General features: G+C 39.7%; 2 protein-coding genes across 2 annotated transcripts; one reads left to right on the forward strand and one right to left on the reverse strand.

The window, feature by feature from the left end:
• Window positions 1-26,640: 26,640 nt before the first annotated feature.
• LOC131231013 (protein SHORT ROOT IN SALT MEDIUM 1-like) lies at window positions 26,641-37,731 on the reverse strand. The gene is given in 15 exon segments (XM_058227086.1): window positions 26,641-26,915; window positions 27,013-27,218; window positions 29,157-29,220; window positions 29,366-29,580; window positions 30,354-30,471; window positions 30,704-30,759; window positions 30,844-30,963; window positions 31,578-31,623; window positions 31,732-32,379; window positions 32,649-32,752; window positions 32,841-32,867; window positions 32,969-33,256; window positions 34,335-34,538; window positions 34,703-34,800; window positions 37,382-37,731. Coding segments are annotated over 14 exon segments (2,109 nt in total). The 5' UTR covers window positions 37,398-37,731; the 3' UTR covers window positions 26,641-26,915; window positions 27,013-27,113.
• A 157-nt stretch (window positions 37,732-37,888) lies between these two features.
• LOC131231019 (NAC transcription factor 29-like) lies at window positions 37,889-56,427 on the forward strand. The gene is made up of 4 exons (XM_058227098.1): window positions 37,889-37,903; window positions 54,848-55,028; window positions 55,131-55,411; window positions 55,914-56,427. The coding sequence occupies exons 2-4, from the start codon at window positions 54,863-54,865 to the stop codon at window positions 56,292-56,294; spliced, it is 828 nt and encodes a 275-aa protein (XP_058083081.1). The 5' UTR covers window positions 37,889-37,903; window positions 54,848-54,862; the 3' UTR covers window positions 56,295-56,427.
• The last annotated feature ends 15,662 nt before the right edge of the window (window positions 56,428-72,089 follow it).

Consider the following 72,089-nt stretch of genomic DNA (forward strand, 5'->3'; position numbering starts at 1 on the left):
ATAACGGTGTCGACACTCAGGATTTTATTAGTGGTGCACATTGTGTGTGAATGACTCATAAGATGCCGGAAGAGAATTCAGCAACATACATGCTTGTTCTTCATCTTTCATTACTTCCTCCATATTCAGCAATTTGCAAACTAATTTATTAAAGTTGCTGATGTGAGCCTACAGATCTCCACCATCTGTCATCTTAAAGTTATACCACTGCCGCTTCAAATGTAGGCTATTTTCAGAGGATTTTTTCTCATAGACATCCTCAAACTCCGTCCATAACTTAGCCGCAGTTTTCTCCTTCATGACATTGTAGAGAACCTCATCCGTGAGACATAAACGGATTAATGATAAATCCTTCTTATCAAGAGTATTCCATTCATCATCAGTCATAATAGACTTTCGCTCCTCAAGAACACAATTTTCGCCTTGCTTGATTAAGGAACTCATCATCTTGATCTTCCATAACTCAAAATTATTTTTCCCCGAGTACTTCTCAATATCATACCTAATGCTTTCCATTGATGCTAATCCCTCAGATTCAGATCTGTGCCCCAACAATTTCTCTGATGCCACTTGTTAGGGATTTGTGTTGCGGAATCACATAGATCTAGATCTAGGATAGCAATCCAAGAGCACTAAGCGATTACAAGAGAACACACAAATTTAATGTAGAAAACCCTTGCGGAAAGAAACCACAACACAAAGCGACAAAATTCCACTATGACAGCATAAATTACAAAGAGAAAAGGACTTACCCGATTTGAACAACCTCGAATCTCACCCTTGCTATACCCTTTAGAAACCCCTTTAGAAAGCCTTAGTATTGCTTAGAAAAGTCCTACGGATCCATATTTATAGTTTAGGAAACACTCCTTTCGCACTTTTGTAAAACCACCTCAAATTTATGCAGTCCGCGTAAAATCTGTGCACTATCTGCATAACCCTCGACTAGTAGAAGGAAGGCCTCGACTGGTCGAGCGGACCCTTGACCGGTCGAGCAAACCCCTCGACTGATCGAACAACACGGAATAGCAAAAGCCATAAATGCTGAACTTCGAGTCGAGCGGGCCTCGACTAGTCTAGCATCCCCCTCGACCGGTCGAGCTATCCACTCAACCGGTCGAGTAGCGCAGGCAAAGACAGATTTAAGACATTCGATTACAACAATGGTCCAATCAATCTATTTGTTTGGGCCATCACGGAGTGCTTATGATTTTGAAGAATCATTTTTATTAGTCAATTATAGTACATTCATGGCTTGGAAAAGGGAGGGCCAAATCAAGGATGGACATAATAAACACTTGAGATTGTTAATAAACTGTCCAAATGGATGATGCAAATAGGAGAACTATGATTGATAGAGGTCTAAGAGCACTGAGTATTCTCTTCATATTTTGGTATGAACTAGTCTACTTCATTTTGGTTGGAACAAGGGTCCTCCTCCTAAAGATTCACAACTGGACCATTTCGCTATTGCGTCTTGATGTGTCATACGTGCCTTAGATTGGGTTTTTCATTGGGCAGGTATCATGTCAAATGTTTTATAGCTCAAAACTCTACTTGGTCCGCTCATCAGGTTGTCCATATGTATACAAAAAGATGAAAAAAGAAAGAGAGATACCCCCAGGTACACATTCAATAAATATTGAGCACACTAGCCTGGATTTCAGGCCAGAATGCAATTACCAAGGGGCCCCACTTGAAGAACATCTTGCATCTCCAACAAATGAACTAGCCTTGCAATTTTGGAATACTTGTGCAAGGCATGTGAAGATGCATGGTTGGTAATAGCAATCCTCTTGACAGTGTTAGTAGTGTGTGGATGTAAACTACCCTAGTTTTCTTCCCTGGATGGTATTAATTAGAGCCCTGAGCTCTCCTCCCTCCCCCACCCTCATTTCTCCCTTCATTGTTTCCCTACACCGGCTGCTACCCACTAGTGGCAATGGCTGCCTTTCACACCAACGGCTGTGAACATCGCCTATTTCAGTGGCAATATTGTTATTGGAGTTAATATTATTAAGCTTTGATTAATTGGCATAATGTATTTACCTTTTGAGTTAATTTTTATGGAACATATTGTTGTGAATATGAGAGGTACATCCTCTTCTGATCCTTTGAACACTCAAAATTGGAGACAACAGCTTGGTAGCCAAGGAAAAGTTGTACTCCATGTATCCCATTGCCCTAGCCATGACCATATGAGTTTTTGATTGTACTTATGATGTAATTAAATGATCATCTCATATAATGGGACTAGCTTGGTGTTAGGATAGACAGTCTCTGACCATGAAGGTCAATTTGATATCAGTTTGCTCATTCTCCAACTCACGTGAGTGTGTAAATATGTCATAGATGGTTTATTGAATTGAACAATTTGGTCACTTGCATTTACATGAATTGCCTATTATAAATACTCAAATAGGTTTGTGGTTATAATAATTTTGTCAAATCCTCCCGACCTGAGAATGTATAGATAGAGGGGCTCTAATTAATTCTAGTTTGGTTCTCCTTACTATATATCCTTCTGGATAGCCACCGAAAGTAGGTATAGTTGTGTTTCTTTATTAGGGTTCTCAAGATACGCATGATCCAACATGGTATTCAATACTTGATCTTCCCATGACATGAATAACACATGAATAGGTGTTTGATCCTAAGGTTTGAATTGTTTTTCAAGAGTTTAAAAGGTTGTCTGGCACTTTCGAGGTTTTCAATTGGTTAGTTGAAGTTTTTCAACCATTAATTAACTTTTGTTTTTAACCACTGAATTGTTTTAAATTATACATAATAGGCATCTGATAGAGATTTAACATGATCAATGCTCTTATCGCATGGGAATTGGCTAAAGATAGTGAAAGGATTGGACGGTTATGATGCACAAATTATGTGAGTATACAGACATCATTCGTAATAGGGTACACAAATATTCATAGAATAACAAAACACTATACAAGATGTATCCTGTTGAAACCCTAGTATGTATTTAGCTATGTTAATAGAAGTAAGGAAATTCCTTCTTCTGTTATTGCCGCTTATGATGATTGGAGATGTAATCATTATATGTCATGAGTTGGCTCCTTCACTCAATGGAAGACAAAAAAAAAAACCTTAACCTTAGTTTTCTTTCCTACAAGTTGTATGAAGGGAAGCTTGATAAAAGCCTTCACCATTTTAAAGCATTAATAAAATGTGTGCAATGTTAAGCTAATTTCATTGAAGAAATGGACATGAAAAACTCTTTGCGTGAATTAGGCATGTATTATCCAAGGATAGCTCATGTTACATGCCTATGTCCCACATGAGATCATCAGCATGAGTCGCTCCACATGCACAGATGGCAGGTCACAGTAAAATGATTATAATGATTGATATGCATAGCTAAATGTGGACTTTGCTCACATTCAACTCTATCGAATTGACATTTGAAATCATCATTTCATAAGATAGCCGGTCCAAATTATTGGAACATCTTTGCATTTGGGCTGTAATGGGGGCGAGGCATGTCAGTAATCCTAAGTGGGGACATAGGCAAAATGAGTGATATAGAGGTTGCGTGGTGGAAAGGGAAGGAATAGATCACCATCTTCTTCTTCTAGATAAATCTTAAACGTATGAGGAACCTTGAACTCGCAAAGAAAAAAAATCTTTAAAAAAATTATTATTTAGAATACTAAACAAAGTCTATTCATGGAGTAATTGACGGCTCATATGAGCTCCAAGCTCTAAATTCATAACTTTGGCAAAATGGTAAACTTTCTAAAAGTAATAAAATCTCAAATACTTTTACATAATTCAAACATCGACTTTTCAAGTGTAATTGAATTTCTTCAAACCCTCAAACAACTTACAAATAACATAGACAATCATTTACTACAAATAGTAAATTTTAATTTTAAAAATTCAAAATTAATTCTTAAAATAATCTTATTTAGAAAAACTGTATGAGAGGAACTAATTACCTTTGGCATTGACCAGGATGTAGACATTATTGATAGCCTTTTGCACGATTCTAATTAATAGTCACATAATTATGACCGTTGGGAGCTATAATGTACTTTATTTATTTATTTATTATTATTATTTTTTTTGCCCCATCTCTTGTCTCATAGGTTGAGGTAGTAAGACAAAAAAGGTAATTTACACACTAAAGCCAAAGCCATATGCTACTTCCCGCAGACCCCTTCCTTTCTTTCCACGTGCATCGCAAACATGTCCATTAGTTTTATACAAGGACAGGGGAACTGGCATCACTTGCACTTGATGTTTCACCTTGGCTCTACATGATCCTGGGAGTGTTTGGGTTAGTCAATCCAACCACAAGGTTACGTCTATAATCTAAGAACATGGTTAACGGTCTATTCATGTAAATCTTTAAATCCTTAACACCCGAGAAATTCTTTCTTTGACTATGAGCACAGAGGTCACCTTCAATCAGACGGGTTTTTCATTAGAATAATGGCTACTTTGCAACCAGCTCTGTCCTTTGATATGTGTAGCTTCCCATATTTATTGAGCCTTCCTCAACGTTGACACAAGCATCAACTCGAGTCATTAATAAGCACCCAACTATACTTTAATTTCTTTTTTTTTTTTTTCAACAGAATGAGTTAACAAAAGAGACCTATCTACACTCTTTCTATGTTCATTGCTTTGCTGTAATCTTCCTCAATTTGAAGGGTGGTCCTCAAAATGTCCTTATTGACTATGGGAAAAAAAAGAAGAAGATCGCGAGTTTAAATCAGAGACCAGAAGCTATAAAAATGGACTAAAATGGTAAACCCAGTAATTTTATATGAAATCAGAATTTGGAATCAACCGATTCAGTAAGTGAATGGATGAGTTTTCAAACCCTTTTTTTTTTTTTTTTTTTTTTTAGTTTTTTTTATCGTCTTTTAAACTTTCTTTCCAAATCAACCACTTCAAAAGGGGTGATTTAAAGCAATATTGCATGAAATCGATGGGGATCTCGAGATGAACAATGAAATTAAAGGAAGTGTTTGATCAAGAAATCTGCAATTGGTCCATGCGACCCATGAGGCAGACAATCCCAGCTTCTCGAATAAAAGTAAGAGCTAGGGAAATCCAGCTTTTACCGCTAGGGAGGACCAAAATCCACACATGGAAGATGCCCATTACAGCTCTTCAATTCAATGTTGTGTTCCTAGCTTTTAAGTTTCCTTTATTTCTTCTTCGTTTGGGGTGACCAAAGCTTGGTGTAGGAAACCTATCAATTCCTCCTACCATTTTATATATCCATGCAATCATTGCCAGAATCTTTACAGAGATTCGTGTTTCCAACCCCAAGTGTTAATGGGCGCACGCCCTATAAACTAAATAGGATATGGGTTTATCCTAATTAAAGTAATAATTTTAGGTGGTGACTGATATGGTCCTAATCTCCAATTAATTAAACCTTTTTTATTCTTCTAAAATTCTACTCCTAACTGCTGGATTCGATGAAGAGAAAGGTTGGCTACTGAATGTTTACTGTTTGCCGACACTCTGCATTCACTACACTCAGTGGTTTGGATCTTTGGACAGCCTTTTATTTTTGGACCAAGCTATAATGTGAGAGAAGAAAATATAATTAGTGTTTTTATTTTTTTAATACTAATTTATTAATTTTTAATTTTATTTTTTTAATTTTTAATTTTATTTTTTTTAAAAGCTAAGCAAGATGCTGAATAAGGTTTTGACATGATTTTTTACGTTTTGAGGGAATTTGTACCAATGTTAAAAAATAATTAAAAAAAATAAAAAAAAAAATCGAAAACTCTGCTGGACACGGTGATCTGTCCATTCCAATAGAGTGATTTAGTAATGCTTTTTCGTGTCTTAAACACCACAGCTCAGATGAAATTTAATATTTGAAACATAATAAATATACAGAGAGACTATGCATGCATGCACTTCCTTGAAAAAATCACACCAACCAGTGGGCCCATCCTCACCATCTTATCAATAGCCTCCAGGACGACTGTCAAGGTAAATTTACATAAAAATGGGTACAATCAACCATGTGAACAATCATCGTAGATTCTTTATGGTAATAAGGAATTATTATTATTATTATTTCATGAAATCCGAACCATCTCACTCACAACTCAGAAAAAGAAAGGCTAGAAAATAAATAAAATAAAATTCAACTCATGGATGGATCGAATCATCTAATCGTTGTGACGGTTACATGGTGGGCGGTCAAGTGCACTTGATGGGCATTCTAGATAGGTCAATTGGACTGTCCAAATTTCAATAAGCAAGTAGGATACTATAACTTAAGGTGGCCATGAGATCATTTCTCATATATAGTGTTGCCCAACTTGGATTTTTGACGGTCCAGTTGAACTTTGTTCCGAGTGGTGACTGAGTCAGGACCAAATTGACTTCTTTGCAAGTCCTGATGATATTTGATTACATTGAATCGACTCAGTTAAATACTCGATCGAATCTAAGATAGGGTTTGTACATCCAAGTATGGCCCATGGTTTAGTTAATTCAGACACTGACCAATCACAAATTAATGGACTATGCCTCACATGTCTCTCTTATAATAATAGTTGATCATGGTCTATTGTTCCATTTATCTTCTTGACCATCTATTTTCAAGGCCACAAAATTGAAACTTTAGGATTGTGCTATTGAAGAGAATTTTGGGGCCATGTTGAGCCGGTGGACCAATCATTTGAATCATGAACGATGGGCCCACTTCTACATACTGATGGAATATATATACTATGCATATCCTTCTTCTCGAGCATCGTTAAAGCTCCATGTTTTCAAAAGTCAGCTGGAACTGAATCGAGGGCTTTAAATTGTATTTGTACCTTCCAATTGAGATAGGCCCCCCGCTGACAGTGTGTCTGACTCGTCGTTTCCTTGTACGTGTTATCATACCAGCGAGAGTAGCCATCCGAGCCTTACTCTTCCCACGTGCTGATGATGCCACGTATGTGTGAGATCTGTGTCATTCATCAGTCATGGTCATTAGACAAGCCATCTGCATATGTTGAATGGTGACTAGTGGTCAATTGATTATCTTTAGCCATCCATTATTTTTAGATGTTGCGTACTTGATGACTGGGCCGGCCTGATTTTTAGGCCGCAGAACATACAAACCCAGAACTTGAGCACATGTCTCATTGCGTTTATGTAAACCTGAGGACAGATCAAGGACTATGGTCAGATGCATCTGTCTCACTTAGGACGGCGAGTGGGCTTGGATGGTTGGAGCCGCACCCAACACCAGCCGAGTTTACTTTGGATTAGTCGTTAAGATCCGTGATTGGGCTTGGACAGGATTTGGAGCCCAATTGGAGATCTGGCCAGGTGTGAGCCTATCATGGGAAAGCCCGATGACTTGTCTAGCTTAGATAATAGATACAGCTAATCACTGCTATTAACGAGAAATGCTCACTGTAAGTTACAGTGCTCTTAGTTGCTTTTAAGTGCATTGGTCAATCCATTAATCTAGGCTGTTCACTGTGTCCGACGCACATCTCAACGTTCTTTAATATCTACTGTCAGGAATATTTATACAAAAATATGTCTGACCAATAAGGTGATCCATGTATTTGTTACATACCATCATAGATTGCTTATGATTATAGAGACCATGTATTTTCGGGTCTTTGCTCTTTCTCGGGTGGTAGACTCTCAGGAGTTTCAACTCCCGGTTAAGGGTTCGAGTACTCATAGTTGGTGATATTCCACTAGCGTGAGTGTGTGGGGTGTGTGCGCGTGTAAAAAAAAAAAAAAAAACATGTTTTAGGCTACCGTAGACATCCCATCAATGGCCTAGAAAAAGATGGCCATATAAAATACGGTCAAACCAATGACATATTGGATGGTAGCCTTAGAGATGTGTTCTAAACTTAATGGACAGTTCAGATCAATCAATTGGACTAGCTAAATGAACTGATTCAACTAGGATCACTATAACTTAATGGTGGTATAGTACATGCTCATATCTCTCTCTCTCTCTCTCTCTCTCTCTCTCTCTCTCTCTCTCTCTCTCTCTCTCTCTTTTAATTAGTTAATTTATCATTTTTTTATTATGACATAACCGGATTTGGAATTTTGAATCTGGGTTGAGGGCCGACCGATGAGCTTGGCTGGAAATGTTAGGTTGGGCTTGTGCCTTCAATTCTCACCGGCTATAGGAAAGAAGCAAAAGTCAGCTCTGTTGGATTATGACTTGTCTAAAGCTCTGGTGTGAGTAGATTAGTCATTTAAGACATACAAAAGGATACTCTTAGTCGTAGTCGTATCAGGGGCTTATACTTGGGAAGTATATGAAGAGATGCTGTGCCCATGTTCGTTTTGGGACAAGTGATGTGATGGGAGGAACAAAATCGTTTTAAGGGGCCCCACATCATCACTACCCCTTCAATGCCCTTACTTGTCTCCCTTGGATATTGCTTCTTTTGTTTCTTTCTTATATATCATTTCAAAAAACCCACTATTCTATTTTACTATTTCGTGATTTGTATTACTTTTCGCAAACTGATGGGTTCAACTTCACACGAGGTTTTCTAACCCCCCCACGTGCAATTTTACAAGCAGCACACGTGTCAGATGATGTATGCTTCAAGACAGGCTACCGCGTCGACATGACCTGCAACCAAAAAAAAAAGAGACATGGGCCTCGTTTGTATACCTCATTCACGGCTGCGATGTCCCACACTGATGCCAGTTTGGCACATGTGAAGTTATCATTCAATATATATAACTGCTAGACATTGAATAGTGAGAGAGTAAATTGGTACTTTTCTATGCAGGAGTTGAGATCTCTATCACATCCACATCTATCCAGGTAACCAGAATCTTACAAAGAAGGCGTGGCCCAGAAATAAACACGTTGGGCCCACCTGATGAATAGTCCAAATCTTACCCCACCACATCCGGTGATATGATTCAAATGCCCACTAAAGAGAGTCTCACTCGCTATTTGTTACCGTACGAGTTATTAATTTTCCCTTGTGAAGGGCAGACATGTGAAGCAGAGTCCGGATCCGTCCGGATCCTCTGTTATCAAGTTAGCAGAGAATTCCTGATACTCAAATTCTCATTGGTCCACGTCACCAATCACTAAAAAAATAAAAATAAAATAAAAAACAGCTTCGGACGCCAAACCATTAGGGTAACCGGAATTCTCTGTTGACCTGATAACAGATGATCCCGACTCGTGCAAGTATCAACACCAATATCATGTTAATCATTAGTCATCACACTTGTGGTCCACTTAAGCTTTGGATATGAATCATTTTTTATATAATTCTCTAAAATGATCTCAAAAAATGGATGAAAGGTATGGATATAATAAATACATCATTTTGGTGCCCATGTAACTTTGATCTCCTTTGAACCGTTCGTACAACTCGGATATCGAGGAGCTACCACGCTTGTCTTCGCACGACACTTACCCACACCAGCCATGTCGCTGGTGTGCGGCACAGCATCCAATCCGCTTCCGCCCGTCCCTGTCGGACAGCGAAGGTGATTTCCTGCGAAAGCCTTTCGCAGGAAGTTCCTGCGCAAGGATTCTGGGTGGGGCCCATCGCCATGTTTGTGAGAAATCTACACCGTTCATCCGTTTGGTGAGATCATTTTAGAATATTTGACCGAAAATGAGGTGTATCCAAAACTCAAGTGGGCCACACGAGAGGAATCAGTGGATATTCATTTAGAACCGTTGTAACATTCTTGTGGCCATAAAGCTTTTCTTCAGGCTAAATTTTTAGTATTATCACTTCATCCCAGTGGTAAAGACCTTATAAACGGTTTGGATGGCATATAAACATCAAGGTGGATCCTAGGAAAGTTTCAATGGTAGGTATTTCTTTCCCCAAATTTCCCTCTCGTGTGGCCCACTTGAGTTTGGATCTACCTAAAATTTTATCACTTGTCCTAAAATGAGCTCGCCAAACGGATGAACGGGGTAGATGTCCAACAAACATGGCGGTGGGCCCCATGCGCAGGAACTTCCTGCGAAAGGCTTTTGCAGGAAATCCGCGTCCGTCGGACAGTGTTCATTTTGGTGGCATCGGATCTTTTGATATCCCTCTCAACACGCAGACAGAAACTTGGCAAATGTGTGGGACATCTGCGCAAGGTGGTCCCCACCATATGACGATTGCAAAATCAGGCCCATCTATACATAGGCAGATAGAATTTGGACAGTTGATTGTAACAATAGTCCATATCTTCCACAGCGACATGCTCAATTATCGTTGATTTATAAAAAACTTCTTGATTTGGTGACTGATTGGGCGACGGATTATGTTGATTATATTATCTGGCAAGCAACTCAGCAGCATAAAAATAATATCAATAAATAAATAATCCGAGGGACAAAATTCTACCACTCTTTTCACACACAAAGATGATTATATATAATAATCACAATTTTATAAGTTTTAATCAACTAGCACATTACAATATATTAAGGATAGTAACGTTAACTCATAACTTCTAATTAATTTAAATTATTCATTTCACATTATAATTTCTAATTTTGATAATTTATTTTAATAAAATATTGAAAATCATAAAAATATATTTTAATACATAATAATATACATAGAGAAATGCTCAACAGCATGCGCACTAGTTCTCACATGAACTCGTAAAAAAAATTTTAAGAACTCATCTCCTATCATATGAGCTCAAAATCTGAACTGCTCATAAAACACTCTCATGAAAACCCTAGACCTAATCTTTTACCTTGATCCAAAACTTTAGTGGACCGTGATGATTTTAGGCTCTTATAATGGGAGATGAGTTTTTAAAAAGTTCTCACAAGTTCTCGTGAGAATTGGTATACAAGTGAGCATTATTTGTCATATATATATCTTCAAAAAATAGGTTATAAATTACTATTCAACGTCAAAATTGCATGATCAGTATAAGCTATGTTAGTAATTTTTTAAATAGAACAAATTTTATATCATTTCAACATTGTTTAATATTTCAAATGATGGTAGAAAAATAAGTAAGACTTTAACTAGACAACTAAAAGTAGTTTTATTTTATTTCATTTACAAAACTAGATTGATTTAGATCACTTAGGGCCCATTTAGAAACCACCAAATAAGTTACCTTTTCTATTTACATCACCAGATAAATTACTTCTTTCTTATAAGTAGAGGTGTACATAAGTTGAGTTGAGCCGAGCTTTGCCCAGCTCGTGCTCGACTCGGATTGCTTGAGTATTAGCTCGTGCTTGGCTCGGCTTGGCTTTCGAGCTCGAAACAGCACTTTGTGCTCAAGTTGGAGCCGAGTTCAGGCAGCAATGACAAACTTATGGTTTAGGGAAATGGTTGGATGGCGGCCGTGTGGGTAAGGGAGCAGGGAGAGAGTAGAGAGATCGGACGGCGGCCATACGACGGTGTGAGTAAGGGAGGGGGAGGGAGAGAGACAAGTAGAGAGGGTCGTTCGGGTAAGGGAGGAGGGAGAGAGTAGGGAGATCGGATGGCTGTACGTCGGTGCGACTGTGCGGGTAAGGAAGGATGAGAGAGAGAGAGAGAGAGAGAGAGAGAGAGAGGTTAGCTTAGCCGATTAAGAGAGAGGGAGGAAGAGAGGGTTAGGGAGGAGAGTCTAGGGTTCAGGCAGGCTGGAATGGTTTTTAAAAATGGGTAGTTTTTTGTTTTTGAAGGGTATATATACCCTGTACTGAGTCGAACCGAGTTCGAGCAGTATTCGAGTGAGTCGAGTCGAGCTGGGGCAAAATCGAACTCGGCTCGAACTCGTTTCGAGCTCCAAAAATCAGCTCGACTCGGTTCGAACTCAGCTTCGATTCGAGTCGAGTCGAGTCGAGTCGAGCGAGCTGCCAAGCTAACTCTGCTTGTGTACAATCCTACGTATAAGTAAGTTTGGCTTATGGTTGGTTATAAGTAAATTTTTTTATTTAAAAATATTTAATAACTTTAATTATTATTTTTTAAAAACTTTTCTACTTTTCATTAATTTTTAAAGAGAGGGATGAGAGAAATCCAAGGGAGGAGAAGCTGATAAGTAGGAACATACTTATATTCTTAGTAAGTAGAAATTAAAATAAGTTACCAATGATATAAGTAACTTATTTTAAGCAATATATGATCCAAATAAGCTCTTGAAAATGAAGCGGATTGGCTAGTGCACCACAACACAGCTATATAGCTGGTGTATTGACATTAACAAGTTCTGTGGGGTCCAATCATGAGGTATGTGTTATATCCAAACTGTCCATCCATTTGGTGAGCTCGTTGGAAGGCTTAAGCCGCAAAAATAAAATAGATCTAAAGATAAAGTGGACCACGTTGCAAAAAGCAGTAGGGATTGAATGTATGCCATTGAAACCGTCGTGGTGTCACAGGTATTTGTGACCTTACGAATAGATGGATGGAAAATAATATAAATTTTTTCACAGTAAAAAATCATTATACCCCTACAATAAGCTCTAAAATGATGTCCAAAAATTGATGGGCGGTGTGGATATAATAAATACATCATTTCGGGGCTCATATAACTTTGATCTCCTGAACCGTTCGTACAACTCGGAGCTCAAGGAGCGTCGGCGCTCGCTCTTAGCACGACACGTATCTACACCAGCTATCTAGCTGGTGTGTGGTACGCCAGCCAATCCGCTTTCCAGGTTATAGCAATGTGCCTGTCTGCTCATTAGATGGGCCCGAACGTTGGACTGATTTTCAAGAAAAGTAATCTTCAAGGTGAGTCCCACAGTATTCTCCGTACCGATGTTCCATATAAGTTTCGTGTTGGTAGAAAAAACGGTACGTACCAAAACTTCTGGTACGGTTGCATGTAGATGTCAATTTTTTTACTCCACCGACGCTTCTTGCGACGTGTCGGTGGTAGACTAGACGAGTTACCCGCCGACCTGGTCCGTAAAACTGGAAACCAGCGCAAATCTTCCCCACACGTGGCGCTCAACGGCAGGTTTTCCTCAGCAACAGTAAGTGTGTCGGGTGCGTGTGTAAAAAATAAATAAATAAATAAATGAGGGAGCAGATTAGCTTTATTGGGAACGGATTGGCTACTCTCCCTGACACCAGCCAATGGCTGGTGGTCGGTGGGCCCCACCATGATGTATTTGTTTCATCCATGCCATCCATCTTTTTTAACAGATCATTTTCAAGTGGACCACATTACAGGAAACAGTGTTGAATGAGGGCCAATCATTAAAAACATTTTGGGGGCCATAAAAGTTTTGGATCAAGCTGATATTTGTTTTTTCTCTTCATCTTGGTCTGTATGACCTAATCAACAGATTGGATGTCAAATAAAAAGTATAGTGGGCCATAGGATGATTTTAATGGTTGATATCCAATCACTATTGTTTTCATGTGGTGTGGTCCACCTGAGATTTATATCCCTCTAATTTTTGGGATAACCGAATAAAATTATCTTTAAAAATGGATGAACGGAATGGATGAAACAAATAAATCATTGTGGGCCCACGGAGCACCGACCACAGCCATGGAGCTAGAGTCAGGGGGAGTAGCCAATCCGTACCCAGCTTTATTGGGTGTTACCGTAACCGTGCGGGGCCGCTTGATGTATTTATTGTATATCCAAGCTGTCCACTGTCTATCCATCTCATTTTAGTACACTATTCCAAACCTTAAAGTAGTTCCAAAGCTCAGGTGGAACGCACGGTTAGAAACAGTGATTAATAACTATTAAAAGTTTTTTTTTTAAGGCAATAAAAGTTTTACATCAACACATCATTAATTTTGAGATCACATGATAAAATGGACCGGAGAAACAGATGGGCGACTTGGATATACAACACATCATTAAGGTGGGCCTCCACGGTAACAGTAACACCCACTAAGGTGTTACACACAACACACCTAATCAGGTCACCGTTACGCGGATCCACTGAAGCCCCTGTTTTCACATCTTAGCTGTGCCCAGATCGTGTTGTCAGTGTGAAATTTACTTGGCAAATCATGTGAGTCTTTTCATTTTCACTGTACAACTCAAAATTTTAGCTGATCCAAAACTTACGTGGCCCACACCACGGGTAACAATGTAAAATCACCCAAGTTCACGCCACACGCCTGGGTTTTTTATTAAGCCGATTTTTCTAGTGTGATGACTCGCAGCTGATTAAAAGATTCGACTGAAAACACTTGGGCGGACCCAAACTCAAACTTATGGTCGTCTTAGTCTACTCTACATTATTTCCTGTAGTGTGGCCAGCCTATGTTGTTGATCCAGCTAATTTTAGACGCCATGTCATATCATGGAGGTGAGAACCTGATGGACGGAGTGGATGCCATATACGCAAATCTGGCAGTCGCGTGTCGTAGCTAGGAAAAACGTTGCGTTGGACAGACGCTATTGGTGCTACGCCCAAGTTCCGAGCTTGGTACAGGCTGGGCCTCTGAGGGGACCACCATAATGTACGGGTTTATACAGAATGGAAGTTCGAAAACGATGTAAATGCCTGGCTCAAGTGGACTATACCACACTATGATTTCCACCGTTGAAACCTTATTAGGGGCCACCGTGGTTTTTATTCTCCATCCAATCTATTCATAAGTTCACATGGATCCGGATGAAGGCAAAAGGTAAATATTAGCTTGATCCAAAACTTTTACGGCTCCCACGAAGTTTTGAATGGTTAGAGTTTAATTCCCAATTTGTGGCCCACTTGAGCCTTTGATATATCTAATATATGGTCTTATAATCTAAAAAATTATGAAATAATGGATGGGCGGTGTGGATAAACCCATAAAACACGGTGGGACCCCGGAGCTTTAGCCTTTTCCGAGCTCAGGACACGCAGGGATGGTACCCAGTCCGTGTCAGTGAGACGGACGGGGATTCCCTGCGAAAGCCTTTCGCAGGAAGTTCCTGCGCTGAGAACTTAGGTGGGGGCCCGAGGTGATGTTTATGAGAAATCCAGTCCATTCATCTGTTTTGTGAGTTCATTTTAGGGTATAAGGAAAAAAAATGAACCATATCCAATACTCTGGTGGGCTAAAAATGTGAGTATTGAATGTCAGCAGTTGAAATATTCGTGTGGCCATAAAAACTTTGAATCAGGATAATATTTGTGTTTTCACTTCATCCCAATATGAATGACGTTATAAACGGTATAGATGGCATATAAACATCACTGTCGACACCAGGAACATTTCAACGGCAAAAATTCCCCTGCACACATTTTCCTTTAGTGCGGCCCACTTGAGTCTTAGATCCTGCTCAGTTTTAGTCCTAAGTCCTCAAATGATCTCAAAAAACGGATGGACGGGGTGGATTTCTCACAAACATCACGGTAGGCCCCACCCAAGTTTCCATCGCAGGAACTTCCTGCGAAAGGCTTTCGCAGGAAATCCGCGTCCCAGTTTTACGCTGTGGTGGTAACTCTTGAAACGAACGCATGGCGTAGTTGGACGGCGATGTAGACCGTCGAAATTTCCAACCCAACTCTGAATGGAGTATTACGTAAGAAACCTATAAGATATATTAACCATCTGATATTTTTTCCTTTAGATATGTACCACTCGGTATTTTACTTTACCATCCATTTGGTAGCCATTAATTGAATGGTTGAGATTAATTGATCAAGTGTGATTTTAGATATTTACGCCATCACTAGTGGGACCCACCATTTGGATGGATCTAGATAACTCTCCATCCGTGGCACATGAAATAATATAACTCACCACTATTCCTTTAATGGTGAAGAACTAAAACATTAGTTAATACATGAATTACAATCTCTGATGACAAATGTATGTAAAGGTGTAATGATTGTAAATATCAAATTTTATTTTCAATATATTAAAATATTTTAGCTCAATCTTTATATGTTTGGATACGAAATGATATACTCATATTCATATATATATATATATATATATATATATATATATATATATATATATATATATATATATATATATATTATTTATTTTTTTGTGCACATGTGTAGTTGATCTGTAGGTCTGGGTGTAAATGATATACTCATATTAATTACAATTGATCATTACTAAAATATCACATAAATATAAAAAGAATACAATGAGATTTCATATAAAATATAAGGTAAAACTTATAATGGTCACTTATTGTTTTACCTCTCTTTTTTAGATGTGTAATTAACCATTAAATTATATATTGATTTATATATTTAAATAAGTATTGTGAATTTGAAATAACTAGTTTACAATATTCTTCACGGTCAAAAATTAAAATCCAAACGTACCCTAAATTAAATTGTTCTTCCAGTACCACAAGTACTGCTCTGCCAGCCTGGGCTGATAAATATGCACACACAGTCACACGTGTGCAAATTACAGTAGCCAATAATTATTTTGATGATCTTTACACGAACGTACCATATTTGTTGCTTTTAATGTCTCAGAAAAACTTTGATACTGGGGTAGGGTGTCGTGGATGATGTATGCACCTAGAAAATGGGTATGTCAAATTAAATTGTTGAAATTTGCATTCATTTTAGATGTATTATGAATGAAAACTTTAGTATAGTTGGATTATCTAATTATCAAATTGGTAGATATTTATTGGATTGTTAAAAATGTAAGGTATCAAAAAGTCTTATTATAACAAACGAGTATCCATGATTAATGTTCAAACCATCAAAATTTGAGACCGTCAATTAGCAACATTGGATCCCATTAAAAGCATGTCTCAATGGAACCGTGGATACAAGCATCACATGCATGAAACCATTATGAGAGATTAGCTGATAACTGTTTATGGGACACCTGTACCATACCTACAGATGAACGGACGGTCTTTGGGTGTTGGACGGGACCAAAAAATAAACGAAGTGGGAGCCGAGCTGTCTGACAGTCCTATTAGCCATTGAGGGGTCATGGCACCACCTTAGCAATGTGTAATAGGGCAATGTGAAAGGGATTTTTGGGCCATTTGCCAAGAACGGGAATTCCAATTTGAGAGTCGAAAAAGCCAAAAAACCGTTTCAAAATCAAAATCATGTGGTCATCTTGGTATTGAAATCTCTGTCCGTGCACCTCGCCATTGCTTTTTAGCCCTTAAAAAGTCTTTCTCCATTTATGCCTTCAAAAGTGGTCCATCATCACACAACCACAAGCGAATAACTAGTTTGTCCTCTCTCTCTCTCTCTCCTAGCAGATTCTAGTGCTACTAGTCGCTCAGGGAGACTTGGACAGTCCACCTGATCGATCTAGACCATGCACTTCATGGGTGCCAACATACAGAAATCACCATGATCAGATGACCCCATCCATCCAAAAAGGTGGCCTTCATTATTGTATCCATCCATTTTCCATGAAATGGATGGGAAGTTTGAATTTACCAGATAGATGGTATAAATCGTTAATTAGATCTCTTTGTTTTGTCGCTTAACAGTCCTGATCGATTGATTGTTTGTGCGTATCTCTAGTTGCCAGACTAAAATACAAAAGTTGGTCCCGTTGCAACGGTCCAATACATTACTAGAGTAATTGGAACTTTGGAGATGATTACAACTTTAAAATGGCTCCTTACCCCAAATGAATGGGAATTATAAAATAGATTTAGTAGAACCGGTATATAGTAGACCCAACTCTCCATATTACAATTGTCAGGGTAGTGGAGCAATCGGGTCCGTCCATCTAGTTGCCTGTTCTTCTGATGGATAGTGTTTCCAAACTACACGGATATCAAGTCATCCTATCCATATTAAAGATCATCAAACAAGATCACCGGTTGAGCATACAGCATCATCCCAATAGTTCACAGTAGCTAATAGATGGATGGTTCTGATCATGCAACTTGGGCCGCTTCTCCCCCTTGTGATATAGGCAAGCAATGTTTGGAATGGAATGGGAGAATTAAAAATTTTGAGTTATAAAATTATAAGTGGTGTGCTCCCAACGTTTGGAAAGAATTAAAATAAAAATAAAAATCACCACCTAATCTTGGACGCGTGTAATCATTATTTAAAGATTTGAAATTTGATTAAGCGATATGTCATTGTCAGAGATGACTTTTCAATCAAGTACGATTGAACAACTTTCAAACATGTTTTGATAACCCCATCTCTAACAGAGTGCCATGTGGCCCGCTAAAATCTACCCAATTCAAGGAACCACGGTTCACTGAATCCGTGTCCACGGAAAGGGCGTTGCATGGACGTGTGTAATTAAATCAAGGACCCATTGTCCTCAAGGGCTTTAAAAGAGCATAATTGCAATTGACTCTTTTTTCTTTATGGTCTATTCTATCTTTTCATCATGAAATTTAATAAGTTGGCCTTTTGGCAGTTGAGGATTTGATGTTTAAAAGGCCCACCAGGTTGTGTGTATGAAATCTTCTCCGTCCATCAGGTGAGTACATCAAATTTAATCCACCCCTCATGAGATCCATAGGGAACAATGGGGAGGGATGCCGACCGTAGGTTTGTTTCCATGGCCCACCACGGTGTGCATATTACTTCCAGCCAGTCTATCAAGTGCGCGCCTCACCAACCAGATACAAATTACTCAAACGGGATGCACCACTTAAAACTTATCTCGTGCATGATTTTACATCGTTCCCAATGGTGTGGCCCGCCTGATTTTTGGATCTGGTTAATATTTGTCAAGTACATTGAAAACTAAAATGATCACCAAATGGACGGAGTGGATTTCAGACACACAAAGAGCACGGGTGTTTTCCCGCCCTCCTACGTGAAGTGTTGCAGAGGATTCCGGTCCCATTTTCAAGTTCTTCATTCACTTAATTCTGTAAAAAGTGAATTTAACGAGTCAGTTTACCAATAGCTCCAGTTCTCCACGCGCGCCACACCGTTGACCTAATAGCCCATGGAAAATCTTTTCGAGAATACCCATCCACAGATCAACGGTCCAAAGTCATGGAACCATGGAACTGATATATATATTAGAAATTAGGCGAAAATAAAATTTAATTCATCTGGGTTGGGCTGTCCTGGGCCTGAACCCAGAGTCTTGTGTGAAAAATAGTGCTGCCTAAAGGCCTGACTTATGGATTGAATCACCAGCTAGCATGCATCTCCGATTGGACATAATCCATGGGCTTGATTTTCAAGGTATGTGACCTTCATTTTTTCGTTGGTTTACATAGCATGGATGTCCTATGAAATTGACACTTTGGTGGGAAAGATGGGGCCATTGCTAAATTGGCTTCTACTCTACTATAGGTGATTATCTTCCCTTTTTTTTTTCTGAGGCAAAGAAAAGGCTGCGGAGGAGAGAAGGATTTAGTAATTTACCACTCACACGTGTTTGGGTTGAGTCTGGGCTCGAGTTTGGTCTGAGTTAAGTCCATTTTGGATGGTTCACACTTGGACCCATTTACAAATAGGGTCCAAGTCCGATCAGTTTGGGTTGATTAGGAGAGGTCTTGAACCCAACCCATTTAATAGCTGGATTGAAATCTTGGACCCAGACTGCTCTTGGGTTCAAAATTTTAGGCCTAGACTGGTTTTGATGCAATGATAAACTAATATCCAGCCAGCAGATGCATGGTATATCCAGATGGTTCAGTGCTACATATACATAATATATACCTAGCTAGCATATTCAGTCAATCCACAATATTTGCATGAACAGTTATTGTATTGTTGCATAGAAAAATGATCATGCACGAGGAATGAAAGATAGTTATATGGAAAACTATTGTAGCACATAGGAAATGAAAGAGGAGTTAATATAATGTAAGGAACTTAAGGCAAGAGTTAATAGAATGTACACCCTGATCCATAGCTCAAGTGGTAGACTGAGTGAAAGATACCTCATCTCAACACTGAGGTCTTGATATTGATTCCCTAGATAGGGTGGCTAACAGTGAAGTGTGAACTGTGTATTAACAAGCTAACCGAAAAAAAAAAAGAAAAAAAAGTTAATATAATGTTGAAAATTTCTTTCTTATAGCGGGCCTTAGGTGTGTGAGGATCGAAAAAATTCATTCCGGTTAAGAGAAATTGTCATTTGAAGTGTGGACTCTAAATTGGTCATAACTTTTGATTAGGGTATTGTTATGGGACACACAATTTTGTATATTTTATTTTATTCTTGTGAATTCAAGATTTTGTATACTTGAGATAGATGGTGATCTTACTCTTCACACCGTTCCCTGCATCATCCATATTCTAATTGAGTAATTAATTCTAGGGCTTAAACACATCCGTCCATCATCAATGATTCCACCTACAATCTAGCTGAGTGATTCCTGATGAGTTGAACCATCCATCATCATGTTTAAGGACTGCTTGGATCATAAGTTACTTTGGATCATAAGTAGCTTATCTTGATTTCTACTTATTTAGCCTGTAAGCATGTTTGGCAACCAACATACTTAAAAGTAGAAAAATATATTTGGTTTCCAACATTATAAGCAATTATCTTTCAAGTTTATTTGGTTCCCCTCACATTCACCATCCATCACGTGGGTCTAACCTTCAATGTAGACCATTCATTTGTGTGGGCCCCACCTTTGATGTGGGCTATCCATCATGTGGGGCCACCTTGGAGCGATCCATTCATCATTAAGGGCCAACCTTTAATGTACACTTTTCATTATGTAGGGCCCACCTTTCATGTTGGTCATCTATCATGTGAGGCCCACCATCATTGTTATTGCCATCATGTGGAACCCACCTTCAATATCCACCGCCCGTCATGTGGAGCCCACCTTTGATGTGAACAATCCATCATGTGGGCCCCACCTCTAATGTGGGTTGTCCATCATGTGGGCCTGCCTTGGATATGGGCCACTCATCATTAGGATCAACTTTTGATGTGGAATGTCCATCATATGGAGCCCACTATTATTAATTGCCCATCATATGGAGCCCACCTTTGATATGGATTATCCATCATGTGGACCCCACCTTTAATGTGGGTTACCCATCATGGAGGGCTCACCTTGTGGGTCATTCATCATTAGGGGCCGACCTTTGATGTGGACCGTCCATCATGTGGGGTTGATTCAATATGGACCATCCATCATGTGGGGCCAAGCTTCAATGTCCACTGCCCATCATGTGGAGCCCACCTTTGATGTGGACCGTCCATCATATAGGCCCCACCTTTGAAGTGGGTTGTTCATCATACCAGCCCGCTTTGGATGTGGGCTTTTTATCGTCACGGGCCGACATTTGATATGGACCATCCATGTATGGGCCCGAATTAATATGAGGTCATCCTTCATGTGGGGCCCACCTTTTATGTGGACCGTCCACTGTGTGAGCCCCACCTTCAATGTTAACAGCCACCACGTGGGGCCTCTTTTGATATGGACAGGAAGCCTCCTTGGACATGACGTATGAAAGGGTTTATTTTGATATAAAATTTAAGCACCTAACAGCCCATCTTTCTGGTCTAGCCCTGTTTAAGGTTTCAAATGCATGTTTGTCAATATCATGCTTGATCATGCACTGAGAAAGAGTGGTTGGACTTGAACTCAGGTTATGCTTGATCGGGCTTGTTTTGTCTTGGCTAGTCACACCCTGGGTTTTACATTGCGAGTAAGGCCTGGGCTGACCTTAGCCCAGTCCAAACCTGGCCCACCAGATAGTTGACTGAGAGTTTTGGTTGATATTTGAAAATTCTCATGCTTTTAAATTATTTAAATTAATGCACACTTTTGAAAAGATGATGAGAAAACTACTTATTTAACTTTAAGGCGAATAAAAAATTTATTGTATATTTAAAAGGGCATTCGTTTTCATAAATCTATCCTTTGGACAACTTGCAAATGAGTCTATGGGCCCATTGTTATATATACAGTTTAATGAAACTGTTCATCTATTTTGTAAGCTTATTTTAGGATATGAGGCAAATTAATGAGGTAAATCTAAATTGCAAGTGGTCTCTAGCAAAGTTTCATCGATGGGCAATCTTAGAACCGTAAAATAGATTTACCTAACGTGGTCTACTTGAGCATTGGATCTACCACATTCTTTTAGTCATGCCCTAAAATGATCTTGAAAAATGGATGAATAGTGTGGATTTCTCATAAATACCATGGTGGGTCCCACCTAGTTTACCACCCAAAGATGTGGAGTGGAGTATGTGTGACCTTGTAATCAGCCAACACGATGTGGTCCTGATAGTGGGGTCCACCTTGATGGATGTATTATATATCCACATCGTCCAACCTAATTTTGATAAGGTCACACAAAATTGGATGAAGGTTAAAACAAATATTAGCTTCATCCAAAACTTGTGTCCCGCAAGAAGTTTTTAATGGCCAAACACCACTGTTTTTGTGTTTTGATCCATCTAAGATTTGGATCCGCTTAATTTTTGGCCAGTCCCCCCAAAATGATATATAAATATGAATAGACAGTGTGAATATACAATACATACATCAAGGTGGGCCCCACAGTCACGGCAACAACACGTACGGTGAGACTCACACTTAATCCACTCCCTCCATGGGGGAGCGGAACTATGGCTGCGGAACCTGCGATGTGGGTGGGACCTTGACCATAGGGCTCAATTGGATGCATGCATTGTATATCCACGCCCTATGTAGGTTTTGCCAGCTTATTTTAGGGGTGTGGTCGCAAAAATAAAGAAGATGCAAATTTCAAGTGCACCACGCAATAGGTAAACAGTGGTAATTGAACACTCACAGTTGAAAACATCCCAGGGCACACACTGTAAGGTTTGTTTGTCATCGAACCTATTGATTAGGTCCTAAATACCAGGATTAAGGGAAATCCAAAACTCACGTGTCCATATCACTCTAAAATGAGCTTAAAATACGGATGGACAATGTGGATATAGAATTGGTATATTAGAATGGGCCCGGAGCAGTATCTTGTTGGACAAGACGAGCCTATCAAACCCATTTCCCTCTCTTTGTGAGAGCTTCCATCAATTATAGCTAGTTGATTTAACATTGGAAAGACATATCTAACCCCACTGCATGTAAGACCATGATGTTTGGGAGAAACCCATTCTATCCATCTATTTTGACATATCCTGTTAAGTCATTATATAAAAAATCAAGCATATCTAAATCTCAAGTGGGCGGTAGTTCAAATCTTTCTAAACTCGACTATGACATTTATCTGGAATTCAAATTGTTTAGAAAATGTCCCAATTATTCATGAGGCATTATCACTGGGATGAATTGAAAGAATTAGAATATTATCCCGATCCAAACCTATTGCGAGCTTACTAATGTTTTGATGGTGAGTGTACAATCTCCACCGTTTTTCTTTGTGTAGCCCACTTGAGCTTTGGATCTACCTCATTTTTTTTAGTTCATGACATAAAATGATTTGACACAACATGTAAATGGGGTAAATTTCTCGCGTAGGATCCTTAAACATTGACTATTAGGTTATGTGTTTCAAATGAAAGTCATTTTAGTCTTTTAAAAAATACAATTTTAAAATCCTATACAATCCCAACCGCATACAACGCACTAAATCAATAATGGAGCAAAAGAGTAAATAGATTAGTTTGAATATTTTAAAAATAAACGATCTTTCACAAATAAGCCAAGAGAAGGTGGTTTTTTGTAAATGGCTCAATATTTCAATCATCTAATAGATAAATAAATAAACGAGACTTTTTTGTTAAACGAGGAGCTGCTGATAATTTTTGTCTCTCAGTATTCATTGGCATGCCACCAATTAAGGAGCTAGAATCGTCCAAATCACAAGTGGGGACATGAAATTGACTGTCTTGATAACATTCATGTATGGCCAAAGGTTCTGAATCAGATGGGAGTGTTTTGAAAGTAATAAACTCCCTTAAGTCATGAAAGTACACAAAGATTTTAACCAATGTCTTAAAACCCAAGTGAGTTTAATTTGGATTTACCTGATCTTTTTGAGCCCGGGCCAAACACACGGTGGTGCACCTGATGTACGATGTGGATATCATCCACACAAACTCGTGCATGCATTTCAGAGACATGCGCGCGACCCACAAATTGGATAGTCCGGGCAGCTGTGCATCAGTGCCACACGTGTGGGGAATGAGTCACAACATTTTGTACGCCTCAAAAGGTGCATATTACATAATCACTTTCACGATGAACACGTGGCAAATATAAGTTCTGCCTAATGTATAGACAGGTGAAATCTTTTTGAAAATGTGGGGGTTCAGATGGATGGTTTGTAAGAGTGCATCAACGGTTCACATTTAAATGAAAGAAGGTATAGCATATTCATGGATATGATTTTGGGACACAGTCCATCCTCTAAAAGGATGACAGCCATGCAATGAGGATTACATCAGATTGATGGTTACGATCATTGAACCGTAAAGCCCACTTGTATAAACTGCATACCCGAGTATTCCGTGAATGGATTGTCTTCGCAGTTGAAACGGTCATTAGCATGGCAGATTTTGGAGGGATTTCTGTTTCGAGAAATACATTGATACGTCACCCATGCCTTGAAACAATATACGCGGGTTTTCAATTCTGAATGGTGGGACTCGTAGTTGGGTAATCCATACCGTTGATTGCAGCGTTCCACTCTGGATGGAGCATGCCTATGAAAAATTTGTTGGAGAGAACATTCTTGAACTTTCGATTTGTACACTAACATTTAGAATATAATAAATAGAAGAAAGGTATTAGTTTTGGTGAAGGAATGGCCCATCGAGAGTGGTAGACAAGAGGCGAATGAAGGGGATTGCATTAGCATGGGCCCACTTGCAAGAAATTAAAAAAATCCACGTATATTGGTTGCGTATCCCACCATTTCTCTGGGCATTGGATAAGATGATAAGATGTGGGGGAATCCACCTCACCAAAGCGTTAGAAAGAGAGTGGGCCCATTTGTTTGTTCTGAATCTTTTGATCCTACGACCCTGATCCTCCAATGAACTTGATTGAGAGAGAGGAATATAAAACATTAGTAGTACGTGAAAAAAAGGGAACGGAAAAGGAAAGTAAAAGCAAGGAGAGGATGCCATCAGTAACGTATTTGGTGAGACTATTGACAGTTCTATCTCGAATATTGTTTTGTTTGGCGGAAGCTGTAGCGGATCTCTTCACCAGCCGACTCTGATTTCTTATTTCTCTTTGTTCTTCTTCTTCTTATAATTACTACGTGTGTGTTCATTTCATTGTAGTATGTTGTCCAATGTTGTTAATTATTCATGTTGGTAGTCGCTTGGAAGGAAAGACAAAAAAGATGTGATTGAGGATGATTGGAGACCTTTTCCAGGTTAACAGACCTCACATCTGATTTATTTATCACTTAGTTGTTTATTGCTTATGTTATTAGAAGTTTAATCAGCCAGTTTATGCAAATGCATGCGTGCAATATCTTAAAGTTGTTTATTGTCTTTTTTAAAAAAAAGGAAAAAAAAAAAGAAAAAGAAAAAAGCAATCTTTTAATTTGCAGAATATGGCCACCTAAATGGTTCATGCTTATTGTGATGCAGATTGAATTGGCTATAAACAATTAAGGGTTGTGTAGTTTTGATAATCTATGAAAGCGGGTAGACAACCATCTGCAAACTGATGTATTAGTTGATGCCATTGATCCAGTTGGAAGCATTTTCTCATTCCTTGTTCCCCGTTGCTAGTATTTGTAGGTCACAGATTATATGATTAACATAATCAAATTGCTGAGTTTACAATTACCCATCCATGCTGGAAGTGGAACCAACCCAGATCATGGAGGCTTGTGCCAGCTGACCTTCTAGAAGATTGTCACATCCAAATTGCCCAAATCAGAGGGTCCAATTTAGATGGGATGGGATATAACTTGATAAACATAATGATAAGGTGACCCTAGCTTCGGATCAGTGGACATTTATTTGTTGAATTTAAGCCAGACAATCGCATTCATTAGATGTCCAACAATCCAAACTGAAAGGACCATCCAATCCAGATTTTTATATTTAAAAAAAATAAAAAAATCCCTCTCTATTTGGATGGGGTGGATTGAGAACCATATGTAGTACTTAAGCCCAATGCATGATCTCACGCATAAAAGTAGAGTTACAAAGGAAAATTCCCATCTGTTTAGAAAATTTAGTATTGGCTTAGGAATGAAAGATGTGAATGAGTTAGAAATGGATGATTAAGAATAAATAGGTCAGTGATCAAAATTCAAAACGTTAAGCTCAGATGATAGAAATTCTCTGATATGAGTTGTGGATACAGCAGGCAATGGGCAATAGGCCTAGCCTGACGCCTGCCCGTTGCCAGGCCTAGTTGTGGAACCCATATTCATGCCTATGCTTGGAAGGAACAGAGAAAAGGTGAGCCCAGTGAGGGATGTGAGCAGGCGTAATCGTGATCATCCAGTCCACTCTTCTTAGGCTTCCTTAAAATAGAAATTTTATAATGATCAGATAATCTAGACAGTACAATTGGCATGGAAAGATAAAACGACAAGGCTGATTGTACAAGCCTTTTCCAGTCTTTTAGGATCATCTAATTGCTGTGATTATTGTAATGGCGAAAGATTGGACTACATCTCATAGACAGTCTAGATATGTGATGCATATGATGACACTCCGTTGCAACGATGTGCATGAGAGGGTTTCCATACACAGCTCACTAAGATCAGTTGCCAAAACAATCTCCAATTGAACATTTTTTTTGTCATAAAATTCTTTTGAAGGGCTGTTTTCCTATTCAAAAGCAGAAAAGAGATGCAATTACCACAAAACCATGGCAGAAGCAACAGAGTGAAAGGGAAGAAGACAACATAAGTATGGATCACTTATTAAAAGGAAAAGTTGGAAATATGCTAGGCATATAAGAAGCCTCACTACCTTGACATCCCTGTGGGAGAGGAACTTCCCCAAGTTGTGAATAATCAACCTCAGATCTTCAACCTGCCAAGTCAGTGAGCTTATTACAACTGCAGTTATATAACATGCTTACGATAAACTTACAAGTGACAAAAGGACCCATTCGAAGGTAATGTAGCCCACCCAGTTCCTGTCGAAGAATCTAAATGCCTGTTTCAAGTTTAAAAAGCCCATCTCAGAATTGCAGGAAATGTTTTTTGAGCTTGATGTTTGATTAGATAAGCAGAGATGCAGTTCATTTACACACCTGTAATAGTTCTTTATCAACAACCGACTCCTTTGCGGCAGCATCAGACTTCTCTGACTCAGCCATTTGATCATTGCTCATTTGTCTCAGCTGTTTTATCTTCACTCTTTACTTCCATCTGTGGGTTCCTCCATTTTGTTTATGCCATCAGTTGTCTCCTTGTCATGCTTGCCTTGCAGATCAGCTACCTCTTCATCATTTCCTGCCTGAAAGTGGGAAGTATCACTAGAGGGAATGCAGAACCCAAGCATGCTTTGCAAGTGTTTGTCTCAACCAAAACACATACGTCTCAGATTCCCACACCGGGGCTAAAAAGAATAAACATTGGATGCAGCAAAGCCAAAAAATAAATAAACCAACAAATCAAACACTAGAAGAATTCCTCAGTACACGAAACCAAGACCCTAGGCAAGTTGAGGTAACTAGTTGTTTTATTAAAACAAATAAAAATTCGACCATATACATGAAATCATATTACAACATAAGCTTTTATTAATTTAAAGAAAAACTACCTAAACTGGAAACTGACATGTCTGTCAGGTCAAAAACAGATACAAGACACCCAACATGACTACTTTTAGAAGCCTGACTTTATGACACATCCACACAAGCATATTAGAGATATGCTTTCATAGTTTGCTGTAATCATTTACATGTAAATAAAAAAAAAAAAAAAAAAAAATCAATAAATAAACAGAGTAAGAAAAAATAGTAACCTAAAAATTACTTGTTTGTAACAAAATCAGCCCACTGTAAAAAGCAATAGTCAAAACCTCAAAACTAATCACTAGCACTAAAGTGTTGCTGCAATAAAAATAAGTCAAACATGAATATTAATGTTATTGAGAAAGAATAAGGGGGTGAGGGTGAAAAAAAGAAGTGGAAGAGGTCAACTCGTATGGCTAGGAGAGAGACTCATGATTCAAAGAAGTCAATCCACCCTACCCAAAAGAAATAGTTGGGAGGAAGTACTTTCCACATCCAATTCATTGTGTGAGAAGAGACATGAAATGGATATTATGGATAGCACAAGTCGTCAATTCATGACAACTTTGTTTTGGAACAAATGTGAACTACAACTGCTAGTACGAATATTCTAAAGCCATATAATGTCTTTTGGGTGGATGAAGGGAGTGAGCAGGCAGTATCCCAACAGCATTTAGTATCATTCCACATCGACAACATGCTTCAATAGAGAGTGTGGTGCGAACCAATGTCATTCTGATGGGATCACACACATCAGAATGATTATGTTGCACGTGTTCCATTCTGTTGTCTTCAAGATCAGTCTTGTGCATTGACAACATGTTCCATTCTACTGTCGTTGGGGTCAGGCTTCTTCATGATTATATCACACACAAATTGGGGCTTGAAACAATAAAGGGTCTATGTCACATAGGATTGCAGACAGATTTACTTAGACTATCATTTCACATCTGTTATAAGGGCTGAGATGTATTACAGCCAATGGCTAGGATTCAACAGCAATTTAAGGTTCAATTTACTATATAAAGGCTTTTACCATCCGATTAGAGAATCAGAGAGAAATTACATCATTTTCCTTTTTGAGACCAGAAGTGGAGTCATTTTGATATTCATTGCTAGAATTTACTGTAGATGCTGGAAATTACAGTTACAGCTGAGAAAGTTTCTCATAACAAAAGATCATGTTTTAGTGCTTGGAGTTTGCACAAAATTGCTGGAAATTTTGGTTGAGTTGCCGTAAATTTGATTCTAGTGCAGAAATTAGGTTTAATTGCCTGGAAATTTGTGAATAATTGCTGATTCCATAACTATTTTCTGTGATTTACAAAAATCGGTGTTGCAAATTCAATGTGGACCTTGTAATGTACAGTTGGAACTGGAGTCTGGAGATGGCAATCAATCAGAACCATTTAAAACCTAGATTGGCTGCAAGTGCAGCAAAATAAACTCAAGAAAGAAGTACACTAAATCACTAATACCTGAGATGATCTGTTCACCCCTAACTTCCAACCAAGTTAGCATTAGATTAGATCATCATTCCTCTAATGATTAATCATAAATTTTGATCTGAAACTTCCATTAAACAAAAATCACAACCACACAATAGTCATGTAGCACAAAAACACGAACTAAGAAAGTACAAAAGGAGCCAAGACTACGTCAAGAAACCGATTCCAGTGCTGGGAATCTTGCATATCAAGTTGGGTTAAATCTTTCACATGTCTGTTAAAGAAATCAACTATAGATTTTAGTGAAAAAAATACCATCTGTATATTTTGAAATTCAAGAACCTAAAGACAAATTTATTATGGGTTCTTTTTTTTTTTTTGGATGGATTAGAAGATACAAAAATACTAGCAGTAAGCTCCTAAGAGCTGACTGAACCAAGGAGGAATCATCAACCAAGGGATCTCCACCATCCTGAGCTGCATTCCATGGGCCTCCAATTGCCATGAAGGAACGATCTTTCCTGAGAATTGCAAACCTCGGGATATTATTAAGATGGGGTATCCTGTCATCGGAACTTTTATCAGAACACAGCTCCTCCACAGCATTGCTACTGATACCACTCATCAAGATCACCTGAAATGGAAAAAAAAAAAATTGTGTTGAAAATTTTTTAAAGGATAAAAATATAGTGAATATTAAACCACAGGGTGGGAATGCCATTTAATTCTTGTAAATACTGCAGCCAATGAGCTCAATGAAATGAATCACTACCCATAAACTGAAAATTGACCTTTCAATCCCAATGCAGGAGTGAAGTGAATTCAGTTGCAAAATGAAACAAAGGTTGGAGCTATGCATATTTTATTTCCTGGGGCAATAGCCATGCTAAGTGCCCTTCCCTTGTTAGGGAGTGTCTTCCCATTGTTATGGTTGTGCCTCTTTCATCTTAATAAAATGTGTCGTTCATGAAAAAAAAAAAAAAAAAACAAAGACAATGTATCAAAAGCATTCCCAATGAACAAAAGTAATGATGCTAACCTCATGGCCAGATACATACAAAGAAATTTAATGGTGCTAACCTCATGGCCAGATACATGCAACAGAAACATGAGTTAAATAATATCATTGGTTCCCAACACATTCTCAGTTAACGTCTTTCAAGTCACGGCCTTTATGTAAGTAATTAAGTTACCAGGATGGTTCTCTTCCAAAAGATTACATGACTATTTATGGATAGTGGCCAATGAGAGCCTGCCTTAAAATTTCCACAATCAAATTTTTTTTTTTAATCATGTGACCTATTATTTATATTTTTATTGGTACATTACCTGTATTTTTGATACGGTATATATTTATCTTATGTAACCTACTATTTATAGCACATGACAAGTCTCTCAAAGATTCACCTTTGCGTTCCATATGGTGCTTTTGCATTTGGGATTTCCTGGCTCCTCAGCCAATGGCTCCGCAGAAGGCTCTTTTGGCTCCGCTCTAGCATCTACTTCAATGAGGTCATGCTCAAATCTATTCCACACAAGGAGAAACAATAAACTGTTTATTCTGAACAGTTTCTGCCATAAAGAAATCCAGAAGCATAAAAATCTAATCTTAATCCCATAAAAAAATGATGAAAAAATAGCCCCATTTCCGAACTCTCCCCCAACACATAAGCAAAACTAACTACGCAACCAATAGAAAGAAGGCAGATGACAAACTACATTGCACTGTAACAGGGCAACTTAAAAAGAGAAGATACCTGACAGGAGTGTGTAATGACAGATTCAGGTTTCCCTTTGGCCAATGCAGAACAATCTAAGGAAAATTGAGAAGATCCATTACAATACATACTGAGTACACAGTTCAGCTTAGATTCAAGACAAGTAAGATAGCCGTGACTTGCAAGCAACTGAAATAAGAAAAGTCATACCTTGGTGAATTCCATATTGATAATTTTGGATACTGCTTGCTTAAGGCTAAGTAGTCCCTTTCAACGTCCACCAAACAGGATGGGTAAACCTGAAAATAGAGTATAGTTCAATTATCCCACCTAATAAACTCCAAAGACACCACGATCCCCATATAGAGCAAAAGCAAGAAGTAAATGAAGCAGATTGTTTGAATAAGCTCTAGATGGAAAAAAGGCAAAAAAAAAAAAAAAAAAACCTATGAAATATTGTGGTTGTTTCCTGACTCTCAGCTGTTTGAAGTGTTCAATGGTTGTTTCTCTCCTAAAAGAATCTCCTCGCATGACATTGCTTTTGTAGCTTCATCATATCCGTTGTCAACACCAACAACAAATAGAAACTAGGCATAGCCACAAACAAAATGCATACCTTAAGCTGTATATAGATGATCATAAACCAATAGCAAGACCTATACCAAGTTGATCCTAGATTTCCATATACAAATCCCATAAATATCTTGGTGTATTTAGAAAAAAGTGTGAATCTAAGGAATTCCAGAAGAAAATCTAGAAAAGAGGCAATGGGCAATTGGTTCAGAATTTTCTCATGAAACTTCAAGGCTGAGATGAAATCAGGAAACAGAACAGGAACCTAAGAAGCAGCCCTCAGACCCAGAGACTCACAGTAGACTAATTTCCCAATATCACTGAAGATTCACAGTTTTACCTTGCAAACATATTCTCTCCTTTTTCCTTTAAGGGGTGAATGACGCCTTCAGCATGACAGAGCACACAGTTAGTTAAGAAGGCTGGACCACAAATGAAGCAGCAATCTATTCAGAACTATAGCAGGATGCAAGAAAAAAAGCATCAAGGTCCACCGATGCAAAGCCTCCTGACGTGGAGAGTCTCGTCGTAGAGGTCTATCATCCCTTATCAAAGAAGAACCATGGCGATCTCTAGCAATTCTTGGTGGAGTTCGTTCACACCTAAGTTCAGGTCCACATTTAAGTTCACGTTCTCTCTCCTTGTCACGGTGCTCTCTTTCTCGCTTCCTTTCTCGTTAACGCTCCTTCTCTCTTTCACGTTCTTTCTCTCGTTTACACACATGCTCGCAGCGACGCTCCTCCTCCCTCATGTCGAGGTCCCGACAAAACCCACCCCTATCATCTTTCCGCTCATCAACCTTCAATCCTCCAATGCATGGATGCCCACCACGCGACAGAATGCTACCTGGATATTTGTACTTAATCGACGTGCCATGGAACCTTTTTCCCGCAATATAATCCCAACTGGGAGGCAAGCCCACCCCATAGCCTGCACTGGAAGATCCTTGTGCATAAAGGAGATCATCGACACTTCTCCTGGGAGCTGCACCTAATATGGATGCTGGATGTTGTCCAGTGTATGAAGCACTACCAAGGATAGATAAATTGTGATGATCAGCATCCATTCTTCCACCATACGCGCTAAGATCTTGGGATCCATGATGAACTGCAGCACCCCTTGCTGCAAGATAATCACTTGGTCTGCCAGAAATGCATATGCTACTCAGTGCAGTAAGAAATGGAAGCTTATCTATCAAAATAAAGCATAGGGCTGACACCATTTTCCCTCACAAAGATTTAATCTACCAAGCATGGATTGAAGTTAGGCTGACACTTCTCATTTACAAAAATAAAAACAGATGGAAGGAAAAGGAAACATATTCAACATCATTGCATCAATCAATACATGGTAAACAAGGATTTCAAGTGATTAATGTCAAACAGTAAGCATGCCATCTATAGAACCATACCTATTACTTCCATCTAGAGCAGAAGCTGCCATGGCATGCCTCATATCAGAACCAGTTTGCAATGATTGAGCTTTCAGAATTTGCTGCTGTCGAGCCAATGATGCCTGGTGATAGTTGTACAAAGAATTAGATAGATGGCTAAAAGTTTAACACTGACCCTGTCTCAATACCCAAAATAACCAAATCCGGTACCTGGTCAACATGGTCGTGCATCTCAGACTGTTGCAGTAACCAAAAGAAACAGAACAGAAGTCAATTATTATTCTAGGGAAAGAGATAAATATGAATGAACATTGCTAAATGAAACAATGCCAGAGTACCTGACGCTGATGACCCAGACCAACAGAATCAGCGTATCTTCTAGCTGATTCACTCTGTATGTCCCTCCCACTATTTGTTCTCTGGTGCTCACCATAGTGGCGGCTGTCTGTAGTAGCATAATCAGAAACTTTTGCAGCAGGGATCTGATCACCTTTGTGACCATATCCATGGTTTGATGATGAGACATAGACATAGTCATCATTTTGTAACCCCAAGCTGGATCCTAGAGCACCAGATGCAAACTTAGGAGACTCACTCAGAGCTGAACCATAATCAGCACGACCAACCTGTAGAAGCACACATTGTACTTAGAAACATCAAAGGCATATTATGCAGCATATATAGTCATACTACAAAAATAAATATAGTCAATCCTCCTGAAATAGAATCCTCACTTGCAAATGGTCTACATACTAAAAACAAATACCAATTTAACCAACAAGCTAGCTTAAATCCTACCATAGCATACCCATACAATAAAGGTGAAAGTGAAAAACCCTTTTCTCACATAACCAAGACCCAAACCAAAAGAGATTCTATTTTGATATCACAAAGACTTAGACCTTACTCCTGCTCAATAAAACCAATATTACAAATACCTAGACCTTACTCCTGCAGTCCTGAGTAATAAAACCAAAATAGTACCTATCCAAATGAAACAATTTCAAGCGGTCCTATGCAACTTAATATCCAAATAAGCACCCTTTAATTAAATTACCAACAAAGAAATAAGTAATCCTACAAACTTCTGAGGCTGAAGCAACATAAGACTGATGGTTTAAGATACCTCCTTAGTTTGTGCATCAGCAGCATAACATGTTCCAGGATTATAGCAACTAAGTACTCAGAAAAGAGAGTAAATCCATATTGGATCTCTTAAAACAAGTAGAAAAGGAAAGAAAGAAACCTCTATTCGGTGATAAATTAAAGGCCTATAATTGACATCACAATGAACATAAACAAGAGTCACATCACATCAAAGGTTGAGAATCCCAAATGGTGGACAGTATGGGGCCTGGTTCATAATTTGTTCACAAAGAGTAACAATTTGACAGAAACTTATGATGAATTGCCCAAGTTGCATAATGTAGGAGCAGTATCTAGAGCTAATTTGAGTGTTGGAGCACTGAAACAGCAGTTCTCAAATGTTAGGAAGTTGTGATTGCCTGACGCAAGAGCACAATTCTGATGCAAGAGCAAGAGCACTCTGAAGCAGGAACAGCTCCCCGGGTGAAAGGTTCTTTCATCTAAAGAACATGCCCATAGTATTTCATTTGAGATAAATAGCTTCAGAAATGAAGATGTTCCACAAATAGCACTATATCATCCATGAAGGAATAATCAGGAAATAAATTGAAATAAAACCTTTTGACCACTGCTCAGATTAGATGTTCCATACATGGCTCCATATTGTCCTCCATAATGAGCTGTAGGAGAAGCATGGGTTCGATATCCACCATATTCTGCTTCTTGAGAAGAACCCAACATGGATGAATGCCGAGAGGGTATTGAAAGTTGGGACCCTCTGTCAAGGCCACCAAGAGAACCTGTAGAATAACCAGATCCAGACTGCAGACGACAATAAAATGTCAGGATAAAACAACATAATAGAATTCCGAGATTTTACATAGTCTGACTCGAGTAACTACCTCATTATATTTTACCAACAAGATTTAAATGAACACTTCTGCCCAAAAAAAAAAAGAAAAAAGTTCCACAGTATGTCGATTTGCAGCTTGCCCATATGCTGGTTGTGATGCATATGACTGTTGCCGATAAGCATTACCAACCCTTGAAGGGTACATCTTAGTCTTGCAGGGCAGAGTGTATCCTGCATCAAAAAATAAAAATTATAAGAAAAGACAAGTTACCTAAATCATGCAATTCAGTGAGCAGAAACTGCGTGGACAGGGCATTACATCTTCTCCATAAGAATACTAACTTGTAGTCGTTGCTTGCTAAAGAAAGGCCCATCTCATCAAATCAATTTACTTCTATATAATTATTAATGAAGTTAATGATTAAAAAAAAAGTAAGATGCACACTAATATGTGCTTGCTATGTGAGCAAGATGCAGAAACAGTAGAACATTTGTTCCTTCATTGCTCCTTTGTAGCTAGTCTGTGGTTCAAAGTCCTCACCTTAGCTAAGGTCTCTTGGGTGATGCCTCTCCCTATGGAAGACTTCTTGGCTGCTTGGCGTGCAGCAGATGGTGTAAGTTTGGGAAGGAAGAGATGGAGATTGATCCTTCTTGCAGTTTTTTTGGTCCATTTGGTAGAGAGGAACAACCAATGCTTTTGTAATTGAAGTTTAGCTGTGTCGGGAGTATTCAATAGAGTTATTCTTCTGTTTCATGATTGGGCGCCGTGAGAGTTTTGTTGGGGTTGTCAGTTGTGGGGCTCTCGGTTCGGATCTTCCCAGCCATGGGGCTGGTTGTTGTTGTTGTTGTATTTTATTTTTGTTTGTTAGTGTTTTTCCTAGGTTTTCCTTTCTTTTCCTTTTCTGTTTTTGATTTTCCCTTTCATTCCACTTCTGTTTTGTTTTGCTTTTTTTGGCTTTTGCCTAATAAATATCATCTTTCAACCAAAAAAGTAAAACTCTCACATGAAGGGAAAAGCATGCTCAACGTGCAAAACCAATAAGGGACACCTTCCTTAGCAAAAGACTAAGACACTTAGCCTCATGATGAATTTTATAAATGTCAATTCTAGACTTCTAGTAGACAACAATCCCACTTGAAAGCAGAGAAGAACTCCATGAACCCAGTCACCACATAGACGTCCGCAAAAGACCAAGATACTAGCCTCATGTTGAATTTTTAAAATGTCAATTCTAGTAGAAAAAACCACAATTCCACTTGAAAGCAGAGAAAAACTCCATGAACCCGGTCACTAAATAGATGTCCATGCAATGACTTTCATAAGTTCCTTCTGACAATGCAAAAATCCAACAAGGAATTATAATAATTTCAGAAGCTAGAGCATTTGCCTTGTGCTCATTATACTCTTTCCTTCTAATAAACAGTGTTATGGGTAAATCCGAACCGAACCGCGTCGAGGCCAACGTAGGCACCAATGCTTAAGGCCTCGGACTGACGCACATGCGACTCAAAATGAGTGTCCGACATGAGGGTTCTCGCAACACTATGACACCGACTCGGTCTTCATGTCCGAGTTGATCCGTTCATCTCCTCTGTCCGAGTCGATCCTCTACTTTGTCATCATCCACCTACCCATGGGCTCGGCTCGGATCACTGAGCAGGATCCGAGCCAGGAGGTCCAGTAATGCACGACCGGAGCTCTCATCCAAAGGACTATGACTCTGGATCAGAGACCAGGGCCCTACCTTCAGCCTTTAGGCCTGAGACCGAGTCTAAGATGGGCATGCCCAATAGGCTGCGACCATGAACTCCGACTAAGAGATCCATGGGATCTGGCTATGGGCTCGGATATGTTAAGTCTGAGGCCCAAGCAAGGTTAGTCTCGTCGTGAGCTCGGGGGACCGAGTTGCAGGACTAGCCTGAGTAGGAACGTGGCCGAAGATTTCAGAGGTACAACCAATAAAGCATATGGAGAGAGTAATCCGGTGCATGATCTAAGAGTAATGGCCAATATCTCCGCGAGCGTGACATCCGCTTGATGGAGTATATTGTGCCAAGTTTAACGGCATTGAACCCTTTGATCCTCAAGTTTAAATACCAGAGAAATCCATTATAACAGGTACACAATATCTCACACCGTCTCTACTCTACGCAACTTAGACCCGGATTCCCTAGCCTGACTTTGGCATCGGAGGGTCCCCTGCTTGAGCCAGGGTCACCATTGGTTACCATCTTGTGCAGGTCTAGGGTTCGCTCCATGCACGCAGAGCTCGGCGGAGGGTGGTCCAGATTCTTGCATCAACAAACAGAAAGGAAGATATCACCAGTGCCACTCCTGGCCACTTCATTGTCAACATTGGTCACACATTTCCATACAAAACTTCCATAAAGTTCAGCTTCACCAGTCACACACAATTCTTTCTATTTTCTAATCTCTGCTATTTTTTAAGGCCACCTCCTAGTCCAAACTCTTTCCACAAGGCATAAGATCACTTCAGACTACATATCTCCACTATTAGGGAAGCTCAAGATGTCATCTTCTTTATCTTACCACTGGTTTTGCTACTCCATTATTGTTTGTCGGTCATGGATTTTTTATTGGTGATCTGAATTTCATTACAAAAGAACAAAAGCTACAACAAACAGGGACAACAGAACCTCAACAAGACCAAAACAGGGACACCACAACAGCTCCTAAAGAGAGAAACAAAACAAAACATCACTAAGAACATAAAACAGGAACAGATAGAGCAGGCTTATCTCATATCCTGGATGATGAGATTGGAACCCTTAAACTCCAGACTTTGCCAACCTATCAGTTGCTCCATTGCATTCACAAGGAATACGGGCAAGACACATTTGAATTCCGCCGCAAAGGTCTAAAGCTTCCTCGATCTGATCAGAAACCCTCCAGGGGTAACATCCAGACTTAATTCATGCTGTTGCATTGGAAGAATCCCCTTCAATAAAGACAAGAAGAAAATTCAACTTGGAAGGCAAGAATCCAGACAATTCCATGCGACTGCTTCAGCAAAATTTGAGTCTCTAGCCCCAATGGCCGAGAGAATTCCACCGAAATAGAACCTGAGCTCTCTCTCAATACACCACCAATTCCAGCTAAACCAAGGATAACATATGAGCAACCATAAAAAAGAGGGGGCTTCCACCGAAATGCAGGCTGTTGTGATGCAATCGCCCCATGTCCCACATGCGTGCATGCTGCACGTGTACAAGAAAATGACCACTTCCCTTTTTTAGCCGATCACTGCTTTCCTTTTTCTTTCTGATCTCTAGATTAGAAATTTTTTTCTTTTTTTTTTCTTTTTTTCTTTTTTTTTTCATTTCTTTATATTACGCCATAAGTAATTTTAAAATTTTCTTATTAAGGGACTTTCTTAATTACAAAGATTTATTATTTAGGCAATTTCCTATTTTCTCATATCTTAGCTAGTTAGGAATTATATCTTTAGATTCCATAACTTTTATTGCAAATTGTAAGAATTGATTATAAATAAGGTATATCGCCTATGGAATAAGACGAGTTGGAAGATATTCTCTTTTTTGAAATTCTCTTATTTTCTCTATGGTAATTGTTGAGGGGGGATCCCTAGTTCAAGACTAGAGGATTGTTGAGCTTGCTCATAATTTTGCATTCGTGATCTCTAGCATTTGGCTAGAGGATTGTTGGGTCTTTTCCCGCAATCTTTCTTCTCTTTCTTTTCTTTTTTCAAAGAATTGATTTCATTCATGAGAGAAGATGTACATGTATATTTGGAGGGCCACACAAAAAGGCAAAGGCCCCCCACCCTGAAGTGAACCTAAGTATCCACAAATGGACAGAAAAGAACTACTCGCCGGCGCAGCAATCAGCGGGGCCCTAGAAAAGCAAAAAAAGAAAGGACTAAGGGGCTCTCAGGTAGCCCAGACTTACTCTATCCAAGAAAAGCAGCCCTTTTGTGGGGGTAGGAAGGGAAGCAAAAGTGTCATAAGAGATGTTGGCTTAAGAAGCGCTGCCTCACCTGGCTAGGTCGTCTACCACAACATTCACCTCCCTTGGGGTATGGGACCACACTGGACATGCATTCTTGGATAGGATCGCCACAATTGATTTGGAATTGTACGCCACTTCAATCTTAGAGAAGCCTAGCTCAGCGCATATGACCAACCCATCCCAAATCGCACGAATTTCGGCACGGGAGCTGAATCCTGTGCCGTAGCCTGAAGAGAAACCAAAGAGGAAACAACCCTCAGCACATCTTCCAATGCCCCCACCACCCGAAGGGCCTGGGTTCCCCAACGCCGAGCCATCAACGTTGATTTTGATCCAGCCCCTCTGGGGTCTGATCCATTTCACAACACCGGGGGGGGGGGGGGGGGTGTTCGGTCTTGGAGTCAGCCTGTCAATGCAAAGGTCCGCAAGGGAGGAGGCTAGGTGCTGAGGCAACGATCTCGGGAAGGGGATCAATGGCTAACTCTCTCAATCCAGCGGTGAACCTGCATGATGACCCTGTACGCGCTAAAAATAGAGTTATCGAAGAAAGCTCTGTTCCTTTCCAACCATATCTCTCAGAATATGAAGGAAGGCATGAGAGCGCGCATGCTATGAAGACGGTTCCCAGAGTGTGGAATGGTTCACTATTGGCTGGCCCTGAAAAATGCTGAGGATTGGGCCAAAGAGTGCACACCAAAAAAGGGGTGAAAATGATCTCAAATGTGGACCGCAGAAGTGCCCGCCAAGAACAAGTGGTCGATAGTTTCCGAGTCGGGCCAGAGAGGTGTGGGGCAGCAAATGCACTTGGACGCCAAATGGACACCCTTAGCTTGGATCCTACCATCAACCGGGACCGCTCTTTGAATAATCTTCCAGTTGAAATGAGAGAGTTTTGCTGGAATCCCCAGGTGCCACACCCATTTGGACCAAGCCACATTCAAACCCACCTGTCTCACAATATTCTAAGTAGATCTGACTTGGAATTCGCCAGAATAGGAGGGAGCCCAGATACGTTTGTTCGCCACGGTAGAGGTGCAGCAGCCTTCCTCTGAAATGTGGTCCACTACCACCTTGGGGAGAATGGCGCGCGCAGTGGATGGGTTAATCCAACCGTGGGGTCCAATGAGCTCCCGGACCCAGGTAAGATGAGAAGGGGGAGGAGGCTGGGCCCATTCTGATAGAGGAGCAATCCTAGCCCAGTTGTCTGTCTAGAAGTTCAGGTTACCTTGGGTAATGATCCAGCAAGATCTGGACTGCACTTCCGGAATAAAACTGCAAACCCGCTTCCAGAAAGGGGATGCGTGAGGGGATAAACTAGTTCCACTATGAGCAAGGAGGTCGTCTCTGTATTTAGTTTTGATGAATTTTACCCAACAGTTGTGGTCTCCCCTACAGCAAACTGTCCAGGCCAGTTTCATCTTGAATGCATCCATGACATGGGCCAATTTCTTGATGCCGAGGCCCCTTTTGTCTTCGGGGCGAGCAATTTGATCCCATTTCGACTAGTGACAATGCATGTCGTCCCCATCCTATCCCAAAAAAATAATTTGCTCAGGCCCTGCCAAGATCCCCGAGGAGCGACAGGGGGATGTGAGCTGCAGCCATGACGTGAACTGGGATGCTCTGCAGCACATGAATGATGAGGGTGGCACGGCCAACCTGCGATAGAATCTTAGCCTTCCAACCTAATATACGGTGTTGGAATTTTTCAATGAGAGGTTTGAAGTATCTCCTTAAAGAACGCCCTTTGTAGATCGGACCTCGTAGATAGGTGAATGGTATTGAACCCCATTTGAAACCGAGCGTGGATTGTGCAGCTATGGCCCTGGCTTCTGATTGAGATGTTGAAAGGATGAAGAAACTCTTCGTGGGGCTGATTTTCTAGCCGAAAGCAGATTGGAAATGCTGGAGGAATGCTGCGATTTTTTTTTTACGTTACCCGTCCACCATTCGCTAGCAGCAGCGTGTCATCAGTAAACAGCTGATGGGAGATGAGATGGCATGATCTACGTGTGGAATATGGGATGCAACCCCCATTAATGAAAAGTTGCTGAAAGCCTCTACTGAGAACCTCTACCGCAAGAATAAACAACCCTGGAGAAATCGGGTCACCCTGGTGGAGGCCTCTCGAAGAACGGAAGAAACCTCCCAGTTCGTCGTTGATTAGAATAGAGAACTACGAGTTGGCCCAACATTTTTCAGCCAAGCTAATCCAACTAGGCCCGAAGCCGAAGCGCTGCAGGACTGATATGAGGAATTTCCAGTCTAATCTATCGTAAGCTTTCTCCATATCAAGCTTGATGAGAATGTTGCCCCCTCTCACTTTCCAGTCCAATCTGTCATAAGCCGAAGCCTTGTAGGACTGATATGAGGAATTTCCAGTCTTTCTTCTCTTATTGATCTATTTGCTTCCCCTTCTGGGTTTTGCATTAAATTGGTATCAAAGCAAGTTCTACCCTTGGAAAACTTGAAAGAAAGTAATTTTCTCATTTCAATCCAATCTTTCATCTTTCCCCTTCCTCAATCCTTCACCTTCCATTTTCTTGTCTTTCCCTTTTTTCCCTTCCCTAAATCAACCTATTAGTTCAACAATTCCACCACAAACCATATTATTCACCATCTCACCTAAACCATCACTCTATCTCTACTCTAAATTCCTCTAGTAAACAGTCCATATTGTAAGACCTGTATCCTAGCCTGTACCTTTCCATAGGCCTTTGCAGTCCTCCCGGTCAAATTCCGGCGACCTACGATCTGTTATCGACGTTTGCGCGCGACCCTAAGTCATATCCCATAATCCAGAGTCGGCTCAACCCGAGACTTGTACCCTAACGACAGCGCCGTCGCCGCGGTTCTAATGCCGCATCTCGCGCGCCGATGCGATACTCGGGCCAGGAGATGTGGGCCCGCGTTCAGTTCGAGGAAAACACTGCGCATTGCAAATACCAAGGAAATCTCTACGACACATCATCTCAATCCATCAATCAAGTACACATCACACCCTATCACTGACCCATCCCTCTCTCACCCACAAGTTAACAACACCCATACCTATCCCATCCCATTCTTACCAAAAAGTAAAGGCAACCTATACATTCCCATGTCATATCCCTTACACCACTCCTCTCTCTCTCTCATTTCTCATTTTCATTCCAAGCAAATCCCATGAGTCCAACATTCAAGCTCTCCATGAGAGAGCTAGTGTGGCCCACCTTCCTACTTCCCATCTCCACCGTTGAAATGCATCCCTCGGAGCTCTAGGTGCATTGATGGAAGAAGAGGTCCAAGAAGATCAAAGGTGGGTGACTTTATGTTTTGATTTTGTGATTTAAGGGGCCCACTTATGGTGGGACCCACATTGATGTATGCATTGTATAGAGGGGTCCATAGTGGCAGGGTCCCTTCGCTATTCCGATCTCTCTCTCTCTCTGTCTCTCTCTTTACCTTTTGTTATGGTGTTGATGATGGTGAGATGTGGCCCACCTGATGTGTGGGTGGCCCACCTGATCCAGTTGGTGGAGCCCACATCACTGTCCATGGCAGGATAGGCCCAGTTGAAGGGAAATCACAAACATCAGCTTGATCTTTGGAGTGGGATGGCCCACCCGCGTGGACCCCACTTTGATGTATGAAGTATATCCCCACCTCCTTTTTAGATCATGTAGGGCTGCCTGTTGGGCAGATCCAACGGCTAGGGAAAAAAAAAAGAAGATCACCGCCAGCAGGCTTGTTTGATAGGGGTTTCAATACCCGCTTGATCAGGTTGGCCTACTCACGTGGATCCACCATACACGTGGGGCCTAGTGTGATGTACCTAAAAATTCAGACCGTCCCGGTCATGTAGAGCCCACCTTAATCCACACCGTCCATCACTTAGGACGGTGGGCCACTTGATGTATGTATTTCGTCCAGCCGTCCATCACTGGACGCTGGACGCTGTAGTTCAGCCAATCAAAAAACAATGTATATATAAAATAAAATAAAATAAAATAATAACTTATACTAATATGCATATATTATATATATCTAATATGTATCAAGTGGGATGGCCCACCACGTGGGACCCACCTTAATGAATATATATGTATAAGATACATATACCTGGGCTGTCCATCTACTGGACGGCCAGTTATGGCTAGCAATGGCCAGCAGCTACTTAGCTGTTGGCTGACGTCATCAGGTCCTGTGGGACCCACCTTGATGGATGTGTCTTGAATCCCCACCATGCATCTATTTTGACGGTGACCAGCAGCCACTGCTCGTAGCTGCTGCAAATGCAGTAATAGCTGGGGGTCCACCGTGATGCATGTAGTCCTTCAAGCCGTCCAATTGTTTTGCCAGCATGGGACCCACTTTCAATGTATGTGTTGTATACCAGCACCGTCCATCTGAACGGTGCCATGTGAGTCCAACCGTAATGTATCTGTTAATCCACACTGTCGGTTTGACGGTGGACTCCATCCATGTGGGATGCACCTTGATGCATGTTTAGATCCACGTGGGTGGACTACCATGATGTATGTATTTTACATCCACACCGTTCATCTGTTTCACATTCACACCGTCCATCCACACAATGACCGGCTATCAGGTGGACCACATTGCAAAATTAGTGGAGATTGAACATCCACCATTGAAACTGTTTGGGATCACAGAAGGTTTGGATCAATATGAAATTGTCTTTCCTTTCAATTCAGGCCTTGGTGGCCTTATGAACAGATTGGTTGGAAAATAAATGTTTTGGTGGGCCCTATGAATTTTAACTGTGGAAATCATTATCTCCACTTCTAGTTATTGTATGGTCCAGATGATCCTTTAATATGATTTATCTTTTTGGGAGGTATGAGGCCCACCTTGATGTATATAAGGCCCGCTGGTGCAGCCCACATGACACGGCCCATTGCAATGTATATATGGCCCATGCGATGCGGCCCACTTGATGTACATGAGGCCTAGGTGATGCGACCCATTATGATGTATTTGAAACCCATGGGATGTGGCCCACTGTGATGTATTTAGCTTATTATGATGTATTCGTGGCCTAAGGGCAAGGCCCATTGTGATATGTATTAGGCCCATGATGTGTGGCCCACTTGATGTATTCGAGGCCCAGGTACGTGGCCCATTTGATGTATATGAGACCCATGTGCAGGGCCCGCATGCTGTATATTTGAGGCCCATGTGCAGGGCCCACCTGTCGTGCATATGAGACCCATTAATGCGGTCCACTTGATGTATATTGAGGCCTATGGGTTGAAGCCCATTATGATGTATTTGAGGACCATAGGTCGTGGCCATGGTGATGTATATTAGGCCCGTGTATTCGGCCCATTGTGATGTATATTAGACCCTTGTATGAGGCTGTGAGCCCACTGTATGCTTGGACCTATGTGGGCCACTCCTTTAGAGCAATGTTGGTTGAATGTCTACGTTGATGGGCAATGGTGGTTAAATGTCCACATTGTGACCTTCCCTTAGGCCGATTGATTTCGATTGTCGTGATCGATTGTTGATTCCAATTGACGTGACCGATTTGTCGATTCTGATTATCGATCAATTCTGATTGTCGTGACCGATTGCTAATTCCGATTGACGTAGTCAATTTGCCAATTCTGATTATCGATCGATTTTGATTGTCGTGACCGATTGCTAATTTCGATTGACGTGATCGATTTGTCGATTCTGATTATCGATCGATTCTGATTGTCATGACCGATTGCTAATTCTGATTAACGTGATCGATTTGTCGATTCTGATTATCAATCGATTCCGATTGTCGTTACCGATTGCCGATTCCAATTGACGTGACCGATTTGCTGATTCTGATTATTGATCAATTCTGATTGTTGTAACCGATTGCTAAGTCCGATTAACGTGACTGATTTACCGATTTTGATTATCGATCGATTCCGATTGTCGTGACCGATTGTTGATTCTGATTGATGTGACCGATTTGCCGATTCTGATTATCGATCGATTCCGATTGTCCTGACCGATTGCCGATTTCGATTGACGTGACCGATTTACCGATTGTGATTATCGATCGATTCTGATTGTCGTGACCGTTGCCGATTCCGATTGACATGATCGATTTGCCAATTCTGATTATTGATTGATCCTGATTGTCATGGTCGATTTTGATTTGTCGATGTCTATTGTATATGCCGATTCTAATTGTCGAGACCAAGTATCAAGGCCGATTCCGATTTGCCGAGGCCGATTGTATAGGCCGATTTCGATTGTCGAGGCCGATTCCGAGTGTCGATTTCGATTGTTGAGGCCGATTTCGATTACCAAGGCCAATTGTCGAGACCTATATGGTATATATGCGACCCGTAGTTGAGACCCATTGTGATATGTAATATGATGAATAGGAGGTCTATGTGATAGGGCCCATTGTGAAGTATTTGAGGCCCATGGGCAAGGCCCATTGTGATGTATTCGTGGTTTATGGGTAAGGCCTATTGTGATATGTATTAGGCCCATGATGCATGACCCATTTGATGTATTCGAGACCTATGTGTAGGGCCCACATGTCATGTATTTGAGGCCCATGAGCAAGACCCACATGTTGTGTATATGTGGCCCTTGAGTAAGGCCCATTGTGTTGTATATTAGGCCTTTGTGTGAGGCCGTGAGCCCATTATATGTTTGGCTCTATGTGGGTCATTTCTTGGGGGCAATGTTGGTTAAATGTCCACATTGTCGAGGTCGATTGTTGATGCCAGTTATTGATACCGATTACGAGTATGTGACAGCATAACATCATGATACATGCTCATATGCATCATTTGCATATTTGTTATGAGATGTGGTTGACCATTACATATGTCATTGGGCAGGTTGTTATAAGACTCCCTGATAGGTGGAGGTTATCTCACATGAGCTCACGGTATGCGCAGGATTGATGCATGCTGGATTGTATGACTCATGTACCTTGCATTGTGTGTTGTGATTATAGTACACCCTAGTGACGTCAGGGCCGTAGCCTCCACAGGCATATCGTGGATGGCCAGATAAGACATCAAAAATCTGTTATTAGCATCGGGCTGCCATAGATGGCCTTGGGTAAAAATTTCTAAACCCTCTTGGTACCAAAAGACGCCCCAATGTCGAGACCAAGTGGATATATATGAGCGCATGAGGGCCGTATACCAGTAGGCCGCGTCTTCCACTATGTCGTGGTCAGTTGGGAGGGGGTGTGGCTTTACCTGCCTAAGGGAATAGGCATAGCTAGGCTGAGTCTAACTAGCTCTTAAATGGGTCCACTATCGACGAACCAGGTAGGCATTAGTATACTGCTGGCAGGCGGGTAGTGAGGTATTTTTCACTCGCTGGGCTACGCGGCCTGCAGGGGCGGTAGACAGTTTGAAGTGTACTAGACCCCGGTGATGATCTCAGAGATATACAGTACTGATTGAGTTGGAGTTGCATACTCATTCATTCATTCATTCACTATCCACTCGGGCTGGTGGTGCGCAACTATTTGTTACGTGTGCCTTCGCAATGACTAGGATTTCGGTTGGGGCGTGCGACTAACCTGAGATGAGGAGTTTACCATATTGAGTCTGACTATCCAAATTTAGGTATGGGACTGGTTTGGATAAAAGTCCCTTGTGATGGACCCCATAGCCCCCATAACCTGCGATACTATGTACTATCATCCCGACTTCACACTCTAGCATGGTCATTCCATTCGCACTGCATATCGCATTACATCCGCAGCATATAACATTTTGGGTTACTATGCTTCTGCATTTATACAGCCTAGATACGACTGACGGTATTCGTGGACTCATTAGGATTTGCATATTGCATTGCATCATCGGCATTTGATGTTTAGCTTATTGTTTCCGCATTGCATAGCTGATCTACATTGCTTCATTAGTATATGATATTATTTTTACTATATTTCTGCATCGTATAGCCTGGATAAGGTTGATGGAATTTATGAGCCTATCAATATATTTTCACATTACTCTGATATTATATGAATTATGAGCTTGTCAGTATTTCCGCTTACTCTATTATCGTATGATTCATAATCTTGACAATATTTCTGACATTGTATGATTATAGCATTGTATTGAATACTTGGCACTAACCTCGTGCACACACTTACACCACCCTCTAAGCTTTCCATAAGCTTATGCACAATAGATGCGTGCATGTGATGATAGGTTGCAGCAGCATGGAGCTTAGAGCATGTAACTGACTTCTGGAGCTTTGATTTCGATATATGTATTTCCCGTTCAGCATTGTATTCAAATGTTTATATTAGTGGATATGTGATGATGATGTAGTCTTTGTGATTTGGGTATACTTGTGGTTATGCTTATTACGAGTTAAATGTACAAAAAAAAAAAAAAATTCTCCTTGTAGGATCCCAGGATCGAAATCTGGTGTATGAACGCTAGGAGCCGAAAATGGGATATTACGGAGGCTGTCGACACCGGGTTCGGTGATCGAGATTCCTATGAATCCGATTTCCGAGTTTGGGGCGTGACACATACCCTATCCTAATGAGAGAGAGAGAGAGAGAGAGAGAGAGAGAGAGAGAGAGAGAGAGAGAGAAAAGAAAAAAGAGAAAAAAAGGAAGAGAGAAAAAAACATTCCCGCATGCTTTGTGAAAGCCTATTGTCTTATGCTCACTAGCAGAGAGATGATTTACAATCCTGGGATGGCTACGCAACCTCAAGATGGGACTGTTGCAACCTTGCAATAAGTGGTTGATTTGATCACGAAACGAATGAATGATCTAGAGATCTGTTCCACGGTTAGAATGAATGCTTTGAAAGAGCATATTACTGTTCTCGAAAATGCAAATGGGGGAATCAATTCAGACTGCCAAACCTCTATAGATGGCCTTTACACATTAAAGACCTTGGTCCCTTAAAATACTTTCTAGGCATTGAGGTGGCTTGCTCATCTAAGGGACTTTTCTTAAGCCAACAAGGTATGCTATTGACATCCTTAAAGATAGTGATCATCTTGGAGATCGACATGCCTCATTTCCCATGGAACAAAATTTACGACTCAAAGACGAATATGGTGATCTTATTCCGAACCCTATTACATAACGGCGGCTTGTTGGACATCTCATTTATTTAACAATTTTCAAACTACATGTTGTTTATTTGATCAACATACTTAGCCAATTCATACACAAGCCGCGCCAACCTCATTATGATGCAACCATTTGAGTTTTATGATATCTCAAGTCCTCTCTTAGCAAATGGATTTTTTTTATCCTCCGATAGCTCTTTTCAACTCTCTGCTTAGTTATTTTATGATTAGGTAAGTTGTCCACAAATACAACGTTCTACTACAGGATTTTCACTTTGCTCGCCACAATCCCCTCTCTTAAAAAAACAGATTATTATTTCTCGCTCATCTGTTGGGGCTGAATATCGGGCCATGACCAATGTTACTTGTAAACTTGTTTGGCTCAAATCCCTTCTTCATGAACTTGAGGTTTCTCATTCCCAACCAATGATCCTACATTGTGAAATTCAAGCCGCTCTTCACATTGCCAATAATTTCATTTTCCACGAACGCACGGAGCACATAGAGATTGATTGTCACATCGTTTGGAAAAAAAAAAAACCTATATCCTTTGACTTGCTCCACACATGCTATGTATCAACTTCAACTTGCAGATGTCTTTATCAAAGCATTTGGGTAGGATCATTTCCTCCTCCTTATTGACAAGTTGGGCGTTGTAGATCTATACGCCCCAACTTGAGGGGGAGAATTAGGTCACAATATATATATTTTCTAGTTGTAATTTTTTTTTTCTTATTTGGTTTTCTATTTTTCTTTGAATTAAGATTTGATCGAGGGATATGATTTTATTTTGTTCTCTATAAAATTCACTATATCCTGTAAAATATATAATAGAGACAATCAATCAATACTATTCTTTGAAATTTTTTACTGTCTTACTTAGTGAATTTTTATCCAATTTGAGTTAGAAAGTTTTTCAAATTCTCTTTCTTAGATATTGTTAAATGCAATCGCATATCGCATATGCGATATGTGATCGCATATGCGCATATGTGATCGCATATCGTATATGCGTATACTGTTGATCAAATCGCATATGCCATGATGGCATATGCGATCCTGGCAAGTATGCCATGACATACTTTTATATGCGATCAATATGCGATCGCATATACGAGTATGCGATCGCATATTTCCCAGTAGCCAAGAGCAAAAGATTTTTATTTTTTCAAATTGGAGAACTTTTGCCTATAAATAGGCACTCATATCCCCTCTATTTTCACTATTCTTTACTCTAAAGCTCTAAATCTCTTACTCTTTCTCTCTTACACTTCTTTCTTTCTTACTCTATTCTCTCTACAATTATTTCAATTATGTTTATTTTTTGTATTTTATTAGTTGTGTTTACTTTTTGTAAATTAAGTTGTAAGTTATAACTTGTAAGTTATTTCAAGATATTCATTTATCATTAAAATTTCTTTCTTCAAAGTTTATAATAATTAGCTATCTTTTAATGTAGCTGGTTGATTGTTTTGTTAAAATTTATATAATATAATATAAGTAATTAAATATATCACTTAATGAAACACTCAAAATATGATGAAATAAGTAAAATAACCCAATCCAATCAAGTGTACTAATTAGACGAGTTTTCCCCCCTTTTTTCTTTTCAAAATTTTTAGATTTAAAAAAAAAAAAATGCCATGGCATAGGCGATTGCGCAAGCATAAATGTGAATAGCATATGCTGATAGCATGCAATCGTATATGCGATTTGACAACATTGTACACCTCTATGAAATGCTTTTATAATCGAATATTTGATAATATTTAGACTTGGCCTATTAACACGCCACAAAATTTCATACTTGGTTATTTCGATAGCTGAACTTAATTTAGTAGGCTCAGGAGGTTAGTCATTTCTTCCAACCAAGTTTAAGTCCATACACCTAATGTAATTTTCAATGCCTCTTTTTATCAGGAAGTCGATGCCAATTAGTAAAGGAATATTGTTCCGTTGATAGATGGCTAATCCGCGTGTGTTACAAAAAAGAAAAAGAAAAAAAGAAGATAGCTAATCCAATATTCATAAATATGACAGAAAGGTGTAAAACTCATATTAAAAAAAGGAATTACATTAAGCATGAACAAAAAATACTTTGTCATACCAAATCTTTATCTAATCAATGAGACAATCAACTAAATCAACGAGAATAATGAGCCTAAACGTCAAGCTCGGGTGTAAAACTTCATGCATCATTACAACCCCTTTGGCTCAAGGTTGCAACATGCAAGTGCATTGGTTGATAAGAAAGCACTCGCATCAATTATATACTTGGTATATATTAAACCCAGATTAAATTGTCCAGATTGTTGTAAGTCAGTACCATATGACTCATCATTCAAGGTTGACATTAATTAAAATGTTATAATCTATAATTAATTAGCATTTGTTTGTTGAATTTGAATCATTGATTGCATTTCACTTCAACGGCATATAAGAATCACCCAATTAAAATATCAAATTAACTGATTCTGAGTTTGAGAGCCCATGTAAATTGGCACCCACGATTTGTACCCCATTTTGAATTTCTTAGTACTTGTGCATCAATCATCACGCCCTGTCAAAGTAGTGGAAAAAAAGGTATTGATGATCTCTTCAAGGGAGGCATTTTATTTAGGAATAAATGGCTGGGGTTAGGCTGCAAGCTTGTAAAGTAAGTCGAAGGTTTAAACTGGTGGGCTGGCTGTCTAAGCTTTCAGGCCCGCTTTACATGAGCCACATATTGGATCCACCTTCAAGCTTGCCAATTTGGGTTGAGGTCCACAATCAAAGCTGCTTAGACCCTAGTTGTGGTAGGCCCATCATGGGGTAAACAAGCCCGGCTGGCCTGGTGTGGCGCAGTTGGGCTTTGGACTATAGCTTCAAGAACGATGGGTTGGGCGTGGCTTAGAAGCAAGCCAACCATAGAGGGTCCTACGTAGGCATGCCTATTACTACACGGAGATTGACAGTACCTAAGGTATTCTCCTCTTTGGACAAACGTGTCAGTGGCCATGATTTGCTGCATCCGCACAGTTTTTTCCCATCGCTTGAAATTGGTTATGATAAGATGATCCAAACCATCTGATAGATGGCCTGCAAAGGAACGATAAAAAAACATAGGCCAGATGTCAACTTACAGTGGTAAAAACTTCAATTACCGATATTTCAAATTGTAGGTAGTTGGAAATCCCAGATGGGCCCCAAGCCCACTAGCTGGATATTCGAAATTGAACGTGCACAGTGCACAATGCGTAAGCATTGCATGATAGGGTGACATTGACACGCTGGGAGTTGCATGGGATTTTTAATTATTAAATGTCATCTATATCAACAGCGCCGTCTACACAGTGTATACTTTATATCTATATCTATCTGTGTGTATATTAAATTGTCTGGTACAAGCAGCATCCCGAATACCTTAAAGTGCAATCAAAGTGGGGGTGAGCTCAGGTGGCCCCACCATGATGAAATCGTCACCCTCGTGTTTTCATTTGTTCCCACATGTGTGTGCAATAAAGGTCATGTACCCATGAAATGTGTTAGCATGGTACGATAGTTTTGAGTTTCAATCCAATCCATCCATCGAAACAGTGCCACTATTTGATGCCTAGACCATTAATCAGGTTCATCCACTGGTCAGGTGTAGTTTGCAAAGCAAATGCATGGTTCTGGAAAACCTGGCTAAGTTTCTAACCCATCTATCTTTCCCAATGTTTGATCTCACGTGCTGAGTGGACCATTTTTATTTTTGGAAAAACATGTCTAAGGTTGGAGTAATCCATGAATGGATTGGATCTCAGACCAATGTGCCATGCTAGAAGATGTGTTGTGTGTACATAAGCTTTTTTGCATAATTAAGCATATGAGCTAAGCAAATTAAGTTTTAAGTAGATATATACGGATAGCTTACTGACTAATAAGATTAGCGTTTAGAAAAAAAAAAATTCAAAATATATTAGTATGCAAGTTCATACCTTGCAACTCTTTTATGTACTTGGTTCGGTCCAGTCAGCTTTAGGGTCAATCCAAACCTGACCCAACAACTCATTTGCCAACCCACTGGCCAGAAAACCTTGGCCGACTCTTCCGAAAGATCACCGAAACCACCTGAACCTAGATGGAGGTGGGTTATATTTTAAATTCATTTGTTTGTGAGACGTCACAGATGACTTAAAGCCAAAGTAGATAAGTGATTATAATAAAATTAATTAGAGCGGTGAGTGCTTTGTAAAATAATTGTGTCCACACATGTGGACCCAGAGTAGGTGCGAACATCGTTTCCTCCCCAGTGACGCTGTGTGGGACCCTCAAACCCATTCTAGCTGCTCAGTTTCTTGCCAGATATTTTTCGGCACCGACTCCTGGTGTACATTGTAAATTACAGGAATGTGGCCCAATTGAATTATACTGTAACTGGTTTTTGTTAACCTTTGTTATGTCAACAGTCATTCATTAGTTTTTCATGGCTCTCAGTCAGCTTCTCGGTTGCCTATTTGCCGATTGGATTGATTCATGGTCAATGTAATTTAGCTTTAAAAGTTCCCAAGGGTGGGCTAAAATTGCATTGGACAGTCCAATTGATTAATTTGTAGGCTTCTAATTAGTGGGAGCTTAATTTTGGACCTTGATCAATGCCCCTATCCTAAAAATGGTCCTTCTAAAGGACAGCCCAGAATAATGCCCACATTCACGAAAAGGTTGTAGGTGAAAGGCCAATGAAAGTTAATAAAGTCCCTGTTTCTATAGGATTTTAGCATGCCCATCCCTTTTCTAGGAGAGGAATGACTTTTTCTGCATGATAACTGCCTCTTTTGGTCTATCCTAAAGCTGATTTATGGGCAACCCATACGCAATTAAACCTAAAACCTTTAAATTCATGTGTTATTGCCTATTTGAGTTTTGAAATGGCATGTTTGGAGGATTTTTTCAGCAAATGAATTTGATGAAATGCTGATGCCATGGTAGGCCATACACAAAACTTATGGTTGCATACCATTCCAACTTACCTGAGTTTTGAATTTTCATGTTTTTTAGATTTCATAGCGAACAAGAGGCAGCGTACCTGATGAACGGATCATATCTCATGACGCTTCAACCCATGTGGTCGTGGGCATGCTCTAGGCAATGGCTTCATATATAAAGACAAACTATAGCACATGCTCTGCTAGCCAACTTTTATGGATAGACCTTTCTTGCCCGTCCACATATGGAACACCTTACATGTACAAAAAGGTTGTGCCCACAATAATGCATATCACTCATCAAGAAATCATCGCAATCCAGTCATTGAGTCAGCCAAAAATTGTACATTTGAGTCGTGCCATTTTGGCTTATCCATTGATTTTGAAGTTGTATTCAGCCTGCCAGATGAGTGGATCAGCTAGCTGATTCTGGCATTAGGTAGCCTTTGATGGGGTGGTCTATACCCTGGCTAGGTACAATATGGCACATAACATGGAATGCATTAACGGGAAAGATGCTTGCATAATAAGAAGAGGAGATCATTGTCTTTTTTAAAAAATAACCCTTAAATCTATAAGGATAGAAAATTTTCTAAAAAAGCATCAAATAAAAATGATTTGTTAATGAAAAGTTTATTTACCAAAGTCCTTTTATATGACTGTTGTAAGCCCTAATCCTAAATTGATAATTTTTACTAACTAAATACTTACGATTTTTGAGTGAAATCAAAACTCTTTTTTAAATTTAAGTTATTTCACTTCTCTTCTAATCCTAAAGTACCCTAAAAAAATAAAAATAAATAAATAGTAACTTCTCGGTTAAAATTTTAAATTAACACGTAAAGTGTACTACCTTTAGAAAGCCATTGGGGTCACCATTTTTTTTTTTGGGGGGTTAGCTTGTTAGTACACACCCATGTCAGCACACACACTCCATGTTAGCCAACCCCACTAGGGGTTGATACAAAGACCTCAAGTGTTGAAACGAGGTATCTCCACTCAGTCTGCCAGTTGAGCTATGGATCTGGGTGTAACCATTGGGGTCACTTGACCTTGGTATTGGCAGCCACAGGGAGTTCATCAATTGCTTTCGAAAAACATATCATATCTTGAAACAGTCACAAGATTAGGACTGTCACAAGTAATAGGTCATGCTAAACCCTTGAATTGAATTTTTCATCTTAATTTTTTATTTTTTCCGATCGTAGCCGTCCACGTGATAATCCTTGACTTTGTCCCATATCACAAAGGGGCTGTATGTGAAAGTTAGCATATGCGAGCATTTTTCGTCTTTGAAACTGTCAAATACCGATGGTTATGCACTTACCATACGGTAGATTCAGAGAACTTCCCTGGGATATTCCTTATCCATTCCTCTCGGGTGTATTCGGGAAAGGGTTAGACTCAATTGGTAAGTTGGGCACAATTTAAGAAAATGATGGAGATGCTTCAACCGGACATAAGGTATAGTAGTCCAGCAATTCAGACCGTCCAAATTGCTGACCCAACTGTAGATGGAACATGACCTAAAAATCTCATTGAAAGATAATATCAACCATCTGATTTCTTTCTCTTTGAATTTGGACCAATCTCTATTTACTTTTAACCATCCATTTGATATCCATTATTTAGATGGTTAGGATTTTTTGATTAGTATAATCTTAAAGATGTGTTCTGTTCATAACGTGACCCACAATTTGGGTGATCTGGATAGCTATCAATCAATGCCACGAGTGAGGAAAGATGAGTCACCACCATTTTGAAAGGTTTGAAAAACTAACAGAGGAGTCTGTACTGTTAGGAAATAATAATCTTTCATCATCCAATCAGACTCTTAAAAGTGGAGTCCTTACCCGAATAAAGGCCAAAACAATGGACCAAGATCAAAAAAAAACAAAAAGAGGAAAAGATCCGAGGCCATCCAAATGGTAACCTTAGATTGGTGGGCCCCACCTGCCAATAAGGATCAATTAGTGACGTGGCAGGATAAGAACCACCCAAGTGTTTTATTGAATTCCACGCTTATCATTGTCTTTCCTAGTCATGGATAACGCGTGTCCGCCCACCAAAGGTGCAGAGATTGGATGGTAACTGGAAGGAATCTTCCTAACCATCTACTGCGTCTGCGTCTTCCAATCCTAGGTTTACAAGTCAAAAGGATATGTAAATCCATGGTATTGGCCTACTTCACTAGACGACAAGAAAATGCAAAGATAAAACAGCTTCATCTCTCCTTTCAAACATTTCAATCCCTCTTCTTCTATCTTCTTCTTCCCTTAATTGAGGCTGCATGGAGAGAGTAAACAGCTCTACTCTTCCTCCTGGATTTAGGTTTCATCCAACTGATGAGGAATTAATCATGTTTTATCTCCGAAATCAAGCCAAATCCATGCCTTGCCCTGTATCGATTATCCCAGAAGTTGATATTTACAAATTCGACCCGTGGGATTTACCTGGTTAGTTATTGAATTACATCTATGTTGATATGATTCTTTTTGTTAGCAAATGATTTCAGCCGTCTAATGTTTTCCATTTATTTGATTGTTCGTGGGTCTTAGATAAGGCAGAATTTGGAGAGAATGAGTGGTATTTCTTCAGCCCACGAGATCGGAAATATCCCAATGGTATACGGCCCAACCGAGCAACAGCATCGGGGTATTGGAAAGCGACGGGTACTGATAAAGCCATCTATAGTGGGTCTAAGTACGTTGGAGTGAAGAAAGCTCTGGTGTTTTATAGGGGTCGGCCCCCAAAGGGAGTCAAGACCGACTGGATCATGCATGAATATCGACTCGGCGAGTCAACCTCGGGTCCTAAAAGGATTGATGGGTCTATGCGAGTAAGGCTGGGTTATGGTTAGACCCAAATTTACTATGATTATGATGTCCTTCATTTTCTCTGCAAAACCTTTTCATCTAATTATCTAGAACCTGGGAATGACTGTCTCTTTTTGTGCTCTGCCAAACATCAATCCAGGTTGCTAATATTATTGAATGCTTTGTGGATGGAATCATAGGTTGAAAATAACACTCCTAGAATGATCATAATCATCTGATTGGTTGCCATGGATGGTTAAAAAATAAGAGAAAATGGTTCACAATCCAAATTCAACGGACACATCATATGGTTGAAGTGAACTGATCCGTCTTATATATTTTCAGCCTGTGCTCCATCCACAGCTTGATTGGCTGGCTATGTCTTGCCATCATTTAACGCTGTTTGATAAATGCACACTAGAGTCTATATCCCTCTAAGACTAGGATGCGAATCCTTTCAAAATGCCCTGCTTTATGAAATTGAGTAATATGGCCTTTTGTTAACCGTATATATATTTTTTGCAGCTAGATGAATGGGTCCTCTGTAGGATCTACAGGAAGAGACATGCATCTAGAGTTGTGGAGCAAAAACAAGAGGAGCCAAGCACTGAAAATGTGACATCGATTGCTGTGGATGATAGCGATACACAACCATTAAAATTTCCAAGACCATGTTCGCTGTCTCATTTGTTAGAGTTGGATTACATGTCCCGCCTTTTAGGTGACCATGGATTGAATTGGATGGAGGGAATTGAAATCATGAACACTGCAAGTGGCAGCAGCGAAATGGATAAGACCCAAATGCCAAACACAGCTTATCAATTTGTGGATTCAACTCAATTCCAAGCAAACACGAATACAATGTTGAACCAGCGAAACTACGGCTACCCAATAGTGGAGTTGTAGTGATATAGATGTGATTAGAGAGGGGAATTGGGTTTTAATATAACGCAATGATGACCCTCTTTGCCTGTTTAGCTTGTATAAAGTTACACTTTCTATAGTAATTTGTTTGGTTTTCCATTGGGAATTGATATTATGCATAGCTGCCTTGTCTGAGAAATCAGGTCCGTCTGATCAGCAGTTGGTGTGTCCCTGATCTGAAAAAAGTATATGTGGTACATATATGTTGTCCCTAACATGGAAAGAGGAATTATATGGTCCTCAAGTAACTATATGCAGAATGCAGCATGAGCTCGTATTCAACTTAAAAAAAGGCTTATAATTGGTGGCTAGAATCTAATCATCTACGGTTGTCAATGGGCCGGGCCAAGCCAGACCGTTAGGTTCTTGGTCCAAGCACGCCACGGGCAGCCCATGGGTTCAGATTGGGCTTAAAATTTTAATTCAAACGTAGGGCAACGACCTGATGCATTGGATGTACTGTGCTTTCATGTAATGGTTGCACACGTAGCATATATGACTAGAGGACATGTCATTCGATGGTCGCGGATTCGGTGTATCCGAGGGCCCACCGTGTTTTTATATCATTGCTATCCATCGAGCCCAAAAATGAATCAGATGCAAATCTCAAGTGGACCACGCCATACCATAGGAAACAGTGGTGATTGAATACCACGATTAAAAACTTCTTGAGGACCACTGAAGTTTTAGATCAAGCTCATGTTTGTGGTTTGACCTTATCAACAGGGTGGATGGCAAATAAACATTACAGTGGGCTCTAGTAAGTTTTTAATGTTGGCCATTCAATCACCACTGTTTCCTGTAGTGTGGTTCAGATGAAAGGTCCACCCGAGATTTAGATTTGCTTCATTTTTAGATTCGAGCCCTAAAATAAGCTGGCAAAATGTATGGACGGTGTGGATATAAAATCCATAATCACAGATCCACCTATCCCAGATCCACACAATCCACATCCGTCAGTCCATAAATCACGTGGGATTGCAAAGTCCACTGAAAGAAGTGGGAGGGAATTAATGGGTGGGGCCACGAACAACAGTAAAAAAAGTTTCAAGTGGGAGAACTGAGGAACTGATCTGATGGGCCACCACATTATGAGGGTTATAGCTCATAAAAAAATAAAATAAAAAAGCAATGGAACTAACTCAGCGTGTCTAAAGGAAGAAAGATTTTATTATTTTACCAATTTTCAGACAATAGTATTTGCACGTGGAGTTGATCAGGTTCAATGCATATTGAAAGTTCTGAAACCAAAGTCTTATGTGATCACCCACCCTTCCTTTACAGCTTCCTATCATGCCTTACAATACACTTACATCTCATTATAGTGGATTTGGTGAGGCCCCAACACGGTAAGGCCATAATTCAAGTGTTTACTCGACCTAACCTCTTTTGGGAGTGGATTAGGTGTGCCTTGGCCTCACCTCGGAGGGTGCGGCCCTTACTGTGGAGCCCACTTATTTATTATTTTTTACACACACTACATGGGTACACGAACCCATGACCTCAGTGTTGAAACCCACGGGTCTACCATTGAGCCATGAGTAGAGACTTATGTGGGGCCCACTTCGATGCATGCATTCTATATCCACGTAAGCGGATTGCATACTGAGTAAACTCAGTGGGCTCAACTATCATTCCTGAATTTTATCCACTCAGTCCATCTCTTTTAAAAGATAATTTTAGGACTTTATATGAAAAATGGAGTGTATCCAATCCTCAAGTGGAGCACACCAACGAAACCATGTGAATGGAACATCTACAGTTGAAAATTTATTAGGGCCCAAGAAGTTTTAGATCAAGCTGATATTTGTGTTTTCCCTTCATCCATGTCTGTCTGATCTTATGAACAGGTTGGATGACAAATAAACATCACTGGAGGCCTTAGAAAGTTTTCAATGGTGGAAATCAATACTTCTACTTTTTTCTTGTGGTATGGTTCACTTGAGATTAGGCTATGCATCAATTTTGGGTTCAACCCCTAAATTAATCTAGAAAAATGAATGGACGGCATGGATAAGCCACAAGCATTCATGGTGGGCCCAACAGAGTTTACTTAGTATGATAAGAGCATACCGAGTATGCAATCTGATTTCTATATCCACCTCCCGATTTCTATATCCACCCCCTCATTAGAGGTGCACATCGAGTTGAGTCGGACTGGATTGGGTCCAACTCAACTCGATTCGAATTTTCAAGCAATTGATCTGAACTCGATCCGATCCAGGACCGAGTCCGGGTCACTAACTCAATCCGACCCGATGCACTGCTGGCCTGACCCGAACCGAGTCCGACTCGGTTAGGAAAATCAAGTTGGATCGGGCTGGGTACGGTTTGGATCGGGACCTACTTCGTAAGGAGGGGCGGGATTGCTGGCCCATGAACTCATATAACATGCAAATTCGGCACGTGTGGGAGATCAGAATTCCATATCCACAATGCGCGTATGATCATTTTAACATGTCACATACACCACTTTTATTTCCGCTAATGTATCGCTTCTGCGGATTATTTGAGCTGTAAAAGTAGTGGGCCATATAATGAAGATCATCGGGAGCAAAAATTGAACAGTCCACTCATGAGGTGGGCCACACACCTACATTGAGCCGAACCACTGGCTTTCCATTGATTTTGACGGCGTAGCTCTCTTGACAAATGGGCCATTCTAATTTTTACCACGTATGGTATCCTTGACGCGTTGTGCGCTTTGCACAAATCGGATGCTACAAAAAGAGACACATTGGTAGGAAACAAACCGTTGTATGTTAAATAACAGTCCTACTAGAACTGTGTACCACAGGGCTGAGGACAAGAAGTGGGTGGAGACATGGAGTACATGTCACGGTTCGGAAGTGGATTGGCTGGTGGTGTATTAACGTCAGCAAGTTCTGTGGGTCAAACTATGAGGTATGTGTTATATCCAAAGCATCCATCCATTTGGAGAGCTCATATTAAGGCTTGAGCTAAAAAATAAGACAGATATAAAGATCAGTTGGACCACACTGCAAAAAACACAGGGGATTAAACATTTACCATTGAAACCCTTTTGGAGATCACAGAAGTTTTGGATCAATATGAAATTTGTTTTTCTATTCATCCATGTATTTTTAACCTTATTAACATATTAGATGGAAAATAAATGTTATGGTGGGGCCCATGTAACTTTGATATCATTTGAGTCGTTCGTACAACACGCAGCTCGAGGCGTGTTTGTGCTCGTCTTTGCACGACACATATCTACACCAGCTGTATATAGCTGGCGTGTACCACACGGAATCGGATTGCCTTAGCATGCTCTTTATCGTACTGACTAAACTCTATTTGGGCCCACCGTGAATGCATGTGGTTTATCCACACTGTCCATTCATTTTTCCAAACCATTTTAGGGGCTGAAGTTAAAGGTAAAAGTAAAAAAAAAAAAAAAAGGGGTAAAAAACTATATATAGGGCCCTTTTCGGATCGGGTCAGATCGGATTTTGGATCGGATTGGTCCGAATTGACTACAATCCGATGAATGATCGGATTTGATTGGCCCTACTCGAACCACACGGATCCAGACCTTCGGTTCTGTTCAGATTGGGTCGGATCCACCTGATCGGGTCAGAAATGACCAACTATACCCCTCACACGTTTTGCCACATCATTTTGAAATCGGATTGCGTACGCTCTTATCATATTAAGTAAACTCACTTGGGCCCACCTTGAATGTATGTGGTTTATCTATGCTGTCCATCAATGTTTTCATATCACTTAAGGGGTTGAGCCCAAAATTTAAGCATATACAAAGCTCAAGTGGATCATACCACAGGAAATTGTTTCCACGGTTGAAACCTTTCAGAGCCCCACAGTGATGTTTAATTGTCATCCACCCCACAGTGATGTTTAATTGTCATCCAAACTGTTCATAAGATCGTACATATATGGATGAGGGGAAAAACAAATATTAGATTGATCTAAAACTTTTGTGGCCCCCAAGACTTTTTCAACAGTAAACAGTCAATTTACACTGTTTCCTTTGGTGTGGTCCATTTAAGCTCTGGATATGCTTCGTTTTTTGGGCTCAAGTACTAAAATTATCTATTAAAATGGATGCACAGAGAGAATAAAATATATAAATCATGGTGAACCTCATAGAGTTTACTCAGTACTCAATCCACTTCCCATCATTTTAGCATTAGTCCAAAGTCCAATTCCTAGGTGGACCATATTAGAGGAAATAGTGGTGTTAACCATTGGTGGGCCACAATAATTTTGGATCAAGTTGAGATATATATATATATATATATATATATGGTAGGGCATTCAATCAACATTATTTCCTATGGTATGGGCCACATGAGAATTGGATCAGCTTCAAATTTTGGCTCATGCTCTAAATTAATGCGGCAACAGAGTGGATATAGAATACATGCATCAAGGTGGGCCCCAGTGTAAGGGCTGCACTGTTCTGGGTGAGGCCAGGGTCACACCTGCCACTTTCAAACATGCTTTATGTGGCACTATCTTTAAAAGTGACTTGTAGCCCAATCAAATCTCACCACATTAGGGCTTTACTGTTTTAGGCATGACCCCAGCCTTACCTAATTCGCTCTCATTACATATCTTTAATTTAAAATCGCTTTATTTATTTATTTATTTATTTATAGACTGCTCGGTGAGTCTATTCCAGTGCCACTCAAATTGCAGTTTGGACAAGCGAGATAAGATGATCACTAACCCAAACCACTGATATTGTGGGGCCCCTGCTGTCCCCTCCCAAGATTAATGGAAGAACCCTAGTGCTTCAATATAGGTTGCCAGAAAAGAGCTGGTGAAGATAGAAAATACAGCAACAGTTCAGATGCCAAAAATGGAAGATTTTACAGCTAAGATCTCCCACTATGGCTGATTGTTGCTGCATCGGTCATCTACAGAGACACTATGCATACCAACATTTAAGATCATTGATCCATGGACCCCAGTTGTATGAACTGAAAACTTACTGTGGGCCCACTTTGGGTCAGCCTCAAAGTCTGTGTTTTGGACCCAGGCCTATGTTTTAGGCCTAACAATTAATTGGGCTAGAATTGGAATCTGGTTAAAGCCATGAGTGTAGTAGGCGTTGCTGGCTTAAGTTAATTGATACCCGGTCCAATCCAATTTAGGCTGGACTCAGGCCATTAGCTCAGACGGGCAGCCCACACAGATGGTAGTCAGGCGCCTGCCAGGTCCAAGTGGATCACAAATGATTCTCAAGTCATCCTATTCGGTAGATGGAATTTTAGTCCTTCCTATCAAAGTCAGGGTAATTTTTGGGCTATGAAATGAGTTAGCAGAACAGATGTACCGGGGAAATTTCTCACAAACATCATGGTGTGTCCCACCTAACTTCCGAACACAGAAACTTCCTAACACACCATATGGCAGACAATCCATGTGCCTCCACCATGGGTTGCCTGTGACATGGTGTCACAACCCAAAATCTCCACCAATCATCCCAGCTGTATGTGTATCTTTGTACAGATCACTTATCATGTGAGTCATGCATTTAGCTTGAGCAAACCATATAAATGTGAATCCACCTAATTTTATGGCCTATGATATTTTCATTACTACCCCACTTAACGATTTATCATGACCTCTCACACGTGTAGCAAAATAAAACCCGGCACTCCTTTCAGTTTGCACATGAGTCTCCTCGTTCAATGATCGAAACCGGCCCATTGTTGTTGGCTCATGAACCAACACTCTCTCCGATGAAAGACGTCCAAACACTTTTAACAAGTGGCTCAACAAATAGATAATTAGGAAAGAAACTGCAGCATCGGTTACATTGAACAAAAGAAAGGCCAATGTAGAGCTAGCATCTTCGAGATTTTTGGTGCATTGAACCTTAGATCCTCGCCCATCAACCACCATCACTGATGATCCTCCTAAACTCTCGCCCAAGCAGTGTATACTACAATGTTGTAAAAATCTAACTGAACTGAATCGATTAAGTTCGAATAGGACCAGACACATGCAAGCTATTCAATTTAATACTGAGTTGTTGATGATGACAAAATTAGTCAGAACCATGCAAAACTGGTCCACAACAACTAAACAAGTCTAATCAAGTGGTTCTAAGAGCATGGCCCATTGTTAAATCTATTTTGCCAGCTCATTAATGAGACAAAAAGTGAGGTGGATTCAAAACTCAAGTGGCCACATGAGAGGAAACAGTGGGAAATGAACGACCACCATTGAAACATTTGGTGGGTCATAGAAATCTTGTATCGGGCTAAGTTTTTGTGCTTTCATCCCAATGAGAGTGACCTTTTTTTTTTTTTTAAAATTTCCACTCCCATGGATGATTCCCCCCTTTTTTTTTTCTAGTCAAAATTCAACTAGGGTGGCATCTAGAATTTTCATTAATAATCCTATACTATTTTGAGGAAATATTAATCAAATGATATTATTGTATGAAGATTGCGGCATTTTCAGAATCTCAGAAAAATTTAATCTTCTGCTGTATTTATCATAAAATTATGGCTATATTAACATGAAGTTAAATTTAATTTTAAATAGCTATTAAAATAATCTATCAATTTATATAAATACATGTAAATTTTATATTTCCACCTTTTTTTTTCCCAATAATATTGTGAGAAAAACTTTAAAATCCCCAATACATTCCCAAACAGAGAAATTTCCCATAATGAAATTTGTTAACATGGTACCACTAAATTGAATTGAGCTCACCCCACATTGGGGGTGGCGCAAAAAATGGAACCCCAGCATGAATGGTACTATTTCTACTTTTCCAGCCTAAAATAACATCCTGTTCATTGAGAGAGAGAGAGAGATGATGCAATGAACCCAAGCCACTTACATCAATTTACACATGCTGGGTGCGCTCCTTTCAACGGTTTACAGCTCTCATCTTTCCAAATCACTTTGGGAAAAAGGAAAAAAAAAAAAAAAGAAGAAGAAAAAAGAAAAAAGAAAAAAAGAAAAAAAAAAGAGTTTGGAAGGAAAAGGAACTACACTCCTCACTCCACGTGTTCCTACTCTCCCATTCAAAATTGAATTTCTGCCCACAAAGGCAGCCATCACTGTTTTATCCTTACAAGGGATGGCATTGATTGTGCTCCTGATCTTAACTAGCCATTTCACAACCGATTGCCACGTGTTCATACCCTTCTTTTAGGTTGGGTCACTGTAAAGACGTACCATCTTAGTAAAGTGGCTCTGATTTCTTTCCATGACATGACCACGATGTCCTCGTCATGTCCTCTTGAAATGGTCCACAAAAAAGGACAAGACCTTTCATTCATGGTATTGATTATTTTAGAAAGTGATTAGAGCTGCTTTCCATGTAAAGTTTACAAAAAAAAGAAGCAAGTGCAACATCCATTTCATCCCACTTTGAATGACTCTTCAAATATTCTTCTTCTTTTCTATAAAAGAGAAGAAAGATAGGGTGAAAAACCATCCCATATTTCAACATTTTTAACATTTAAGATACATTATAACAAAACGGGTTACACGCCAAACAAGTAGAAAACAAATGGATGGCACTTCAAATTTGCATCAAGGTTTCCGTCCTGATAACAGCCATCTATCGTTACCGTTATGTAATGGTAATGATTGTTATGAAATGGGAAAACATAAAACATCTGGCACACAAGAAAATTACAGCTACTTCTTACGGGGGGAAAACGGCAGTATGGACCATAGCATGACCTCTGGTAAATAGCTTCTGTTGTTCCATCATATGATAGCTGTAATTTTTATTTAGTATCCTATCTGTTGATAAGAAGGGAAAAAAAAAAAACAAATATCAGCGTAATCCAAAACTTTTGTAACCCATTAATGGTCAATCATCACTGTTTCTTATGGTATGGTCCTCCTCTACTTCATTTTCGGTATAGTGCTCTAAAATGATCTGAAAAAATGGATGGACAACATGGATATATAATACATACATCAAGGTGGGCCCCACAGTAACCCCATGGTAAGGGCACACCGTCCAAGTGAGGCTGGGGTCTCACCTAATCTGCTCTCTATTTCACCATGGAAAAATGTCATTGCATGACACTACGCAGGTACATACCGTGACCATTATAGTTTATAACAGCTTTGTAACAGCACTATCAGACATTTTTAATATTTAATTTGCTTATATGTAGAGATGATCCTTTTATAGAGAGAGAGTATCCTTTTGAGATTATAAGAATCATCATGAAATCAAAAGAAGAGGTTTGCTCGTCCATCGACACATTATAATACTTGGAGACCTTAGCTATTGGAATTGGTTATTTATTTATTATTATGACCCAAACTGATAAGGATTCTCTCTGATAGGGATGCTTGAAAAATATCTCAAACTGAATGTTTGGACCATCTGATTATAAAAAGATTACGGTAGACATCCACTTCCAAAGCAAAAGCTCCACATTTCAAAGGGTTGAAATAATGCAATTTTAGAGATTGTATTTGTTATCTGAAATATGGGGTGGGACCAATCGAATAAATAGTCTGGATCATTGGAACAATATCTGGATTCAAAGGTGTTGCAATATGCTTGGATGTATTCGAGCAAACCTCCCATGTTTGGAAGGATGACACCCATTTATCAATTATTTCCATTTCTAACAAGTGGATGGCCATGGTGTTTTAAAAAAAAAAAAAAAAGGAAGCTCTCAGGCAAGCCACCTTCCACACATGTCACCATGCCTCCACAGAAATATTAGGCCCATCATATGTTTGGTGGAACACACCAGTGGACTGAATCATAGCCAATGGTTGAAATTCCAATAGGTGCAGCTCCTCATTGAAATTGATGACACTTTTTTTTTTTTTTTCTTTTCCTTTTCTTTTTCCGTTGGCATCTCTATCTAAGGGGAACCTTATCAACGTTTGTCTTATTGAAAAAGGTCCAAATCTAACAGCTAAAGTCTGGTTGTATCTCATTACACCCCATCAGGATGGATTCGGGCAAGCCCCTGGTTTTCACCCCTAAACTAAGGGGCTTTTTGGAGACACCAATAACCGATTAAATTAAAAGAAATCAGTTAAAACTCTTTTTAAACCATGTTTGATTAATATTTTTAACAAAAAAAAAAAAAAAAAAATTTCAAATTTTGATTTTCTTTTTTAATATCTTATAATGTTATTCTTTTTAACCGTTTTAACATCTCCCTCTCCCTATTCCCAAAATATATAACTAAAGCTTGGGCTGACACTTAAGGCCATGGGCCCACCACAACAAGCCCAAGTCTGAGCCCAAAAAGAAATTAAGAAAAAAGAAAAAACATGACTAGGGGTGGTACCGGGTTAGATCAGAATGATATTTATGATTTCCCTGCTTAATGAATGGGTTGGATGATGCATAAAAATCACGGTGGGCCGTAAGAAGGTTTTAGTGGTCGGCATTTCCATTTCCTACTGTTTCCTATAGCGTGAAGATTTGGAAATGCTTTATTTTTCGGCTCATATTCAAAAGTGATCTGGCCAATCACATAGACGGAGTGGATGCCACACAGTCATTGCGGTGGGCCGCATAGAACTTTGAATTACATTGGCTCTGTTTAACAAGGGCATACAACTCATTGCCCCTTTTTTATGTCCATCCTATTGATTTTTATACACCTAGTTTTATGTTGGGACGATGGTTTGGATATCATTGTCCTTGTAGAATATAACATCTATTGATTACACCAAAAGACACTGCCCATACAAGAGAAATCATAGGGGGGAGTCTCCTTGATTACGTGTGCCTCAACTGACCATGTCCTGTGTTTTGGTCCACCCCAACGGAAATTACGTAATGGAAAGGATCGAATTGCAAACTCGGTAGAGTCCAAGCAATGGTTAGACCCTTGCATCCCGTGCATTGCGTCACAACGTTGAGGTGATATGTTCAATCATCCTCACCTCGTTTTTTTTTTTTTTGGCAGATAAGCCTCTATTTGGATGTTACTTCATTAGGTGGACATCCAATGACGTATTTTTTTTTTTTAAATAATAATAATAAAAAAAAGGAATTTGGGTTATGTTTTAGGAATGCATGAACTCCATTCTCCCCAAATCTGTTTTGGGTTGCTTTGATGGAAAACGAGTAGCCACCACAGCACTCCCTTTCTGAAGATTGGTTGTTCTGTTTGAACAAAAGATAGATACATGTGCGCTCCTCCGCGTGCTATTTGTTACATCTAATCACCAACCTATGATGTTGGTATTGTTAAGACAGGTGTATACAGCTGTATGTAGCCATATGTCTACTCATATTAGCATGATCATCTGTCATGATATGCTCATACGCGTACTCTACAAATTGTGCTCGCTTATATTTCATATAGGGAATTAAAAAAAAAAAAAAAACTACATAATTAATATAACATTTACTTTCTCATACTTTTTAAAAAAGATTTTCAAAAACTCACCTCAATATAGTTATTATTTCACTACCCTCTGGGTGAGCAAACGAGTCAGTCATTCATGTGGACTGCACTGTGATGTTTACGAAAAATTCACTTTGATTGTTAGGTGCATCGCTCCATATTAACGCAATTGACAAAAAATCAGCTTTATTTGTGCTCACCCTCCAAATTATTTCCGCCAGTTTAACTCATATGAATCATGGATGGATATGAATTTAGGGCAAATAGCTTAAATTTTTGTGTGAATTTTAATGGTTGGAATGAATTTCATAAAATTATTACAGTAGGCCTTCTAAAAATCAGGAGTGGATGTTTCTCTCTTAAGATTTTCCTTGTGTCGCTTACTAAAGCAAAGTCAACCTGATTTTTAATTTTTATTTTTTTTAAATCTCCGGGCCTAATAGAGGACTAAATATCTAATAGTTTCAATAAATGTTAGGTAATCATCATAGTGAGCCCCCTTAAAATCAAGAGCATATCTTGTACAAATCCTTTCTTTTTTCTATATAACTTCTCCTAGGCCTGGGATTTGATTTTTGGCATGAACCATCATAATGTGCATGCAAAATGCACTCTAACCAATAGATCGATGCACAATTTCATTTTAGGTTTATAGAGCAAAAAATAAAGCTAACTTGTGATTCAAGTGGACCACACCAAAGAAAACAGTTGGTAAAGAGATGTCTACCCTTGACTTTTATAAGGCCCACTGTGATGATTATATGAAAGCCAGTCCAACCATTAGATGCCACACCAAAATTTAAGTTTAGGATCTAAAAATCAAACCCACCTAAAATTTAGGTGGGCATACTTAGGGAAATAGCTGGAGGGCGATTGTTGCTCTTTACACTATTTTAAATTATGTGGCCTACTTGAATCATGGATGGTGGTGATTTAAAGACCTTTGGCCTAACATGAGATGACATACTTGGTGGTTAGGATGAATTTTACAAAAATATAACAGTTGGTCCCACTTAAGTAGTTGATCCATTTGTTTGCACATGCACCCAACTTTTTTTTTTTTTTTTTTTTTAAATTTTTTTTATTTTATTTTACACACGCACACACACCCCACACACTCACGCTAGTGGAATTTCACCACCTATGGGTACTCGAACCCTTGACCGGGAGTTGGAACTCCTGAGAGTCTACCACCCAAGCAAGAGCAAGGACCCAATTGCACATGCAGCCAACTACTGTTAAAGAAAGAATGATAATGATCATATCAATTAAAGACATCTTTTTGAAAGCAATATGCACTAGTGTTTCTAATAGTCTTTGTAGTTAACATGGGATGAGCATCATAGTCGTGATCCATGCCTTTGCTCTTCTCCATTCATTAGTCTAGGCTGAAGAAATCCCAAAGCATTGCCAGTCCCATTCATAATCACCTCACCAACGTCAAACAAGTCCAACTCAGTGTTGGGCCATTAGACAGAGATGCAAGTGAGGATTATATGGGTGGTTAGGATATCATATTGTCTATGACCAATACTTGATACATACAAGGTGACATGTACACGCAATTTTAAGTCAAACAGTCTTAGAGCCTCTAAAATTCATTTAAATGACTTAATAATGACTTCCATATGCATGTCTTTGTCACAAAAGCGACTCTTTTAATTTTTTTAAAAAATTTTATACCTAATTTTGATAGGTGAGTATGAGCTCAAACCCACCATCTCAATGTTGAATTTCACTTAATCTACCATGGGCTTAAACCTAATATGCATGAGGTGATACAATACTACAAATCTCGAGCCTGATGTATAGCCCAGTTAGTTATTTGGCTTAAAAATGAAGCTGGCTTAACTTTCGTCCTAGTCCAATGTGGGGCTAGAGTTGCCTTCCACATGATATTTTCTTTCGTATGCATATGCAAGCTGGATCCTCTACAATCTTGTTATAAAGCAAGCTTATTTTCAGCTCTACTTGTGAGGCCTCTGTTTTGTTTGGTTTTTTTTTTTTAAGTTTTAATTTTTATTATTTACACACGCCCACTCACACGCCATGGGCACTCAATTCCTGAGCCATGATTGGAGACCCAATAAGGCCACTGTGGTTCGTGTCCCAATCCAACCTGTCCAAAAGGGTTGCCCTCTCATTCAAGTAGGCCGCCCTAAAAATAAGGAACCATCACGTGGGCAACATGTGGATTTCAATGTTTTGGGTGGATGTCCATTTCCTTTTTATTTATTTATTTATTTATTTGTGTGTGGCCCATCGATGATGTATGTATAGACTTATGGGTCCATCTCATAAATCCTCACACTGACAGCTGAATAATATTTACACTTAATAAGAGTTGGAGAGAGAGAGAGAGAGATAACCCCCTCTCTACAACGTTTGGCGTCGTGGATCCTCCCTCGCATGTATATACCAATTTGCAGAATGAATTGGGGAACACGTGTGCCGAGTATGGAATTTTTAGTCGCTCGTGTTCGGGCATCGGCACACGCCGCAGCAAGTGCAATTTGCAAATAGCATTCTCCGGTTATTCACGTTTCCCAAGTTGATTGCGCCGTGACCGAACTCTTTGGGACCCACCTTAATGTATATGTTTTATCTATGCCGTCCATCCGTTTTTACAGCTCATTTTAAATCTTGAAACCAAAATGAAAGCATATCCAAGGATCAAGTGGACCACACCAGATGAAACAGTAGGAATCTAACACAAACCGTTGGATATCAGTTCATATTTGTTATTTCCCTTCATCCGGTCCCCTGTGACCTTACAAGCAGGTTGGATGGCAAACAAACATCACGGTGCGCCTAAGAAATTTTCAACGGTGGACATCATCATCCCCACTGTTTCCTGTAGTCGGATCCCCTCAAGCTTCGGATACGATTCAATTTTGGGCTAATGGCCTAAAATGAACTGGCAAAATGGATGGACGGCTTGGATAAAACGCATACATCATGATGGGCCCACAGAGCCCGGTCACCAGGGATATACATTGTGATGGGGTTACCACGCACTCTGCTTCTATTCTGCCCTTAAGTTCATCCCCTACGTGACGGTGGACCCCACACATCATGGCCGACACGTGGCCAGTGGCGGCTACATCGTTATCGTTATGAGATGGTGATTGGTGTTGAAAACGAGGGTGACGCTCCCGTCGTTACGCTGATAGGAGCCATTGACGTCACCAAAACCGGAAACGCGTGTCGACTTGAGCTGTATCTTCTGGTGGGGCTTCCATTCCTATTCCTACGTGTCTGGCGTTGCAAACGCCCAATTCCTCTCCTCCTATTTGAGGAATACTAATTCCAGACGCCCCATCTTCAAGCGTCCATGACAAACGCATCATGCACCACAACTTCATTCACGATTTCATGATCGTAGACGTTCATAAACTAAGTACTGTGGCGAATGTTACTTAGTATCTTCATTTAAAGAATGAATGATTTGTCAGGGAAAATTCAATGGTCCACGTTGAACATTTCCAATGATTTGAACGGACTGATTTCTTTTATTAAATACGGTCAATAGTGGGATCGCGTTTCAATGTTTCGGATCTGGCACGTACTAGCCACGCTGGCATGTGTCGTGCATAAGTTTTTGTCAGGCTCTTGAAGATGGAACGTCTCAATTCGCCAACGCCGCCAGACTCCTATTCGAAAATGATAGGATACAGTAGTTTCTATCATAATATCGTAGAGCTACTCTTCCACTCTTAACTTGGTTCAGTTAATGATTGATCAGGACCGTACATCCAATGGATGAACAATTTTTAAGACTGAACCACGATGGACGTCCATAAGAATTGGATCTTCAGTATTCATTGGAATTTGGAATGCAGAAAGAGTCGATCCTTATAATTCATGAGAGAATTAAGAGAAACTAGTGGCTAAGATCTTTCCATTTGTGTGGTTTCCGACAGATATGACTTTCTGGACGGTCATGATCCACTTTATATCTTCAAAGTGGGCTGTATAAGGTGTGATAAATCATTTCGCTCGTGGAATCTCTCGGTAATACTCATATGTTAGTTCTACACCATTTAATACTTTTAAAATTTACACGTGGCATGGGTGTACCGAAATCCAGACCGACAACTTCCTTGATCTAAATGTGGATGGCGCATGATAAAAATTTCAATGAATTTCGACCACTCGCCATTTTAATTTTAACTATTCATTTGATATCCCATAAATTGGATCATTAAGATTAATTGATCAGTCCGAATTAGAGTACACCCATCAACAAGGGGACCCAAAATTTGGATGACATGTACCTCAATTCTACAAGTGAGAGAGGGTGCATCACCCCCAATTTTTAACTTATGAAAAACTAATAGTCTGCCCCTTGTTTTAGAGGAACTTTCATTGTTTACAGGAAATTTTATAAATAACACTAATGTGGTCATTTACCTCAAGATAACTTTTGTCCAAAGATTTTAGATAAGCTACCACATTAATATAAATAATTATCTTTCAAATACCTTCCGTTGGATATTTTTAAAATAAAGATGGGGTCAGCCATGCAAGCAAAGAAGTCAGGAGTAAAGTAGGCCATATATACTATGATGTTTACAGGACATAATACACCGCAACCTGTAGGTTTGACTCCGTGTAGGCCCAAGACTCAAATAGGAATCCCATTGATGATTCAGGCTAGTCACATGATTGGAAATAATGTATAAGGTAATGCTTATCCTTCAAATTATTTTCCTTAATGTAGCCCACTTGACTTTTAGGACCCCAGCCTAAATTTTGGTGTATCATTTGATGGTTGGAATGAATTTCATATAATCACAGTGGATCGTTAAAAAAATAACGTGGATGTCTCTCCATACCTCCTTAAGTTATATGCCAACCTATTTTTTGTCCTTGTGCATTAGTGGGTTAACATGGTCTAATGGTTGGAGTGGATATAAAATACACATCACAGTAGGCCTCATAAAAATGGTGGGCATTAAATGTTGGGCACGGAAGGGTTACCCAAACGTGAATCAAACAATATAGAAATAGAAAATTCGAGCATACACAAGGAACACAATGATATACGTAGACAAATTTTTGTAGAAAAAAATTATGGCACAAAGTGATAAGCAATTTATTGTGAAAACTAAATTATAAGAAATGAAATCAACTTATATGCAAAACTTTATAATAAAAAATTTGAGCATGCATAAAGAACATAATAAGTTACATAAAAAAAACTCTTGCATAAAAGAACTATGGTACAATGTGACAAGCCGACGGTGAAAACTAAATTATAAGATATGATATCAACTTACATGCAAAACTCTAGAAAAGAAAACGTTAAAGCTCTCTTAGAATAATCTTAACTCGTGTAAACACAGTTTATATGAACATAGTTACATAATTACAAATAAAATCCACACTTACAAAAAAATATGCAATTCCATCG

Source organism: Magnolia sinica, chromosome 2, assembly GCF_029962835.1.
Source record: "Magnolia sinica isolate HGM2019 chromosome 2, MsV1, whole genome shotgun sequence".
NCBI lineage: Eukaryota > Viridiplantae > Streptophyta > Magnoliopsida > Magnoliales > Magnoliaceae > Magnolia > Magnolia sinica.

Excerpts from the sequence above, each read along its gene's own strand:
- LOC131231019 (XM_058227098.1), top strand. The coding sequence starts at position 54,863 with ATGGAGAGAGTAAACAGCTCTACTCTTCCTCCTGGATTTAGGTTTCAT. Across the intron at positions 55,029-55,130 it reads CGACCCGTGGGATTTACCTG|ATAAGGCAGAATTTGGAGAG; the intron begins GTTAGTTATTGA and ends CGTGGGTCTTAG. Across the intron at positions 55,412-55,913 it reads GGATTGATGGGTCTATGCGA|CTAGATGAATGGGTCCTCTG; the intron begins GTAAGGCTGGGT and ends TATTTTTTGCAG.